Genomic DNA, 71744 nt, shown 5'->3' with positions numbered 1-71744 from the left:
CTTAGTTTGTGGTTTGTAGCTGTGTAAGTGTCTACAGACTACTTGTAAATGACTTGCAAGAAGTAAACAGGGAGAGCAAGCTTATTGTCTGTAACCTTAATTTCACTACTCAGAAATGTGCAGTCCAATAAGGGAAAAACAAATGAAATGCGGTTGGAAAAAAACAATTGCTAGCAACGACTGGAATTTGTGAATCTAAACCACGTGCTTGACAATGTCATTACACATTACTGTAGGGAAATGAAAACATTTCTTGGAAGTGTATTGATCTGGGTGATGATCTCAGAGGCCTTTTATGGTTTTTTGGACAGTAATTAGGGATGGATAAGAAACACGCATTAAGGAACAGCATGTAAGAACCGAGAGAGCGCTAAGAAAACTGCAGGAAGAGTAGCAAAATAATGGTTTCATTCCCTTACTATTTAAAGAACATGGAGATTTTAGTCTTTTATTTCCTGAATTGATAGTTAATACAATCCAGATATAGGATGACAGTTAATGGAATGTAAGCAAAACACAGCCAGGATGACACCACCCATTAGTTATTCTACAAGGAATTAAGGGATGTGTCTAGATCAACTGCCCTTGTCCTTATGGGTGATTTTAACTTCCCAGACATCAACTGGGAATATCATACAGCAGACACAAACAGGTCCAGGAGATTTCTGTAGCACATTGAAGTTAACTTCTTGGCACAGGTACTAAGGGAGCTGACCAGGAAAGGTGTCTTCCTAGATTTGCTGTTTGTAGACAGAGGGGGACTCATGAGCAAAGTGATAATTGGTGGCTGTCTTTGTCACAGTGACCACGAAGTAGTTGAGTTTCAAATCATTGGTCGTAGGAGAAAAACTGCCAGCAAAACTTTGACCCTGGGTATGGGGAGAGCAGACTTCAGGCTGCTGAAGGAGCTAGTTAGTAAGGTCCCCTGGGAATGTGCTTTTGAAGATCTTGGGGTCTGTGAGTGCTAGTCACTTTATAAGAGCCATCTCTTAAGAGCGCAGGAGCAGGCAATTTGCTCTCTAAAACTTCCTCAAGGGGAGCAGTGGAAGGGGAGGTGCTGATCTCTCTCTGGTCTGGTGACCAGCAATAGGACACAAGGAAACGGAGTGAAGCCGCATCAGGGGAAGTTCAGATCGGACATTAGGAAGAAGTTCTTCACTGAGAGGGTGGTCGGTCACTGGAACAGGCTCTCCAGGGAAGTGGTCACGGCATCAAGCCTGTCAGAGTTCAGGGAGCATCTGGACAACACTCTTAGTCATATGATTTAGTTTTTGGTAGTCTTGCGAGGAGCAGGGAGTTGGACTCAATGATCCTTATGAGTCCCTTCCAACTTGAGATATTCTATGATTCTGGGAAATAAAATTTTGGATACTCTTTTTGATCATGACAGAAGGAAAGCTTCAATTCTTTACTGATAGCAAGCTGTATTTTTTTGTATGGAAAGCAGAAATTTATAATGACGCAAAAATCAAAACTATCACCTGCCACTATACACACAGTCTGTATCTTCCCTTGAAAAAAAACCCAGCAATTTCCTAAATGGACAGAAAAATGTTTAGATAAAAAACACACAGCTGCAAAAATTTCATCTTGAAATCTGAAATGCATTAGCTATATTATCTGCTACTTTGTTTTCTTTATAACCCTGATCTTTGTTTATCGTTGCTACATTAAGAAGAAATTACATTGTGAATTTGGCAGTTCTAAGAGTGGCTTGTAATGTGCAATTTCCAAACCGAAGCAAATACTAAATTAATCGATAGAATAAAGAAATAATGGTGTCGCAGAATGAGTGAGATGATAACAAAGCAAACCTTGCTAGGAACATTGTAACTCCCGCTGTTCCTCTTTAGCTTATCACAGAAAGGGCCTGGTATGGCATAAGCATGAATATAAGTTCCGTGCTTTTTGATTTAACTTCGCACACATTGGTTTTGCTAACTTTTATTAATAGAATTTATGTGGTAGATGCCTGGTGACTTACCAATTAATGGTTTAGGCCATCATTCAAATTGCATGTGCAACGTTTTACCTTTTCCTTCTTCCCAGTACCCTGCCAGTCTTTCTGTTTTCCATTACAGTGACTGTAAAATTAAGTACTGCCTTTATGTGATAAGCCGTGGGCTGGATGCACACGTGTGAATGCTGTGTATGATTTCACCCCAGGTGGCAGCCAAGTGTTACCAAAAGGGAGGAGCAGCTGAGAAGTCAAAGCTGGCCCTGGCACACGATGCTGTTCTCAAAGTGCACGCAAAGAAAAGCAGCCCCAGGTAAGTGTAAACGCAGATGGGCGAATGTTGTTCTGCGGTGCCAGACCTCTTGGGTACATGCAGAGGAAGATTCCCACCACAGTTGTGGGACCAGACCGGAGGCATCGGAGAACCACACGGGCAAGGTGTCTTCACATCTTTGTCTGTGGGTGGCAAAAGAGATTTAAGATATTGGAAAGTCTTGCACAGCTCCATCAGGTTTTGGGGCACTGCTCCCTTTGGGGAGCAACTGAAAGCAGTTGTATGCCCTAGGCTGTCCAAACCGAATGTGGCCCTTGAAGGGGCTTACTGGTTATGTGAGAGAAAAGCAACAGGATTTGCATTACCTCAAGAGGCTTTATATTCTTAGGTACAGGCAGAATAGCATATGCCATCAGCAGTGCTCAACTCCAGTTAATCCCACCGCATATTCACTTCACAAAGAAGAAGGAATGGTATTTCGGGGAAGAAAAGCTGCTAACCAAAAGGGAGTTTTGAGGTGAAATCAGTTTTAGTGTCCATCTAAACTAAGCAAGCGTAACTAGGTCTGAAGCTAAGGGAAGTTTCAAAGGGACAGATTTTGAGATGGATCGTTTAGTTCATGCTGTCAGCTGGGCAAAATAGCTCAAGGGTTTGACAGAGGAGAAAGTCTGCGGTTTCCTGAAGAGGCTGAAAAACTGTTTGGGACTTGTCTCAAATAAGACAGGAGAAACTAGCAGTGATAGCAGAGTGGGTAAGGAATGGCTAGAGCAGAGGAAGCTAGCACTGAATGGAGAAGGGGGAAGGTCTGGAGAAATGTTACTAATGGAGTTAATCAAGGTTCTACCTTTTTTAATTACCTATTATATTAGTGGCCCTGGTGTCATAGTTTAACCCCAGATGGCAACTAGAACCATGTAGCTTTTCGCTCAGCCCCCCACCTTTTCCCCCCTAGAAGGATGGCAGGAAAAAGGGAAAAGGGAGAGGAGAAAAAAACCATTGTGGGTTGAGATAAATACAGTTTAATAGAAACAACAACAGAAAAGGAAAAATAACAATAATAATGACATGGGTCACTCTCACTGCCTGGTGAATTGGTACTATCCTGAGCAGTGATTGCGGATTCCCACCCCCCAGCTAACCCCCATTTATCTACTGAGCATGGCGTCTATGGTATGGAATATTTCATTGGCCATTCCATCGTTCTGTCTATGCTTCTATGGGAAGCTGAAAAAGGTCCCTGAATAGTGTAAACATCACTTATCAACAACGAGAAACAATAGGTATTATTGACATTCCTTTCATAGTAATCACTAGAAAGAAAATTAACTTTTTCCCAGCTGAAACCAGGACACCTGGCTCAAAGTATAAGGATGCTCATAAAATTTCGCGATCATAGATAATTTGTTGATGGGACTGAAAAAACTGTAAGCTGGGGTGCTTGTCGATTGAATAAAACTTGAGGAGAAGAAATTGGTTATATTAGGATATGTTAAGTTGACAGGACGTATGTAATAACAAAGCTGTAAAAATGGCTTCTTTTTTTTTTTAGTATAAGTATTAATGCTGGTGTACAAAGCATATGCAAGATTCCTGTGTGCTCTGTAATATGAAATGCTTTGTATGATTCTGATCCTCCAGGTTCAAGAATGATGAATTCAGACTAGGTCTGGGAAGAAACTAGACATGCTCCAATGGCACCAGAAAGGCTGAACTTGTTTAGTTGTACAGAACAAAAGCTGAGAACAAATCTGATTGTTGTCTTTAATAGCATTGGGGCTAAACAGCAGAAAGGAAGAAGGAGCAAGTTAAGCTACAAAAGAGAAGCAGCACAAAACCACATTAGTATACTTCCATTTTAGAATTTAAAAAAAAAAGCTTTTTACTGACAGCACAGTGAGATTCTGGAACAGACTTCTGGACAGAACACTGTCAACCCAAAATATAACTAACTGTAAGGTAATACCTCATCAGGTTATGTATGAAGAACACATGATGTTGGTGTTGGTTTGGACGTAAGCGGTAACTTTCTCTTATTTTCTGCAGGGAAAAACAGATGGAGTATATGACATTGGCTAAAACTTACTTGGAATGTGGAGAACCAAAACTATCACTAAAATGTCTGTTTCAATCAAAGGAGTTCCGGCTCTGTGCAGAACTGTGTAAAAAGTTAGGAAAGGTATTAAATCCTCTAAACTATCCTCTCCTTATCACTTTTCCTTTTCCTACCCCTTTTTTTCTCCTCCTATTACCCATAAGTAATAGTATTTTCCTGTGATGTGGCAGTAGCTGAACTAAAACAGCTCTTTAATCTGGGCAGTTCAAGAGGAAGCATTTGTCACAGAATAGCTAGAAGCGGAATGAAGAGGACAATGATGCAATTAGGCAGTCTAGGTTTTTTTCTTTGGCTTTCCTCAAGTGTTACCATCAGTCATCTCTGCTTTGCAGTCGAAAGTTAATTAATGACTGACTTCATGAAACTTAAGCTGTTACTTCATTCAATACTCTGACGATACTGAAAATTCATTGCTTACAGCTGTCTAAATAGAATCTTGAAACTTGCAAGGGTTAAGTAATGTACTAACAATAATTTTCTAAGTGTATGAGGATATTTAACATTTTTTATTTGCAGTGCATTTCCACTAAAAGAATGTAAAGTGATTGTTCCCAAATATTTAAAGTTTAAGATACAAGGTTGGGGTTCCCATTCTGTATCCGTAACTGTTTTAATTTAATCCTGTTGATTCTGAGAAATTTGCACGTCAACAGAAGTGTGTGTGGTGTTTTTTAACAATAGGCAGAGCTGGGTGAATAAGAAGTACTTTGGAAATGCTGTATAATACCTTTAATTTTGCATTCTAGTTTTTCGGGAACAAATATTTTGAATTTTTTTAAAAAATCCGATCGGTTTTAGTGATGGTTACTTTAACATGTATTTGATTACATTCAGGTACTTTAATTACATTTTATTAAAGTATGCTTCTCTATGAGACACCTACATGATGGGATTACTAAATTTATTCTATTCTTGTAGTTTTGACTGTTTATAGCACTTCAGTTTCATTACTGACTTCTGCATTGCAGACGAAAGATGCTGCTGTTTACTATCAGAAATGCCAGTGCTACAAAGAAGCATCTGAATGTTATGAACAAATTGAGGAGTTTGATCTGGCAATTAAAATGTATTGTCAGGAAGAACTCTACGAAGAAGCAGCAAAAGCAGTTGAAAGGTATGTTTTCCAAGATGGTCTTGAAATACAATTTTCTTTTCCAAATTTGACATAATACAACTGGCTCACCATAAAATTTTCACAAGAGTTTTGGCCGGTAACTTTGTTTTATATGAAGTTAAATTAACCTTGTCAGAGTTCTCACTTGGTTAATGATAACACGGTGAAAGCAATCTACTACATTCACAGCTGGAGCAATGACTAGATTCATTTATACAAACCTTATGAATACAATACAAACCTTATGAAGAACGACTGAGGGAGCTGGGGTTGTTTAGCCTGGAAAAGAGGAGGCTGAGGGGAGACCTTATCACCCTCTACAACTACCTGAAAGGAGGTTGTAGAGAGATGGGGGCTGACCTCTTCTCCCTGGTGACAAGTGATAGGACGAGGGGAAACGGGTTCAAGTTACGTCAGGGGAGGTTTAGATTAGATATTAGGAGACATTTTTTCACTGAAAGGGTTATTAAACATTGGAATAGGCTGCCCAGGGAGGTGGTGGATTCACCATCTCTGGAGGTGTTTAAAAAAAGGGTAGATGGGGCACTGAGGGACACGGTTTAGAAGTGGCTCTTGTCAGGGTAGGCTAAAGGTTGGACTCGATGATCTTAAAGGTCCCTTCCAACCTCAACAATTCTATGATTCTATGATTCTATGATTTTACTGGGGATTTTTTCCAGTCTGTATTACTAGTCATGCGAGTGCTCCTTCAGGCAGTCCTCTGAACTAGGTTCTTATGGTAAATATGACAAAAACATTTAATAACAGTATTAAATAATTCTATTCTAAAAGTGAAATAGTAATAGATTAGCTATTTAGTCACTGACTTCTGTAGGAGTATAGCTGTTAGGCGTATAGTATATAATGCAGCAGTTATTGTGGCAAGTGAACTATTTGCCTCTCAAAATCTCTAACTTAAGAGCAAAGAATAGTAATTTAAATGAGCAGCTCGCGCTGCCTCTCTGACAGATTCTTGGTTCCAGTCTCTGAGATGAACGTTTCCAGCCCATCTCCCCTGTGCTGGCTCAGGGCAGTTACGAACAGCCTCACACTGTGCTTGATAGACTGGTTTTATTACTATCTTTTTGACAGAACTTTGCATCTGGCACCATCCCCGTGACTTCATGAGCACATTCTTGCATAAGCAGTTCATTTATTGGCCACCGCTTTCATTACACCTGAATTGATTGATGACTTGATATATATACCAGTTAGAATTCTAGCAACACCTGCGTTTACACACCTTCACTGAAATCCTTTGTGACGTACCTTTAATAATGGCAGCTGTTTTTTGAAAGATTAAAGCTTGTTTAATATGTAGAGATAGTTTGATCAAGAAGTTCAAGCATTAAAGTCACCTTACCAACTACGGATTTTTTTTTTTTTTTAATCAGCCTCCCCAAATCATTCATGCAAATTCATCAGCATAGGTACAAAAATCTGCACTCCCACCTTTATCGTGAAAAAGATGATAATGAAAGGCTAATGACAATTTACTCACTCATCAGGAAAAAATTAGTCATTCTCAGCATGCAGGAGAGAATACTTCTGCAAGACTGGTTTAGGGGATAGCTCAATAATTTCACATCAGCCAATAATAATTAATAACTGAGTATTTTAAAGTGCATTTTTTTGAAAGATGCAACCAAGTACTTTGCTCAGGCACCCAATAAGCAGCAAAATATATGTAGGTACAATGACAGAAGTGAAAGAGTTCTCTAATCTGACTGGTTTATGTAAATTTTACAGAATATTGTCTATATAGGCCTGTGGAGAATTCATTGAAAATTGCATTTATTTCATTCTGGCTTCTCTTCATGTAAACAACCATTCTATACTGAGGTTTGCTTTAATAAGCAGAAGATTATCACTGGCGAAATGTGATTAAAATAATTTGTACAGTGATTTGACAGCATGGAGAAAGACTTATTAGTGCTGTAAACTTTGTGATTTTGTTTGTACCAGAAGTTTAAATGATGTTGCTACAGAGAGCCTTATGTTGTAGCTAAATTCTTTCTGTAGATCTTTTAAGATGTTGTGATTGTTTTTCACATGACAGACATTATCGCTTGAAATAGTTGGCCCTTTTTTGAAGGAAGGGCTTCTACGAGCAGCTATTTGTTTAATGTTTTAGGGGCTTTTTAAAAATGCTGTGGTTTTTTTGTCTAGGTTAGTCATCTACGGTAGTAAATTGATGTATCTGTTATTTCAGGTATGAAGAGATGTTAAATGCAAAAGCACAAATGGTTTCCAAACTCTCATGTACCGCAAATCAATTGTATTTGGAAGCAGCCGCAAAGTACCTGAGTGTGAACAGAACTGAGGAAATGATGCGAGTCCTCTCAAAACTTGATGTAGAGGATCAGCTTGAGTTTCTGAAGTCTCGTGGATGCTTGCACCAAGCAGCAGACTTACTGAAAAGGGAAGGTCGAGAGGAAGAAGCTGCAAAGTTAATGAAACAACATGGGTTTGCTCTGGAAGCAGCCAACCTCACAGCTATAAAAGAGTTTCGTGCATCATGTTTGCTTGCTGCAGCTCGTGCCGGTGTGACTCGCTGTTCAGAATCAGACCTGGTGGACTTGGAGGTCATCCTAAGAGAAGCCCTCGAACTTTGTGAACAAACTGAGCAGAAGTCTGGCATTGCTGAGGCTGTGTTTTTGCAGGGAGCTCTGAAGGGAGACTTCAAAAAGCTGAGCAGCGCATACTGTCAGTTCCTGTCTCTGAATCATTCTGCTGGTGCAATTGAAGCTCTCTTTGCATTATCTCGCTGCAGCGCTCCTAGCCAGAACATCCTTTTTATGGCAATGCACGGCTTAATGGCTCTTCTGAGCCTGGTTAGGGGTCTGAAGAAAGCAGCTACCAACGCAGAGAAAGATATGGTGAAGTCATGCTTTGCCTATTTTGGGATTGTCCCAACAGGTGACAGTTGCCAGGTATCTCAAAATGAAGCTGAACCCATTCTCAAGTTTTTGTCAGACAAGCCAAGTCTAAAAGAGAGGAAGACGAAAGGTGATTTCTCAGTGAGCACAGAGGAGGTAAAATCAGCTTTGAAGCAGCACTTGTTAAGCAGGTTGTGCTCTATCACCCATGAGTTACTGAAAAAGCATTACCCTGATATTTGTAAGAAGTTCATTGTTGGCTTGAACTGTGAAGATAAAACCTGTGAGGATTACCATAAGCCCTTGTTGCGCCATGAAGCAAAGACAATGTTTCAGTGTAAAATGCATCTGGTGGCAGTAAATGGACTGCTGTTGGAAGCCGCACGGGCCTTCCCTAAAGAGCTACTGAATCAGTGCAAAACCTTTGATGACATTTTGACTGCTGACAAATATGCATCATGTAAAGCCCTCCTAGAACTGTTTTTTCCTAATCATTTTCATTTGAGAATACTGTCTGAGAACCCAAAGGCATGCAAAGAAATACTGCAGTTCAGTAACATTATTTCCAAACCCTGTAGAGCAGTGTTGAAGGAGTACATCACATTTAAGTTTAAAAATGAAGACACTGCAGCCAGAAGAGAATCAACTGACTTGTGGCTAAGTGCCATGCAAGTTTTCATCTTATCTTCAGGATATCCTGAAGAATTTGAGAAACTTCTTTATAAGGAAGAGGAGGATTATAACAAAGAGCTAAACTTTGCTTTGTCAAAGGCAAAAAACTCCCCAAAGAGTAAAGGCCAAGGAGGAAAGGCCAAAGGAATAGAGGGCAGACATGGTATGTTGCTACCTGACAAAAATGCCGAAAACGCAGGGAGAACGCATTTGTGCTTCATTCGACTTCTTGAAAATTCCCTTGAGCAATTCTATGTTCATAAGAACCCAGAAAATTGTAAAAGGTTTTTTTTCCGTTTTATGAATGTCCTGGTCAAGAAATGCACAAGATACCTGATTCCAAGCATAGGAAATACAGTGATGTTGTTGGAATTCCAGTATGTTCTCTGTTGTGCTGTCCTGATGCGTCTCTCCAAGAACATTACTCTCTGCTTTCCAAAGAGTTACATTGCTCTCATTCATTACTGGGAGTTTTTGTTCAGAAGCAAGGACCATAACAAAGAACTTAAAGACACATTTTCTATTATCCAGGAGTATAGACCAAAGGACGCGTATGTAGCTGTACGGAATTTCCGATTCCATCTCTGTTATCTAACAGAAGTTTTGTGTGGAGTTCATGGAAAGTTCAATGTCCTTCTGGATGCTTTCGAGGATCCTGATTGCTTAACTTCAGGGGAGGCTGAGCGGACTGTAGTGCTGTGCTTAGTGATGTTACTGAATGCTGACCAGGTGCAGAATTCTAGATACAGATCCCTCTTATGCCACCACTTTCCTGAAATCAAGGCCATGCTGAAATCAATGAGAAAAGACTCTCCCTCCGTAGTGCCTGAAAGGTTGCTAAGGGTTGTGGAACAAGTGAGCGATGCTACACATGTAAGAGAAATCGCTGCAAGCCTGCAAGAGCTGCTGACAGAGCGAGATGCAGAGCACTTGGTTGACTGCCGATGGAGGTGGGACTCTGCGTACACTCAGGGGCATCCACCCATACGGGGCATCCTCTATGAACCCATAAACCTTGACAGGTTTATGACCTCTTTGGATGGGACAGAATACAGTGATGAGCTAGAAAAGGAACTTGAAAGGGTTCATTGCTTAGAGGACCAAAAGGATCCCCTGGAAGTCATTGCCCTCAGCAAGCAGCAGAAGCAGGAGCAGAAAGCATCTGCTCAACGCCATCTGCGTCGTGTCTTCCATTTCGTCTCTTTATGCATGAAGTGGAAAAGGAAGGCCTGCTCCAAAGCTGAGCCTGTTGCAGTGGAAGGAGAGGAATTTTTATCAGAGATCTTCAAAAAAGCAGATATTGACCAAACCCAGTGTGACCTCTGTGGAGTCAGATTTATCCAGAGCTCTGAGAACTATTTCAGCCGGTCAGAAAGCATAGAGGCAGACACATCTGAAGCTGTGACGCCAACAGAGATCAGTGGGGAAGAAAAGTTGCATGCAGAAGGAAATGCAGTTTCTGCAGCCAGTGAGGCTTACGTAGAGCATAGAAACACAGATGAACACAGAAATAATAATGCTGCCTACAAACACTACGCCGACTTTTTCAGAAGAAAGATAGATCCAGTAATATATGATGGACTGGAAGCAGTGGAGGCTATTACAGAAAAGACTTGCACCCGAGACCATTTAGCATATAAAGAAGGTTACAACTTATGCCAGAGAAAAATCAAAGAGAATATTAAGAAGATTTCAGATGCAGTAGAGGAAATCTATGAGAGAAAAGCCTGGGCTAAAGGTAGAACCTTTCCAGTTTTCTTTCAAACAATTTAATATGTCATTTGTGGCCAAACTTCTAGACCTGACAAAGCTCCATTTGAAAATCTTAATGTGGTCAAGAGAAGGGTATTGCCAGGTATTTCAGGTGGCTGAGGAAAAGAAGTGATACCGTTGAAAATAATTCACCTCTTCCAAACACAAAGTAATGCATCAGATAGTAGAGGTAAAGTGAATAGTCGTGAGTTTTAACTACATGATCAGATGTGCTGTGTCTTACAGCCACATTAGACCAGATAATCTTTACTAGTTTTTCTGCTGTTTCCTGCTTATTTAGTTCTGCCAGCCATAGTAATTTGGATATGCAGGGGTAGCGTGCTAGGTGTACTTGGAGACTTTGGTTAAGGATATCTCTGACTAGTTTGCCCTTGAACTTGTAATTTTGCTAGGGCTGGACAAAAGTGGATACTTAACTACAAATCTGTGGGGTGTCAGGCACTCAAAGGCAACCCTGGTATTATAAAGTCCAGTGAATTATCATACTTAAGAGATACATATTTTGATATTTGATTTTTTTTCCTCCCTTGTATGCTTCAAGCATCATTCTATGCTGATTTTTGCAAGCAAAATTGAATCACTGAATGAGTGGCCTAGGAGCAAAATTGTTTGGGGTACTTGCTGTGGGAAAGCGACATCTTAAATCAAAACATTGTTACTGGCTCTAGCTGTAGAAATCCACCAACCCTGTCAAATTGTCACTTTGCCTGTGATGTCTGACAGTAATGAAAAACTGTAATATTTGATACGTTCATCAGCTCTGATCAGTGAAATACGTTAAATTTGTAACTAAATGTTAGGTTGTGGTCTTCATGTGTAAGCTATATCTTTATTCCTAGTGGAAAGCTTTTACATATGGATGAAGTCTGTGAAGTTTTGCTTATTTGTTTAGTTGGCTTTCTGCTCAATGAACCGTGATAGTGATGAACATGATAGATGTGGTAGGCTTAATTAGGTAATAGTTGAGTTTGTTATGACAATTGCTTGATGGATGTTACCTTATTCTTCCACTCAGTGAAAATATATTTACAGAAATTACGTGTCTTTGAGATTACTTTTCCCTCACTTTGTAGCACGCGTTTTTCAAGTCTTTAACGGTGCAGTTAAGCAAGGGTTGCAACATCTCAAGTCCATGTTTTACTTTGACTTGTATAATTTCAGAAGGATGATGAAAGCCAGGAACTTTAATACCCAAAAGATAGATAAACCAGAGTATTTTCAGGAGTTTCAGGTATACCTTAAAAGGGACAGCACAAGGATGGGGAGCTTCTCCTCTGATAGTGCTAGTAACGTTGATTGGAATGGGGAGTAATACATACAGCATCTTCATCTCCAATAGGGAATTTGACTGCACGTGAGGTCATTGGTGACTGAGACCTCTGGCTTCGCAGCATCATCGTACAACTCTGTGTAACTTTTGTTTTGTGCTTGGCTTTTAGCTGCTGCCCATCTCTCAGCTAGTGTTCTTACAGAATGTTAATTGTGCTCCATTTCAGCTGAAGAAATAATAATCAAACATGCCAGCAAACTGGTTACCACCATTGGTGAGGCTCACGAGTGGCTGAAGAAAATGGAGTCTCATAGGATAAAAGAAGGTAGGTTTTTAAATTACACAGGTTTCTGTGCCCCCTGGAGGACACTGTTCCGTAACGGTCTCTTAGCATCCCTTTAGTTTCCAAGTCAGCAGTGTTGTGGATTATTCACTTACCCTCAAGGCAACAAGTTAGGAGCACTCTGGAAAGCAGGAGTTAACCAGTCTTTCCTCAGTGGCTCTTTAAAACAGAGTGTGAGCCTCGCAGCTAGTTACAGGGTGGCCAGAATAGAGCACTGCTTCTCCCCAGGCCCTCAGTGGATCCCAGCCTGCATAAAATCTGCACACGCAGGTGCACATGTAGCTATGGTTCAAGTACAGTCTTCAGGATAGAAACTTGGGCAGGGGGGAGGGAAGAGAAGCTATTTTCATCTTCACCAATAAGATAGTGTTGTTTCTTAGCTCTGCTGCAGCAGTGTGTTTATGAGCAGTGTGGATCCATGTTCTTGGGAACCAGCTTCCTAACAAAACTAATCCTTAGCTTGCTTTTAAGTGTTCTGCGGAAAAATGTTATATGCGGTTGGTTTTCTTTTGTTTTCACTTCCATTTCACTTGGTTTCACACCAAAAGTAACGTATATTGATGCAGTCTATTGCATCACAGACCTCTGAGGACACGTTTAAGACTTCGTTGTGCCTACCTGTATCGTTAGGTTTAAGCACATATTTAGGTGGTGGGATTGCAACAATTGCATAAAAAGGCAGCAATGAAGTGATCAGGCTTGCAAATTGCACTGTATGTAAAGCATTAAAGTAGCTCTATTTTAGAATATTTGATTGTGGTAACTGTTTGTGTTACACCTTCCTATTCCAAGAAAGATAGAGTTAATAAGACTGCCTGGGGACATCTTTGAAGTCAATAAGCAAATGTGTTGTCTGCTGAAACTGAACCTTGAGAAAGGAGAGACATACTTCTTGAAGTCCAAAGCAGTAACAACAGAAACAGATTTTCAGTGTAAAAATTAATTACTAGTGCAGCAAGTGGCTTAGCAGTCTCTGCTTCTTAGCAGAGCTCTTAAGCACATTGTCATATTAAGCCCAATACTTACTAAACATGATTATACACATATGAAGGTATATCGCTGACAAATAAAATAGCAGTGACATAGCTTGTCATACTGCTAAGAGGAAAAGGTTTTGGGGTTTTCCATTCTGCATTAATTTCTTGTTTTTAATATAGGCTTTGTGCATGATAGAGACTTGGAAAATGAAGTGGAAGATGCAAGCATGGCTTTTGAAGAACTTTTCTATAAAAAACTCTCAAGAAAAAAAGGAAGATACGGGAAATAGTAATTAGAAAAAATATACAGGTGGCTATTCTATCCTCTTAACAACCTAATTTTAGAATTAAAAAAATGGTTAAAAAGAAAAAATAGAGGGATGGGGTCAGAAATGGGAAGAATCTGAAGAAAAAGAGCAACTTACGCTATTGGGTTTTTATCACTTGTATTGTGTCAGAATAATTTCCTGTCTGGTGATGATGTAACTGTTAAAACCTACGACAGGACAAATTTCCTTTCAAACTGATGTGGTAGCTTGAAAGTAACAAAAAAGCCAAAGAAACAAGCAAGTGGGGAAAAAATAATAATGTTTCTGCCTTATCTCAGGGGTATTTTTCCACTCAGTCTTCTTTTTCTGCTTCCCTGTTAATTTACATCATCATTCTTCTGAGCTGGAATACTCGAAAAATAGAAGGATATTTTCTCTCATTTTACGATGTTTTAATCGATGTTTTTAGGTTACCATTGTAAACCTGCTGTGTTCTGAGTCTTGCTATGTTTGGAAATTTTTGAGCCTTCAGGTGAGGTACTTACGGTATCTCTCTTTTCTATTTTTATAGACAAGAACAGTAATTTCTAAACACATTCATATTTTTGACAGTGTACGTACTTCTAATTAGATAGGTGTGGAAGTTATGAATTGTCTTCTATTTGATCAAGTTTTGATATAAACTGTTACCTGTACATATGGAAATATAGATAATCTTTCTTTCAAAGAATATTACACATTTTAACTGTTTTGTAAGTTTTAATTGGTAAAAGACTTTTTGTAATGTATAGTAATGTTTTTATAAAACCTGTAAGATGTTTTAAATCACTTGGTCGTGTCTTATATTTTAAATGCTTTCTGAAAGCTGTGTGTGACTGACCGCATGAGTGAGATTTACAAGTTGGGTCCAGAACATCAGTTCATACTGATGCTGTTTTGCTTCTGGGATTTCAATCTCTCCAACATACTGTAGTCTCCTTTAGAAACATTTTAAATTAGTGTATGTGCACGTTAAGCATAATTAGTTAGAGTATTATTTAGTCGTTGAAATATTTTGTCTTGAAAAGGGACACACTTTGTATACATAACAAATAGCTTCAATAATTACCTTTTGCCAAAAACTTAGTACTCAATGCTCAATGTCATGGAAGTGGGAGATTTTACACGGGTAAAAATGAAATACCACTGTAGAATGGGGCAACGTGGGCAGCAGTAATAGTTACCTATGGCATTGTAATTGCTCTTGTCTGCCGGAAGACTCTTTACTAAGTGGTGCTTCTTAAAGAAGCCTTGTTGCTTAAGCAAGCACCTAGAAGAGAGTTTAAAAACATAACATTGATGAAATGTAATGCTAGTCACTTGTACTGTATTGAAATCAAGAATTAAGAAAGATGGATCATTAATATAACTTCTTTGGCTTTGTTTTCTATAATCATATGTATTTTGCATTTGAGATTACTCCAAGAAACTTTCCTGATTAGTTTCTCGGCTTAAATATTTACATTTGTGGCAGTGAATGCTACCCAAACTTTTTAAGGGCAATTACAGTTTAAAAATCCTAGCTGCCCACAGTTTAAAGATCTGGTGATCATACTCTTTCTTTCTCTTCATGGGAAAAATGAAGCTTTGAGAACGTTATTGCAAAACACCAAGCAAGGAGAAAACAAAGAAGGAGAAGTAATAGCAGAAGTTGTATCGCATCGAGAACTTCATCTTGGGCACATTTCTGAGGTGCAGGGGCCTGTCATCTTTGGTATGGTTTAGTACAAACCACTGGTCATTCTCTGACTTCAAATCAGTGCTCCCAGGTAGAACTTACTTCAACAGTATGCGAAATACTGACTGCTAGCCAAAATTAATGGTGATTCAAATTTCAGAGCTTATGGTTTCAGAGCTCTGTTGGGTCAAGGTTTCAGTAACGTTCAAGTGGAGCTGGTAACTCTAGTTGGATCTCCAGTCCAATATTGGTGCTTAAAGGGTTTTTGCCCCTATGGTGGCGTGCATAAATAAACACAGACCTTTCTTTTCCATGGCAGTCTCTTCAGATAATAATGATCCATGTGCATTAATCCTATTTCAACATTTAATTAGCAAAAAAGGGGTTGTCCAGATATACCCTTGGGGTTTGGTTTTTTGGTTTTTTTTTGTTTATTTAAAAATCTTTCTGCCTGCTGGTGGAAGCTCCAGTGTTCTGGCACCGGCTAATGCCTTTGACTCAAAGGGCTTAAGAGCTGTGACAGGTGCCTTGGTACGCGCGAGATGCATATTGCACTGAAACCTTGGAAGTGAGTGGTGGATGCAGGCTGTCACGCTTATCCACCCACTTCTGCCTGTCTAAGCCATGTTGCGTTGCAAAGAATTTAGAAAAGGCTTCAGAAGCACAGCAACTGGTGACTTAGAAATCTCTCTCCCTGGTGATACAAAAATGACATCTACATGAAAAAGAAGAACCAACTATTTACTGTAGTTGGAAGACAGCGGTGTGGTCTAAAAGATGGCAATTCTCCAAATTTCAGACTCCTCAAGAAAAAAATCTCTTGCTTGAACCTCATATGAATACAAAGGACTGTGTGCGGTGAGTGATGGGTACTTTCGACCTTTTTCCTTTATTCCTCTTAAAAGCATAATTTCATAATATTGCCCACAGTTTTATTCCAAAGCACTTTCCTTAGCTGTTAGAAGCTCTGTTGCAGCAAAACATTTAAATACTGGGGTTTTTTTTAAGCATTTGCTTTCATTCCTAAAGGGAGGCCTTTTGCCTTTACACACACTGAAAGCGTAGGAGGGAAGAAATTGTTTTGTCTCAGTGTAAATAAAATAAAAGGATTTCCTGCCAGCAATCCCCATGACATTATTTTCTGAAAACTGATTACAAAGCACCCTTCCTTATATGAAAGGGGACCATAGCCGTTTCCACTGAGCTTCTGCCTTTGCTGTTGGAGCATTCAGTTTTCATGAGAGCCTTCACACCTCCACTTACTGAAGTATCCCTGGGTCTCGCTGCGACTTAGATTTATGGCACCATCTATCATTTAGGCTTTCAGTTAGTGCGCAACTCGGAAATGCATTAGCAAAGTTCCAGGCAACGCCCACACTCTTCACTTCTGTATCTTGCTGCAGTAGATGTCAGAAATTCTGAGTGTCTTCCCTAATGGCCATTTATAAGAGCTGGCGTGGCAGGGAGTGGAAGAGTTTACATATTTTATTTTGTAGCTTCCGTGACTACATTCGTACACCAAGATTCCTGACCACATATACTCAAATAAAGTCAATGTGAAGCGCTTAAGAGTCAGATACTTAAACACCAAAGCAGCTGAATTTTCAGATTAGTAGCCATTACAAACAAATACTCTGTGGGAATTGGAGCATTTATTTCAGTTTTCTGACGTGGACTTCTGATACTGCTTTCAGCCTTTGGTCTGAGCATGGTATGTGTACGTGGAGAGGTGGTGAGTATTCATATTGCCATCTTTGCTGTGTTGGTCCTGCCTTCTTGCAAGAGGATGGGTTGCAGTGTCTTTGAAGTCTGTTACGATCATTCTGTGCTGCTTGATCTGTGGAAATAGTGTCTGGAAAGAAGTTGGTAGAAGACTCTTACCTACATACAGCCCATCTTCCGTTTAGTCTGCGCATGAAGTGTCATGGTTTAAATAAAGATGCAATTGCTAGTGATTTACGTAATATCAATACTCCAGGTGCCTATGTGTTACTTTCACTGGGCTTCTGAACAACTGGTTTCTAAATTGACCTGGGTATACCAGTGCTGAAATTTTAGCAAACAATTGGCAGAATTAGGTTTACCTCTAAGACATTCTGTAGGAAAATAAATAATAGTGATGCCAGAAAGTAGTTTTCATTAAATCCTGTAGAAGTCAATGCTTGCAATTCCCTTTTGTGAGGGGGAGAGTAGGTCTTCACTGAAGCTATGTTACACCAGTTCAGTGCTATGTGCTTCTCTGGGAAGTGTTCATTGTAATGTTTGCTTGTCCTGTGCTAGATGTGCTTTATGACATCATGGGATGAGGTTTTTACCTTCGAACAATCAGGGATGGAACATTCAAGCGGTTTAAAAGTTGGCTGCTTCCCGAGAAATAGACAGGTCAAAGCGAAACACTACCAGGAGATCTGCTGCTGGCTTGCCTTGTCAGCTTAGGTATGCTGAGCTTTGAGTTACTCCAGTATGAGCGATGGCCCAGTCAAAGTCAGTGTCTGTGTAGTTTGTAGCACTCTACGTGCGTCCAGTACCTAAAGGGGGCTTACAGGAAAGCTGGGGAAGGACTCTTTATTAGCAAGCGTAGTGATAGGACAAGGGGTAACAGTTTCAAACTGAAGGAGGGTAGATTTAGATTGGATATTAGGAAGACATTCTTTACTGTGAGGATGGTGAGACACTGGAACAGGTTACCCAGGGAGGTTGTGGATGCCCCATCCCTGGAAGTGTTCAAGGCCAGGCTGGATGGGGCTTTGAGCAGCCTGGTCTAGTGGGAGGTGTCCCTGCCCACAGCAGGTGGGGTGGAACTGGATGATCTTTAAGGTCCTTCCAACGCTAACCATTCTGTGATTCTATGATGATACAGCCTTTCTTTTGGGAAGTTTACATTTCTAGTAGTCTTGAACAGGGTCCCCAAAAAGAGAAGAGCCCTTGAACATGGATCTGCCTAAAAGGACCCTGAAGCTGAAGTGGGTGAGGTGCCTATTCCCTATGGAGAAAGGTGGGTACCTCAGTGTGTTATATGGAGAAAAGCGCACTGAGCTGAGGGGTACTGGTGATCTGAAATGGTGTTTCAGATGTCAAAAAACATGCAGAAAGGAAAACGCTGAATACGGGTGAATTTCAGACCCTCTGTGTCATTGGAGCTTTGACTGCGGGAGTCTGGGAGTAGGAGAGTGAAGTGTGCAGTAGGGAAACCTTCAGTAGTCTCTGTCAAAAGAACAGATCGCAGTTCTTTATTTTCACCAGTAAGACAGCCAGGAAAAACTTTACTTGGAGGAGGATGTGGTGATGAGTACTTGTGTAACAGCTGGGTGCCTGGAGTACTTCTCGAGGCTGCTGAGATGGACACGTTTCAAACAAGATCCTCCCAGGAAGATGCTCTGAGCCATGTGCTGATTTGCCTTGGGGAGCATTCACTGCCGCTGCTGCTGAAGGTGACTTAATTCAGGATTTTTGGGGGCCAGAGAGAGTGTGGAAGAGGGACGGACTCATTCAGGAAGGGAAGATATGCATTGCAGTTGCAGGTGTCACCACTAGTAGTCCTACATGTGAAAAAACAACCAGCCCTTGGAAGGAGACCTGTTGCTCCAGTGTTAATGGTGCTTAGTCACTAGGGCAAGGTTGAACCCCATTCTCTGCTGCTGACTGCTGAATTCATTGCACCCTGAAACAGCTTCAGCAGAAGAGGTGGAAACGTCAGCAGCCTGATAGCCAGGCTCATCCTCTGCTAAGCTCTAGGTGATGTGGACTTAAACCTGGATCTCCTGTTCCTTGGGAGAATGGTCTGATTCAGAGGCTAGTCAATTGTGACGATTCTATGTTTTATGTGGATGCCCATGGTGTGCAAGAACCTTGGGGAGTACTTTACTGGATGAAGGTAGAAGATAGAAATATTTTCTGGATTCTGGTTGGACTCACAGGTAGGTAACATGCTGAGCTGCTCAACCTTGTCAAAATACAGCAGTTCTGGGTGTATAGTGGAGGTACTGGGTCAGACTAAGGGTGGTGCAGCCTGATACCTTGGTTTTGGTATTGGCCGATTGCTAATCCCACCCATTTTCTTCTGAAGCCCTTTCCCTTCCCCCAGCCAGTCTGCTGTTCTACAGCATCAAGTTCAAAGTGACGTTACCTTCAAGGTCTGTTTCACAGGCCACCCCCATGGTGGTGAGACTACTCCTGCCCTTGTGTCCATTAAATGGACAATACTAGTATTGCTTACGTAACTCCATCAATTTTTAGAGTTGGGAGATTGTAGGACAACTGGCACTTTGCCATCTTATATTCACTGAGAAGTGCTGGAGTAAGATAGCAGTGCTGTTGTATTTATTTGAGCCATGATTACTGGGCAGATAACTGAAATACTTTTAAATCGGGCAGTATTTAAATACTTTGTTTTAACAAATCATGCAGAACCATGTTTTCCACTGTTCCCAGAAAAAACATGGTGAGGTTCCTTAAAGATGCACTTTGAGCAGTTAAGAAGGAGCTCTTGGCTGGAGACCTACATAAAGAACAGAGGGATCAAGCTGAAGTGAGTAAGTAATGAAAAAAACTGTCAGCTTTCCAAGTTGCTCTGCTTGTCTCTGTAAATAATATGCGTGGGCAACTCTCACTTTTTCTTGACCCCGTCACTTCGAATGTGTCTGCTATTCAATCCGATGCTGTTCAGACAAGATTAAACACCAGGAAGGCATTTCCCAATGTTACATTCACGGTTTCTCACCACTCTTTACTTTGGCTGGAGGAATCATTGATGTTTAAAAAAATGGAATAAACTTGAAGTACAATGAACTGTAATTGTGAGATGGGGTATTTCTGGCTCCGTGTTCTGCAGCGGTCTTGTTGTTGTGGGGAAGAAAAGACTTTGGTGGTTGTGTGGGATATTTTTTTTCATTGGGAATTAAAACTAGATTGCTGTTTGTTGCTGAACTGTGAATATGGGTGTGGAGAGAGGAGAATTTTGCCTTTTTCCACCACCAGCCCTAAGGACTTATGTCCTTCTTCATCTCTTCACCTTGCCCATTTTGTGTTGTCTAGTTCAGAAATAGCTATCTCTGCCTATTTTTGCCGGAGGCTCTTTTTGAGGCGCTTGTGGCTTGTGGGTCATCAAGATAAAGATGCCAAATCGTCAGCAGGTAGTGTTTTGGGGACCTAGGTTAGACAACTCCCTGTGGCCAGGAGGACCTATAACTCTCTTGAGCAACTGTCAGGATTGACTGAAGCTTGTCCAAGGCTGGAGCCACCACTTGGGACTTATTCCCCTACTGTAATGAGTTTCTAATATGAACCGTAATCACCTGGTAATACAGCGTGGGCCTTTAATTGGCATTAGTGATACATCTGCTTTTCTGGTTGAAGCCTTTTGATAGGAATTGCTAGAGCACAATCTGAAGTTGCGTCCTTATAGAAGAAAGGACACAATATTTCCTATTTCAAGGCCGTAGTATGGACCTCCATCTCTGTATTCCTGCTAACCAAAATGGGGGTGAGAGAGAAGAGAAAATGTCACTTCTTGTCTGGTGCTCATCTTCCAGCCATCCCCATTTTGTACTCATTCTGCAAAGATTACTAAAAAAATAGTTAAAAATGTGGGATAAAATTATCTATCTACCTAGATCGATTGCTAGATAGACCACTTGTGTAGACCATACTTGGGAAAGATACTTCATTTGACCAAACAAGCTCAAAAAAGTCCCAAACTGTACAAACTTTTTTCTTTATGAAAGCTGCAATATTCAGAATAAGAATGAAGTTGGGAGGTTTTACCTCAATGATAGATGAGGCAGTATCTCCCTTTTTCATCTAATTACTCTTGTGCCTTCTCTTTAAACAGTATCTCGAGCCGAGTCCTTGAGATATGGACTGGAATACTGTCTGAACACGGGTTTTTATATTCCCTTTAGTTACACGTGGTGGACAATCTTGTATTCGTGGCCACAAACTTTCCCCACTCCTCATAATGCCAGTTCCACAGATCTAGAAGCGTTGCACACTGGCTTAAACCCAAAGGATTATATTGTGTGTTAAATGAATTTTGATGCTTTCTATATATCTTTGTTTCCTGAATCTTTCAGAGTGCCTTCAGCCAAACCTACTTTTCCTCCCCAGACAAGGGTGCTCACTTACTGCTTTCTTTCAAAGAAATAGAAAATATATCTATTTTCTGTCAGAAAATAGAACTTCCTTCCAGGAGTCAGGTATTAAAGAGAAATACCAATTGGTCATGAGTCTCAGGACCAAACCTTAAAATTTGCAAATAGCGAGGCATATGACTGAATTGGACTGTTTGTGACAGGGAAAAGAGACAGAAAAATAGTCTTTATTGTTGCATATCCTCTGCTCCTTTCTGTGTCTAAAAGAGAGGGTGGAGATGATCAGCAGTGAACACCATGCGGGATTTTATAGCAGCTTTTTAGTCAGCACCTAATAAAATGCGCTGTAGAAGCCTCTTCTTACACAGGGTGTTAGCTAAGAAGCGATGTCATATTTTAAAATGAAGCACTTGGGCAGTGGGTGTGTGTGGAGGAGAGAGTGGGATCATGCTGTAAAAAGTGCTCACATTTTTAGCCAGACAGCGCTTCTGCAGCAAATAAAATCTCTCTCTCCGACAGATGGAGGAGAGGTGAGTGGGAGGGAAGTTTGGAAGCGCACTTTGTCATTTCTGTTCGCTCACTGCTTCGGCTGCAAGGGAGGGTGCATGAAATACCAGTCGATAAAAGGGTGGATTAAAAAGTGCGCCAGCATCAAGGAAGTAGAGGCAGCTCTCCATAATTATGGAGCAGCTTCCATCTGGGCCTGTCAAAATGCTTTACAAACATTAGGCGGCTGAGCTTGATGATATCCCGGTGGATGTGTATCGATCATTCCTATTTAGAGATGGAAAAATTTGGGAATAGACAGTATGTGACAAGCTTTAGGTGGACAAGAATATTGATTTGTAGGGCTGGACCTCGTGCTGCCAGCATCTTCTGCTCCCAGTCCCTAGACGTGGTGTTCAGACTCAGACTAGCTTCCTGGCATTGACACGGACAGTTCTGTACGTGCCTGACCCAGCCTTCCCCTGGAATACACTGTCAATTACTTCCCTTGATCAGGCTTAATTCGCCTGTCACTTTCGTTAGAACTGATGACTTTAAAGCTCTCCTGGAAAATGAATTTTCTCATCTGAGAATGGCAGGGAGAGAATCACTAAGTGAGAGTATCTGTACTGTTTCCACATGCAAAATCTTAGGTTTTCCCTTTCAACAGTTGTTTTAAGTGGGGAAAAAAAGCATCTCTGGTAATTTGTTGCGATATAAATTAATTAGCAGTGTTCAAGGCCAGGCTGGATGGGGCTTTGAGCAACCTGGTCTAGTGGGAGGTGTCCCTGCCCATGGCAGGGGGGTTGGAACTAGATGATCTTTAAGGTCCCTTCTAACCTGAACCATTCTATGATTCTATGATTTCCTCAAAAAAGGACTGCTGTTTTAAAGCAAGTTCAAAATCATGGTTATATGAAGATACGTATTTGGGTGGAACGTTTAAATATGAACTCGGAGAGATCTGCAAGTTCTGCTGTCCATGCACTGCAAGTAACTATGCGAGTATACTTGCACCCAGCATAAGCCCTTCCAGACACATTTTAATCTTATTTATACTTGTGGGAAAATGGAGTAAATTGGTAAAAATCAGATGAGTTTTACCAGTGTAAAAGGAAAACAAGCAAAACCGGAATCACATTCTTCAAGTCTTAGTGCAGGGCAGTCAGGTCTCAATATACAAGCTGAGATGGACCTTCTGAACCACTCTGACCTGTTCATCCAGTCAGAAATCAAAAAAAGGGATTGGCAGTTCTGCTGAATGTCGATAGTATTGAACCCCTGGTGAAGGCTACAGGGCAATGAACCTCTTGCTTCCTTTCTCAGGTGCTAGAAAATGTTTATTTCTGTGTCTAGGAGAGCGTGTCTCTGTGCATATGAGGACTTCTTAAGTTAAGCTTCTGAAGCGTTAGTCTTCTCGGCTGTTTTCCTTGAGGTGCTTCTGTCACACAAGGGCCTGATGTTCTGGCTGCTTGATTAAGTATCCAAAACATGGACTCAGCTCCTGAGTTTACGCGTTTTAACTGTGATATCTCAGACCAATCAGTCCTGTTTATTCCTGCCTTGCTAAACTGGGGTAGCAAAATACATCCTGCAAATGCCTGACGTTCATCATCTTACTATTTTTATAGTCGCAAACAATTTGTGCCTTTGGTGCTGACTCATAAAGCAAGGTATTTCACTGAAGCTGAAAGAGAAAAGACCCTGCATCTTTTCCAACTTTATTTGTCATCTCAATTTTTTGTCCCTCTTTGGGGATCTCTGTCCTACTTTCTGTCACACATATTAGTCTTGGCTGATTGATATGATGAGATGAACAGCCTTGAGCAAAACCAGTTTTATAAACAAAGATAGAGAATCCTTTGCTTCATTTACAAGAAAAATATCTTAAGCAGAATGAAATACCATTAACTGACCCATTTCCAGCCTGATTTAGGATTAGATTAAGAAAGAAACTAAAATGTAAGTTTGAGGGTTTATTTTTCTGCCTTGGTGTGAAAAGACAGAATAAAACAATGGTGTCTTCAAAAAAGACAGGCAACTTGGCCCATTGTCATGCATATTTTCTACTAAAATATACTTACACCTTATGACCTGAATATTGCCATAAAAATGTATATTGCAGATGAGATTTATTTGTTAAATTCTTGTAAATTACACCTGGAAAGAAGACTGTATTTGTTGTCAGTCACAAAAGTCCAGTCAATGAAAGAGGTGAAATCACCTCCAGTGATTTTGTGCATAGAATTTGCTGAAGTAATAAATTATATGTAGATACTCTTACTTTTTGCTGCATGAAAAAATAAACTCAACGCAAGGACCATTAGGACTTGAGAAGTTAATTGTGAGTTGAAACCTGGATAAAGAAAATTAACAATCTAATGACAAAACCTAGTAGAGGAGGAGTTAACCTCCTCTCCTTCTAGATATCTTGGAGGACAGATGGCCAGGAATAATTCCTTATTCAGATAGTTTTAACTTCAAATATAATTCAATAAATGTTTTGTTATTATTCACAGTATTCCATGTAATTATATTTAATTGATTTAAGCACCTCAAGTTTTTGCCTTTTATATGTAATTGAAATTTCCATCCCAATTAGCTTAACTCACATTATGAATAAAAAGGAATCCCCTTAGAACAGAAGCATTATCTGCCTTTTTCTAATAGAATACAGTCTAAAAATTGTTACCTAATTGTACATTCTTTTAGTTACCAAAGTACCAGATTTAGTAAAAACGCCTCACTTACTTGCAAAACAGCATGTCTTAATAATTCCTAAAAGTAAGGATCAATCTTCAGAAAAATAACTAAATATAACAAATGTGAGATAAGAATAAAGCCACGTTTTGAATCAGGATGTGTTCCTTGCTGAACTAAATAATGTTAAAATTAGCTTTTTCAGCCTTACCCATATGTTACCTTTCTGTTTGAGCTCTTGTAGGCTTTGTGTGTGTTTGATGATAGCTGCGTTTTCGAGCATTTTTTGTTGTTGTTTTCTTTGTGGTATCAGCCGAGTAATGAACAATTAATAGATGACCTGAAATGATGTGGTGACCTCAAACGTGCATCTTTCTCTCCCTCTTTTCTATTTAGTGAAAGCACACTAAAGCCATTGTGTCCAGTGAATATGTTAGGCACTCAAATACTAGGTGCTTGGTTCTACAACGAAATCCAAAATCCTCTGCTCAGAAATATACACAGTTCACGTAGATGATAAGACTCTTCAGGATGCAATCCAGTGCAGCCATTACACTGATTTGTGAGATCAGCTAAAACATACAGCTGCCTCAAGTGAGACATGTGGGAATCATAACAGAGAGAAGGATGAACCTCCCCTGAGGTCTGAGGTCCCCTGGTGTCTACATGGGATCCATCTCCCTAAAGTGTCTCCTGAAGCCCCATCCTGAAGACAACACTGAAATGGTGGGAGCATTTGGACACAACAGGGGAGCACAGTCAGCCTCTCCCTCACCCAGGATATTCAGACCAGCATCTCCCACCTTCGAGACCATGACACGAAGCCAAGCTGGAGGCAAGGTTCTCTCTTGGACCTGTCCCTTTCATGCAAACAGACATCAAGAGACTTACTGGGTGAGAAAGGGAGGGGGTACAGGGACAAAGACCCTGCAGCCTAGCACCGGGATCACACGGTTATGAAGCCTGAACACCTCTCAATAGCTCTGCATTTTATAGTAAACAGCTTCTGGATAAAACTAAGGTGCTGACAGCATTTAGATGTGGCTAAGGGGAAGGGGAGATGCTCAAGAATGTGGTTTTGGTTTGGTGAACTTCAGTCTCACTTCTGCCACTTTTAGTTCTTTCTTAAATCTAGCTCTTGGTCACTCCTCTGAGAGTCTAGGAGTAAAAGAACTGGCACTGCTTTGTTTCTTAGTGCATGGAGACTAATTGTTTCCCTTTGGATTTATGCCATCTCATTTAAAAAAATATGCAGTGAATAAACAAAGCTGTAAGTCATGTGCAATCATCTTCAACCTACTGGAGTTATTAACAGCACCCACACATTGACTTTATAACAGAGGGATTCAGCTTTCCTCTAAAACCTCACCTCAAAAAGTGGCCATAAAACAACTCAGACTCTATTCTGAATGAATTCTTACTGAAAAGTTTCAGTATTTACCACTGTGATTCCTCTAAAGTGTCCTCCTTTGGACCACTCACTGAACACTCAAAACTGATAAGCTGGTAATCTTGCCTCCATATTTTTTCTATGCCCTTGCAATATAGTTGCATGTATTATTATAACACAGAAATTTGATTAAAACATTTATTTTTTAAAATGTCTAAAATAAATGAATTCCTGCCTTAATAAAACCCCAGAAGTTTAAAACATAAAGCAAGAATTTTTTCAGATGGTGCTGCTCTTTGCCTTATCAACTTGCTGGAGAGGCAATTTTTTGTTACAGTCTTGATTTGCAAGTGCAGTTCATGCTCACCACAGGGCACGAAGCACTGAGTAGAGTGAAATAATGGGGGCAGCCTCCTTAAATCTACCAGTGGAAAGGGCAGAAGAACAGCTAGCCTGCATTCTTTTCAGAGCATAATGTTAAAGACAATTCTGCACAGACTGAATTAATTTCCTCGACTCTGATTCTTGGGAATTTGTCACACATCGTACAGTATTGACGTTGACCAATGCATGTGTTGGCACATGTATGACCTACATATTTCATACATTCATATTTAAAAATGTCTGAAACTCCAGATAGTCTCAGTCAATTAATTAAAGTGGGTAGAATTTATACAGGGAATACCAGTTTTCTCTTTAAAGAGTGTAGTCTCTAGGTTTGTCCCTAAAATGAGCAAAGTTATCCATAAAAGCATCTCATTTGGTTGGTTCCAGCAAACAGTCTAAGAGTTTTTACATCTTTAGTTAAGGCTGACTCGTTCTTTTATTCATCTTTGATGGCAAAAGACAACAGATAATTCTAATTACTCCCTGATACAAAGACTTTCTTTTTAATCACATCTTCAGTTTCACACAAAGGTCTAAGGTATGCCCCTTATCAGCACCAGCTTCACATAAGGGAAATGCATCCTTGGAATGCTTTTGAGTGTCTTATGGTGAACTTCAGCACAGGCCCGGGAGGATAAAGCACTGGCTAAAAAACTCTGATCAAGTTTTCATTGTAAACTTCGTTCTTTTCTTTACAAAAGCCATCAGACAGGTGCTGTATTTGTATGTTGTTACAGCAATAAAAGACATACATAGCTGGTGAGATGCAGGGTTTTTCATTCAGATTAGTTTGCAGATACTACCCCCAGGGCTTTACTGATGATGTGAGTAAGTTGCCTGGGTAGCAAAATATCATCCCCAGGCTCCCAGGCTGCAAGCAAATACTCTGTCACAGGCCTATTCCTAACAAGTGTAGAGGGATTAGAAAAGGTTTGCTTGCTTTGAACTGTTTTACTCCTGCTTCTTTATTTGAGAGAGATTTATGGATCATTTGAGGGAGGGAAAAGTGGTGTTTGTGGGGGACATTTTTGAAGTGAACTTAGATTTTTGGGTGACGTGTTTTCCAGGCAAACTACTGCTTGACTAGATGAAGTGACACAGCTGGCCCCCACTGCTTGGTGATGCCTTTGCGTGAAGTGAAATGCCGCATGGGGTTTTGTGAAGTGATTTGCAGTGTATTTAAGATGGCTTTGAAGAGACTGTCTGAATTTTCTCAGAGGGAAGGAAATTGCCACCTGATTTTCTTTTGTCACCTTTTCACCACTGAAATGTCAAGTCTAGTTTTCCTTGGTTTAGACGGAGACAGTAAGGAATGCTGGGGAATGAGAAAAGTATAAATAAAAGGCTGTAGACGTCTGTAGCCATAACAATAAATAACATTGTCTGAAAATTTAATACTTCATCCATGTCTTCTGCCTGAGGAGGCTGAAAAAGCATTCATGTCACTATTCCTTTTTATTCAGCACGTACAGAAAAATTTCATCCCTTTCAGCAGGAGCAAAATTCACCTAGTCTCAGGTCTCTTAGTTCAAAGCAGTTTAAAATCCTAGGCTAGCTGTTTAGGAATGAAATTTGAGTGGAGGCCTGGTAGAAGAGTATTCTTCATCTCTCTCAGAACAGTTAATTTAACCCTGTAACAGATCATCTCTGCGACAGAGCACCTACATTAACCATTTGAGGTTGAGCCTCCTGTGAAAACAAGACCTTATAAATAGCATTGGATAGAGCACTAGAAAATAAGCTAGGACCACAAATCTGGTCCAGGGAAGAAGGGACAGAAAACTTCTTATCTGGAATATCTTATGTCAAGTTCTGTTCCAACAAGGTGACTCTGAGATAGGGGCAGCTCTGATCTGACTGAGCTGGGTGGCGGGATGCAGGATTGTGCCTATGTGTAATGTATGTGGGCAGGAGCAGGGGAAGGAAATTGTTTCCCTCTGCCTCTCAAGGAGCTTATTACTGTGTCTGAAGGACACATGGCAGAAGAAAGGCTATACTAGGCACAGTCCTCTTGACTGGTTTGGGAGGCCCCTCAAGTTTTTCTTCACTTTCTTTCACTGCACCATGAGGCAAAACCAGAAAAAAATTGGCTTGCTGCCACGTGGCTGTGTGCTAAAACACCATCTCCATCAAAACACTAATACAGCACTTAACTGCCTGCTCTTGCCTTTTACATCTTTCCCCTTTACTTGGGTATGGGTAGATTGGCAGCTATGTAGAAGCACTTTCAGTACTTCAGGTTCCCCTGCGTTCTCTGGGGTTGAGCAAAGTTCATTAGGGCCAGTGGAAAACCACACACTTTCTCATGATTTTTCACCTCATCCAGTAATGTGCATCTTTTGCACTCTTGTTTTGCAGGGCTAAGTCAGGAAAGCGATGAAATTAATGAATAAAGAGCTCAAAAGCTTGTAAATAATGTAGTACTGCATATTGGCACAGGAAGCAAAGGAAAGTGCTATCAAAAAAAGGTGGCAAGACTTTTAAAGCACTTCTCTGAGGGGACAGAATTAATGCCATGTGCTCATTTTACTGTGGTGTTCTAAAATTGACAGTGTCTGTGCTGTGGCTCTTATCTTAAAATCAGTGAAATTTAAGCAAGTCGTTCTGTGAGCAGTGGGACTAAGCAATCCTGATTTCCTATGAATTGTCCTTTGCCTCCAGTCTTTTATTTCCTGCCTCCCCGCCTTATGCTTTCCTCCAATTTGAATAATGTCAGCTCTCCGTCACGTGCTGTTGATGCAGCAGCTGTCAATGCTCGCCCTGAGAAACAGGGCTAATGCGAAGCTACCCACGGATGATGACCCACCTCCGAGTGCCAGCTGGTTGTCAGCAGTTGCATATAGGAAGAGCGGCTACATCCTAGTTGCTTTGCCCTCGTGAGGGAAAATAATTTGCCTTGTTGTGTGCTAGCCAGCTTTAAGTTTTCACAAAATGTATACCAGACAGCTATATTTCAAATGTCTACCCCCTTGTCAATTTTGGTAGAAATTAGCCAGTGGTTTCAAAGTTATTGGGTGAGGAGAAGGGAAGTGCTAAATAAGGCAGGTGGAGAAAATTACAGCCTCAAAAATCTTCCTTGGGAAGTCAGGCTTGAAACAGGTAATGCCAGTATTGTATATTTGTCTGCTCCTTCAACATTTTCAAGATAATCAGGAGGGCTGAGCATTTTTTACGGTAATGTAAATTCTCATATAACTGGAGCTGAGGCTTCAAACATCGTTGTTATGTTGTGAGATTAATTAAAAAAAATAAAAATTTGCCAGAACCGGTTCTCCTGCTTTGGTTTTCTTGCTGATTTGGTGTCCTGTCCATCAAAGTCCAGTATAAATAGCTAATTCTATCCAGGGCTCCCAAAAGTTATGTGGTGGCACCACTTGTCCTATCAAGGGCTCCCAAAAATTATGGGGTGGCACCAGTTGTCCTAAGCATGCAGAAAAGGAACAGCTGATGACTGTTTTTACACACCATCTTCCTCTAAATGTTAGAGGGTGCTTTGCAATGTAATATTATTGTTTATACTTCAGTAATACCAAGAGGTCCTAGCTGAAAGTAGAGCCCGAAGGTACTATTTTTTGTATCTACATGCTGTAGGAGATAATCCTGTCCCCAGTTCCCCTCTATGCCTTTCCCCCAAAATATCATAGCTAATTAGGCAAAGAGTGGAAAAGGAAAGGCAGGCGCCACAAAATGAGGTGACTTGTGCCTGGCTCCGGAGCCGATCAGTGTCTGAGCTGAGAATAGAGCTCAGTCTCCTGCCTCCCCATTAGGATCTCTTCCCTGGACTCTCCTGCTGCATTGCAAGGTCCCAAATAAAATGTTGCATTTTTAATATGGTGTTATGAAACTCAAAGTTTTAAGGAAACATTATAAATACTTAATAAATATATACAACTGTGCAAAACACTTGAAATACACTGTGTCTTGGGATAAGGCTAAGCAATGTTCATTCATTTCTATGTGACGTTGTTAAAAACTTTGTTGAGACAAGGGAAAAAAAGGGGGAGAAAAAAGTAATTTATTTCAAGGATCCTGCTTCATCACAGGCTTTTCAGACACTCATGAATTGTCATGCTGCGGTGAACTCACCTGAGAATTCCCCTGAGAATTATATTCTTATTAAAGATATTTGTGTTTACATTGTCTTTAGCATAAATGCGTGAACACTCCATGCATTTGCCATGCACAGGCTTGTCTTGTCTCTTGGCCTTGTCAAAGTGATACAATTTTTTTCCTCAACACATTATTTTCTTTAATATATTTTTCTCTCTTGTAGGACTTTTCTTTCTTTGTTACTGACTTGGATCACAAATGGTCTTCATTTCCCTGTTCTTCTGAACTAAATAGCTAAATTCAGGTTCCTGTGGATATGAAAGGGGTTATGAGTCATACAAACAAAAATATGTTAACTTCTCCTTGTGTGGGTTGTAATCCATTAGAAACATTCTTATTCCATGTGGTTCCACCTTGTTCTTATTTTCCTATTATAACTGACAAACCACGATTAATTAAAGGGTAATTTTAGACCCAGTTCATCAGACTGTCAGACCTGTTTGTCACAATGCATTTGCATAATTCCAGGTGCAAAGATACACCACTTTACATCATCGCCTCTCAGTATTGTTGTACTATGATGATAATGGATTAAATAACTGGGATTGCAAGGCAATCTTTTGGGGGTTAGGGTAGTACAAGTGAAGATAAGTTACACACTCTGAATTCTTCCCATTGAGTACAAAGCAACAGATTACCTCCTCTTGCAGGGGCTTTATATTTCTGTATAGAGGTCTGGCACTTTTCAGCTCTCATGAAGATACAGTAAGAGCAGGCTGGTCCCACAGCCTGTCCTCCCAGATGGTTTGACCTGCCTAATGTGATTGCCGAGGAGTCCCATTGAGCTCTGTGTCCATAAGATCACCGCCTGTGTAGGCTTACCCCACGAATTCTCCTTGGGGTGGGGTGGCGAAATGCTGAATCTCTGTGTGCTCGAGTTCCCTCCATGTCACACGTGCTTCTTACGGAGAGACAACTCCGCCACGGTTGGCACTGCAAAAGCATCAGGAAGCAACAAATTCTGTCCTGGGGAAGAAATGGAAACGTGATATCGCAAGCAAGCAGAAAGCAACGGTGATAGTGCCCTGTTTGCTGTCTGAATTTTGACTGCAGCATTCAAGAGTGAGGAGGAAAATATGGATTCCTTATTCATCTTTCCTAAGAATCATAAGTTTTATTAGTTAGACTGGATTTTATCCAAGAGACAGTTTTCAAGTGTTCCTAATGAAGGCACAGAAGATGGGATGTTTCTTATGATGATGCAAAAACCTGCATTTTGTAGCATTTGTGAGATTTCTCAGATCAAATCTGCAGTTTTTCTTGCTTTTCCCACCAACAATAAGCCAGGGCATTGCTTATGTCACAAGTCCTTATTTCAAAAGATAAGCTTTAATTTAAGTGAGAATTAATTTAAGAAAGATCTGCAGCCATATTACACAGAAGACTGACTGCAATATCTCAGTAAGTCCCTCGCTTTTGCTTGTATTAACGCCAACAGGCTGTGGCCACATTTCCCAAAGATGCACAGAGGCTGGGCAATTTGAATCATGGAATCACAGAATCTTCAGAGTTGAAAGGGACCTCTAGAGATCATCTAGTCCAACTCCCCTGCTAAAGCAGGATTGCCTAGAGCACATTACTCAGGACTGCATCCAGGCGGGTCTTGAAAGTCTCCAGAGAAGGGGACTCCACAACCTCCCTGGGCAGCCTGTTCAGTGCTCTGTCACCCTCACCGTAAAGAAGTTTTTTCTCATATTTGATCGGAACTTCTTGTGTTTCAGCTTGTGCCCGTTACCCCTCGTCCTGTTAGTGGGAACCACTGAGAAGAGTCTGGCTCCACCCTCCTTAAACCCACCCTTTAGATACTTGTAAACGTTAATAAGGTCTCCCCTCAGCCTTCTCTTCTCCAGGCTAAAGAGTCACAGCTCTCTCAGCCTTTCCTCATGAGGGAGATGCTCCAATCCCTCAATCATCTTTGTTGCCCTACGCTGGACTCTCTCCAGTAGTTCACTGTCTCTCTTGAACTGGGGAGCCCAGAACTGGACACAGTATTCCAGTTGCGGCCTCACCAGTGCAGAGTAGAGGGGGAGAATGAGTCCAGTCCATCTAATCCTGGAAACTGAAATACTTTCCCTGTTCCAGCCTTTTCATTCAATATGGCAGTGAGGAATTGAATTTACTCATCGAGCCCAGCTACTGAACACGGGGAGAGAAACATATATTGCCCATCAAGTTACCTGAAGAGGTGTCCAGAAAATCAGTGATGCCTCCCTTACCTTGTCAGAAGCAGCTGCTTTCTTCTGGTGGCACACAGAAGTCAGACACGTTCATCAATACTGACCTGTGTTAAGTAAAAGACGGGGTCAGACTGGCAATGTTATTTCTGGTTTACCCATCCATCTATTTTTCCCATTCATCTTTATTTTTCTGGTAGTATTCCATTTCTACAATAAGAATATAGACATTACTAGTAAGTAGAACCTGGCTGCTTCCAAACACTATGAATTGTGTCATTTGAAATGTATCTGTACAAACACTGTCTCACGCTGTTTGCAGCTAAATTCTCTGTTGCCTGAGCTGTTAGTGGAGATGAAAATTGTGTCTCCCATAAGCTAAGGTTCCTCTTCACTTTACACGAGGGCATGAAATAAGCTGATACGTAGCAAGTAGAGGTATTCACAGCAGGGAAAATGTTCAAAGGTTCTAAGCAAGGAAAGGATCATATTTTTAAAGCTATGCTGTCAAACAGGGAATTCAGTTTCTTACAAATCCACAACGAGCTTATATGTGTACGTAGGTGTCTAAGTACCTAAGGTACTTCCAAGAAATGCATCCAGCATCAAATATTGTAATAACAATGGTAAATATTGAGGCTCAGAAAGGCAGGCAGTTTGGGTTCTGTTTCTATTTCTATTTCTATGACTTGCTATGTGACCCTCATTGAGTCTTTTTGTGCCTCAATCTTCTCACTTCTAATATTCATTTAAGATAATGAAATAAAGTTTATGCACCTTAACCATTTTTCCTCCAGCTCTAGGTTTTGGTCAGGTCACTTGTTAATGAAGATCCTAGGTGCCTTACATCATTGTGTGAGATTTCACTGAATGTTGATGAGCTTTGAGATACTTGAATGAAAGGCATTATTAGTATATGTCTCCCTTGAGAAGTGTCTTCGTGATGAACATGCCTTTCTCTGAGTCCTGCAAGAAGGCAAGAGTCACATTCCTGTGTGCATTAGTTTAGCACAGGTAAAGCACAAATCCGGAGTGTCAGGGGATGTCAGGCGGTCGCAATTTCTACTCATTTGATACCAATGAGTCTCTCAAAGTAATACATTAACAGTTTCTAAAACAAGTCATTGAGAATTATCCCACATCATCAAAATGTTGCCATTTATAATACACCTATTATCAATGCCCTTTTCCATTGCAGCTTCTAATTATCTGAATTTGACACTGATTAAGTATATTCATGACTTAGAAACTGAAATAAGGCAGTATGTTAGAGGAAGATAACACAAGTTACTTTAGTGAAACTACAGTGTTTTGGTTTTTTTCTAAGTGCGCCCTTTAAACAAAAAGTTAATTCTGGAAAGAAGTACAGAATTATGTTCATTATCATTACCCTTCGTTAGGTAATAGGAAGTTGCCAAAGTCTGGTTTTTGCTTTGAGTGTCTGCTGGTTGGCTGACTGAGGATGAGGAAGTTTTGGATCCTGACCTTTTTTCTTGATTGTGTGGATCTGTTCAGTGCTGTTGTTGTGTAAACGACTGTAATATCACTGTTCTGGAAAAACAATACATTGTCTTGGTTCCACTCAGGTATTAGGACTTGGTTTCTATAGGGAGGTATTTTCTTCATTACATTTAGCATACATCTAAGGAGTAACATGGATGTAAGTTCTTTGATTTTTCTTTTTTAATTTATTTTTGAGGGTGGAGGGTAAAACCTATATTGTTCACATATAGTCTGGCATTTGTGGTTTGAATAATGCCTGTCATTTTTGTTATTTTACTGATGGCTTTTGATTTCTTATTTAGGACGTCTGAAAACTTCGCTTCTTGAGTTCTAATAGCAGCTGACTGTTAGCTACTGTCATCTTTATTCAGATTAATTCCTTCATCTTTTGCCTTGTATTTCATATACTCAAGCCATAGAACATGAAATAGAAATGTGGTTTGGAGAGAACTCAGTCTTATTTTTAGTCCTCTGTAAAGGTCATGCTTTTTGTCTTTATTTTTATATTAAATGCATTGGGTTTCTTTTTTTAAAGGGAGTCATATTTACTGCTGTCTTACTTACAATATATTTTTGCAAATATGAAATCATCCCTGTTAGTTCTGCCAGTAGCAGCAGTGTCAGGATGCCTGTCCCACGTGTCTGTATTTCAAGCTCTGTGTCGGCCAGAGCTACTCTACCCCACATGATGTGACAAAGTTGAATGTGCCCAAAGCAGCCATCAGCTCCTGGGTGTTCAGAATATCCCAGTGCTGTTGGGTATTCAGATTCATCTGAAAAGGATATGCACACTTTTCTTTATAAGACTAAGGACAGATCACATTATAGTGCCAGGCTTTGAGACTTCAAACCCAATTTGCCTCCTCAAGGACTATTAGCTAGCTGGAAAACCAGTGTGTATGAATGACTTTCGCATACAAATGACAAGCTAACATTTTTATTATTGAAATCACATTATAAAACTTCTACTTTTATGCTGATTTCTTCAATATTCTAGATTAGATTTCTGGACATTAGGAAGACAGCTCTCATCAGACTTTGTGAATAAACTGATTAAGCTTAAAGTAGTTGTATTTTTCTTGTCAGCAGGCACTCGTAATGTCTTTTAACTTACCTAAAACAAATATAGGTACATAAATATACATAGTTCATTTGTTCCTTGCTACTTTTTCCTCACTTGATATGGTAAGTGTGTACAGGTGATTTATTATTATCAAAACAACATGTTATGATACCGGAAAGGATGATCATGTCTGTGGTACAACTTAATAGATCCGCCATGAAAAAATGTGGATTGTATTTTAATTATATTTTCTTAAGAATTTAACAAGAAACACACAAAATGCAATCTCTGAGTATGATCATCTAGAGAGAATAATTCCTCAAGAGGAGCAGTAGGATCTTTTGTTTTACAGATCTCCTTTAATTTCAGTACAGCCCTTGAAACAGAACAGGTGCCAGCAGAATCCTGGGTCTCAAGGGAGGAGAAAAGGGAGAGAAAGAGCAGGTGATTTCTAAGGCAGAAAGAAACGATCGAGTTTAGGACAAGGTCAAAATAAAGACAAATTTCTTCCTAAAAGAGACTGAATATCCATTTACAAGAGTGTACCAGCATACCTGTTGGCAGCCATAGGCATAAGTAGGTACTATGTATGACCTGGGCGTGCAACACAGGGAGATGTGTATTTGACAACTTTCTGCTTATTAGTCATTAGCCTGCAATTTCAGTCTGTGAAATGAAGCGTTCTTACAGGCTAAAAGGTTATTGTTGAGAAGCAAACCTTGTGGTTCTTGTTTGTGATTATCAAGAAACAGTAGGGAAGTTGCAGATGGTTTAGTAGAGGAATGGGATGGTTGAGATCACCAGCCGGTTAAAAAGTGGATTAAAGGGAAATCGGCTTCACTGCCTGATGAAGAGACAGGTGACAAATTTCCAGAGGCAAGTAGGAATGAGGTGTCTTCAGAAGTCTGTATTCACTCTTTATCTGTTTTTCATTCTACAGTAAGCACTGTGAGTACTACTGATGTAGTGTTCACTTTTGAGTCATGTTACATTCTCATTTCAGAAACCTACTGCAGGGAGTAATACCAGATAATTAGGATTTATACTTAGCTCTTCTAAGGATTTTGCATCTGTAGACAGCAAATCCTTTTAACTGGTGTCATTACCCACATTTTACAGGTGGAAAAGGTCACACACAGAAATATGGAATAACCTGACGGAGGAGTCCCAGAGCCAGGAACCACACACAGTCCCTGAATTCTTAGTACAGTACTAAGTCATTGAGATGCCAAGAACTGCAGAAATTAGTTGTAGCATCGTTTAAAGAAGCATCTGAAAGATGGGGAGTAGCAAAGACACCTCCCATTGACTTTAGTGAAGCCAAGATTCCACATGGGCATTGAGTGTGATAGAAGAGGCAGCCTGTTATACCATATAAGCTGCATGTGTAAAAAAATGACTGAAAAGCAACACTCTAGTTATGCTCCTTCAGGCAGTTCTATTCCTGAAAGCCTATTATTTGAAAATAACTTTGATACTCAGGGCAAATAGATGATGACTGTAGGATTAACAAGCTCTAGACAATGGGGTAAGGCAAAATTAAGAAAATAAACATGGAGTTAAAGAGTTTTTGAGACTTTAAATGAACTGGAAGATTGCAAACAAAAGTGAAATTATGCTAAATTTTTAGATAGCAACTTGCTAACTTGGTATTATAATGTGTTGCAGGTTTTGACAACCTGGGTTTTGACTCGTTTACAAGACAGTTTCTGTCTATGCTTTTATTTTACATTGTTTCATTTACCAGATAGTTTAGCAAAATATAAATGCTGTGTGTCAAAGAGCCAGAAAAGACATTTGAGCTTTCTAGCCATGTCTACACTCAACTCTTAAAGAGCACAGTGAAATAAATTTTAGGATAATTATTGATCAAGATCTACATTTACCTAGGCGTGTCAGACTGTGTTGCCTCAAAACTGATGAAATACTTCAGAAGTAAAATCATACAATACAAGTTAGTTAAACACTGCAGCCAGACAAAACTTTCAGTAAATGACAGAAATCAGAATATAAGGGATGTGTTTAGCATGTTCTGCTCATACAGTTTAAAGCCAGAATGATGGAACACTAAGTCTTTTAGTCTGACCTACTAGAAATCCCTGGCCACTAAATTTTATCCAATTATACCTCTGGTAAGTCCAACTACTCCTAGTGGGATACAGTATATTTTCCACAGAGACATTTTGTTTTGTTTGGAGATTTCCAGAGAAGAAAACACACCTTCCCTCTGAAATTTGTAACAATGATTACTCACCCCCATTGATAACATTTCTGATTTGAATTTGTCTGACCTCAGCTTCCAGACGTCGATTCTCTGTTCTTCTCCTCTACAAGATTAAAGGGCCTTTTAATTCCTGGTATTTGCCCTTATGAAGGTATGTATGTGCTGCTATCAAATTGCATCTCCTTCTTAGTATGGTAAGCGGTCCGGCTTCTTTTTATGCAATCTTTAAATCAGCTTTGTTGCTCGTCACTTCACTCTCACAGATTTTCCAAATGTGCCTGTTTGACTACAAGTGCCAGCTACGTGATCAGCATCCCATGGGCAGCCTGGATGCTGATGAAATTAACTCCTTGCTCCTCCTCACCTTCTCATACTTTAGGAAAATGTTGGGCAACCAGTTGTTCACGCGCCCAATGTATGCTTGGTTTACATTGCTTTGCACTCTTTTATTTTTTTTTTTTAAATCCAAGGAAATCCAATGACTTACCAAGTCTACTTGGCATGTAAGAGGGCTACAACAAAAATGTCTGCACTCACAAGTGGGCTTGCTGCTGCACCTGGCTATACCTGCCACCTGGGGAATGGCCCTGCCACATGGCCAAATCCAGGCATCCAGCTGATGGGGGAAACGGGGACTTCTCAGTGGCTGGGGACGAGCGCAACATCTACACCAGGAGCTGACAGGAGATGAGCCTGTGGGAAAGCAGCCCTGGGGAAGCCGCATCCAGAGTACTGTGTCCAGTTCTGGGCTCCCCAGTTCAAGAAGGACAGGGAACTACTGGAGACAGTCCAGCGGAGGGCTACAAAGATGATCAAGGGAATGGAGCACCTCTCTTATGAGGAAAGGCTGAGAGACCTGGGTCTGTTCAGCCTGGAGAAGAGAAGACTGAGAGGGGATCTCATCAATGCTTATCAATATCTAAAGGGTGGGTGTCAAGAGGATGGGGCCAGGGTCTTCTCAGTGGAGCCCGGTGACAGGACAAGGGCCAACAGGCACAATCCGGAACACAGGAAATCCAATCTCAACACGAGGAGAAACTTCCTTACTTTGAGGGTGGCAGAGCACTGGAACAGGCTGCCCAGAGAGGTGGTGGAGTCTCCATGTCTGGAGATGCTCAAAACCTGCCTGGATGCGTTCCTGTGCAACCTGCTCTGGGTGACCCTGCTGTGGCAGGGGGGTTGGAGTAGATGATCTCCAGAGGTCCCTTCCAACCCCTGCCGTTCTGTGATTCTGTGAAAGGCGGGGAGCGGGCCCGGGGGCGAGCGGCCGCCTGAGGGAGATGGCGGCGGGGAGGCGCCGTCCGCTGGGGCAGTCCCGGCCGCTCCCCCCCGCCCCTCGCCCGCTCGCGCCGGTGTGACCGTTGGTGTGACCGTTACGCGGCGGCACCGCCTCCCCGCCGGGTCCCCTCCCTCCTCTCGCTGCCGGAAGGCGGCGCGGAGACACGGCGGTTGCGGGCAGCCCCCGGCCCGAGATCGAACCTAACCCAACCCAACCGAGTCGCCGCGCCATGCCGGCCGCCGCCCCGCCGCCCCTCCACCCCGCGGCGGGCTCCTGCTGCCCCTACGGCCACTGCGCCGGTGAGTGACCCCTTCCCTCGACCCCCGAGCCCCACCGCCGCCCCCCGTACCCGGCAGGGTGGGCGGTTGCGGGGGACATTTTGGGAGGAGGGGGGGTCTCCGGCGGGGAAACTTCTTCCTCGGGTCTTTGGCGTGTCCGTGGGGTTGCGGTGAGCGGTGCGGGGGGGGGGGGGGGGGGGAAGATGTCGGGGGCGTTTGGGCTTGAAATGGGGACTTGAGAGGCGACGGGGGAGGGAGCGGTTCCCGCTTGGCGGTGGGGTTGAGGTGACCGCAAGGAAGGCTTGTAAAAAACAGGGGGTCCCCGAAGATGCGAAGTTGGGGCGGCTATTCCACCGTCCTCCTTCAAGTGTATTTTTGATTAAGGAAGACCCCCGACACCCCACTCCCCCCCCCCCCCCCCCCGCCATGTTCCCCCCGCTTTGTATCACAGTGGAAACTAATGAAGTTACGGGGCTCTGAGCAACCTTGTCCAGCGGCAGGTGTCCCTGCCCAGGGCAGGGGGCTTGGAACTAGGTGATCTTTAAGGTCCCTTCCAACTCTTAACCATTCTATGGTTCTGTGAAGTTGGATTCACTGCACAGGCTTTGGGAAGCAGAGCAAGAGGCTGCTGCCACACGGAGGGCAGGTCTGTGCTGCTTGCCGCAGGGGTGCTGGGGGTCAGGCTGCCTGTCCTCCCTTTTCCCAGGCTGAGGGACCACCTCAGCAGCCGTGCGAGGTACGGGAGCGAGCTTTGGAGTCCGAGTGTGAAGTCTGTGTTGACTGTTCCGAAAGGCGTGCACAGTGTCGCCTGTAAAAATCAAAGATGAGATGTAACTTGCACTCTTGATTGTCGGTGTGAGTGTAGTTCACTTGGAACGCGTGCTCGTGGGCTGCTCAGAGAGCACCGATGCTCTGCAAAAAAAAGTAAATAGTACGCGATGTAAAGATTTTAAGCTCTTGTGCACAACTGTATGTTAAAAGACACTCAAGGATGGTGAATTTTCCTTCAGCTGGGGAATTGCTACGGCTGGAGCTACCCGGGTCCCAGGCAGAACCTCAGAAGGGTGGGGAGGGCTGTTTTGTCTGATGAGGATACTGTGACATATGGGAGCCAAACCTCTCTGGGGAAGAATGCTGGTTGTGCGCTTGTTACCCCTGACTTCTGTAGTTATATTGGTTGTGTTTACTCCTATTTAATAACAGGACAGATATTTATAGGAAAACTATTCCATAACTTTTCACTGCGCAGTGTTATTTTCTGGCTTCCTCAGGGGACATTTAGTGCACAGCGTCAGCAGGACTGGACGGGCCACTGCTTTGAGCTAAAGGAACGGTTTTCAGGTTATGAGACATTGTGTCTGGAAACAACCCCATAAACCAAAACTTTTGCTACGGCTGTGTACTGAAGTATTTCCTTTTTCAAATAAACAAACAACCCCTTTGCAACAAATATATTCTGGCTTCTTCCTCTGAGCATTTAGACTGCAAACGATATTGTGTGAGGGGATAATCTGAGTTTATCACCAAACCTGGCAGTTCATCACGTATGCTTTTGCTACGAGCTTTATATAGAACTGAAAATTTACATATATGCGTGTTTGCATGCCAGTTTGCCTTCCCACTTCCTTGTCTCCTTTTTCTTTCGTCCCCCTTTTTCCTTTTCATGCTTCTTGTGTTTTTTATATAGTCTATATGCAGTTTTGACTCTTTGAAATGTTAAGAACCAGCACAGAGTCCCCAAGCAGTCAGCAAGTGAAGCCAAGCTTATGAAACATATTACAGCTACTTGAAGTAGTAGAAGTTTGTAGTTACTGTAGCAACTCTGTCATGCTCTTCTCAAAAGGTGGCTGCATTTTATATCTCAGGAAGCTGAACTGTGGCTCTCTGGATAAAATTGATCCTGCAGAGTTAGAGTATCTTTCTTACAGTGTAATGAGTGACGATCTCCTGAAATGGCATGACTCTTTCTATGAAAATTTTTGTAGGATGTTAGGACGCGTCAGCTGAGAGCTAGCTTTTGGTAAATCCCCATCTGTAGTTCATTAACCTGAATTGGTTAATTGGACTTAAAACTGTCAGCAAAGGCGAGATAACTTGAATTTAATTCAAGATATTGGCAGCTGTTCAGGCCTCTGAATTTGAGCTGTGCTAAAGTTATCTTGTCTTTATTGTTTTTTTTATACTCAAGTTAATTACCTTGGGCACGACAACCTGAGTTTTGAATGTGTCTTTATCTGGTAGTGTCACTATATGCTTTGTATCTGTCTGCACTGCTGTTTTTTCTAGTCATGATCTGCAGAGCTTCACAATTTTGGCATATGCGGGACTTTCAGCATGTGGTGACTAAGGGAAGTTGTGTGGGATTCATTTCCCCATTTCTAAGATTACTTAGCTTAGTTTATTTTCTGCAGAAACATCTATAGTTTTGTAGAAATCGGGGAAGCTGGTGGTCCTTCTTTCTTTTCCAACAGCTCTAGGGCAAATTGACTTCGTTTCTGTTACTGCTTTTCCTCTTTTCCTTTGACTTGATGATTCCTAAACATTTAACAACATTTGAAATCAGCGTTCTATAGATTTTCTTGTAAATATAATTAGCATCAGAACATTATGGTGACTTTAGCAGCCTCAGATCTGATCCAGATCTTACTGAACGTAATGCGAATCTTTTAATTAGCTTCAGTGCAACTTGGATCAGAGCTGAAAATGTAGTAGTTGAAAGAGGTGAATGTGACACTTCTCGTCTTAGCGGTATATTATTTTCCAGGTTTTTCTCATTTTCAGGGTATGGGGTCTGTCGTTTTTGAGCGTTCACCTGATACTGGAAACAGTGGAAAAAAAAAAAAAAAGGAGGGGGAGCTACTGCCTCATTTGGTTCTAATGTAAATTTGGAGTTTTGGTCATTTCATCTTACCTAGCAGTAGTTTGCCTTCACTGCAAATGAAAGTCAGGCATGTTTACCATCTTCCCTTTGTTGCCAGTATAGTTTACTCAGTCTCATTATTGTAAGAATTCAAAACAATTATTTATGTCATGTATTCTTAGAAGAAGCTCTCAGTAATCATTCTGAAAACATCAGCTCTCACTTAATCAGCATTGCTAGCCTGTGCAAATACTCCAATTTTTTAGTTTTCTTGTCACCCCAAATAATATAGTTAGTGGAAATGCTGAGAAATGTCTGGTGCTTTGAAAATCCTGATCTTTCTGCTTGTCATCATGCTTTTAAGTCTAATTAGCACTGGCTTAGAGTTTTCCCTGAGAAACCCATTTTCTTTTATAAGTTCTGCAAAACAATTTATTTTGCAATGTTGACTTGAATATATGAGTCTCTTCTGAAAAAGTGGTCCTGTAATAATGGGGTTGGGAATTCTACATTTATATGTGAATTAACCTCTCTTAAATGCGCTAAATTTCCAAAGAAAACTTTTGGGTAATTGCCCCTTTTGCAAACCAGATGGAGAATTAGACTCTGGCTGGGACTTTCCTTTAGTTATGCAACAAAGTTATTGGTAGTAAAGGATCTGGAAGCCTAATTAAACCCTTGGTGATACCTCTGCAAGCTCTCTTACTTTCACTGGGTTTGTTCAGTTGCAACCTATTAGTCATCATGTTGAGATTTAGGAAGCAATGCAAATAAAATCTCCCACAAGAAGAATCAGAATCCTGCTCCTTTGACTTTGACTGAGGCAATGTTGGCTAACAGGAGTAAAAAGTGAAAGCTTACTTTGTGATGAGACATGAATAATTAATTTGAAATATATGGTAGTTCAGGAGTCAAGAGCATCAACATGAAAGTGAAACTCCCTGTACACTGATCCTTGAGAAACACACAGAGGGTTTTGCCAGATGGATCCTGGCAAATATCGCAGTTGTGTAAGATGTTTTTGTTTTCCTCTGTCAGTTCTGTCCCTTTCCTGAAAGATTCTTGATGGAAGGTCCTGGACTCACTTCCCTGGTTATTGGTACAGACCCTAAAGCTGTCAAAGTGCAGAAAGCAGCCATGGCTGTTCCCGATAAAATACACAGCCTGTCATCTTTGAAAGAAATGAAATAAATGAGCAGTTTCATAATATTCTTTTTTTGGTTTTATGCAGGGTAAGAACTTAAACTGAGCCTCACACCTCCAAAGGCACTGATTCATTTCACGTGCAGTCTTACGTTTCACTTAGTCTTTACAGATTATGCATTTGTATACTTCTTTAAAGGGCTTTCTTTATGCTTGCTTTTTAATTTGCCACCCTTAAAATGTCAAAAAGAAGATAATGAAAGTGGGGTTCTGCTCTTACAAAAAAAAAAAAAAAAAAAGAAAAAGTAAAAATGATGGCACTTGTGACTCATTATCAGACTACATGAAATTTTTACCTTCATCTGCTGCTCTGGGGGTGATTCAGCTCAGTTTAACACTAACACATGGCAATAGCCATCTGTGTTTGCTGTAAATATTTTAATTTTTAATTACAAATGGCTTGTTTTAGAAAGTCTTAAGCTGTACAGTGGGGTGGCTGTGGGCCTGCAGGGGAAAGAGATGGGCGCCTGGGAAGGTAATTTTTGCCCAACCACTGTTGCCAGGTCAGAAAAGGGAGAGTAACACTGCCTTGCAGCAGTCTGGCACCTGCTGCTCCATCTTGGGGGAAGCTGGACAGGAGAGGGCCAGGGCAGGCTGCACAGGGGCTCTGAACATTTAGCAATGGAGAAGCGGGGGCAAAAATAAAAAAAAAAAAAGAGTCAAGGAAAACCCTGAGTTTATCTTCTTTGAAGAGAAAGAAGGAAGGGTGGCTGCTAAATGCAATTTATCCCTCGTGGTTCTCATACAGTAAATACGGTCACATGTTGGTGCATGCTGAGCCTCCTACATGCATTTCACTGCAGGATGGCACCCACACTGGGGCTGGGGGTGACACAGAGGCACCAGCCATCCCCAGAATGGAAAAATCCAGAGCTCATCTATCCATTGAGAGTGATCCAATGTGGGCATCCCTCAGCTGAAGTCCAGCCAGCTGCAAGTTTTCCACCCAGGCTGTCCCTCCAGACAGTCCTTCCTATCTTAGGAATGCCTTTGCTACAACATCTGCATGCCTTTTAGCTGCTCTGGTACTCTTTGCCGTCTAGGATCTCCCATAAACTCAGAGGTCTGTGTCCCAAAACTGGCAGTGAAAAAGGAGTGAAAGAAATGGGTAGGGAGAAGGAAGTAGGAAAAAGGAACCTCCTTTTTTCTTTCTAGAGTGAAAAACTGGGGAAGAATGAGAGTGGGAGTTTATGTGACTGAAAGATTTGGAGATTTCTGTTTTCCATTTTGCATGGCACAATGGATGTTTATTTTATTCTTAAAATAAAAAAGGTTTTAATCTTAAAATAAAAGCAGGTATGTTGAAGATATGGTGTATGATGCAAAATTTTGAAGTCATCTTGCCTGCCCTTATGAGGGAGGGGTACAAAGGTGAGCATCTCCCATATTCTTACACTCTAGGAGTAGCCTCTAAGAACACTTTCTTTCCTTGCAACTGACACTTTGGCACTCACTTAATGGGACCAGACATATTTGGCCGGGAGAAACTTTAGTTCTGTTGGTGACGTGTGGGACAGAAGGAACCCAACTTGACACACAGCTGAGTTTGCAGGGCTGACAGTTAAAGGAAAAATAATATTGCATGTGAATATAAGCATGCTTGATGTGAAATTGTGAAATATAATGAACTTGGAATCCCATCATCCTAATTTTATAAGACCTTTTAGGGCTAAAACTGTATATTTATGAGATATAGATATTATTCTCTCTGTTTTTTTTTTTTCTTTTTTGTAGATGAGCCCAAATTAGTTTTTCTTTGGTGGACTTAGAATACTGCCTGAGCTCCTGAGTGATTTTAGTTTTGTACAAATTGGGTTAGACTGGGTCAGTGATTGATGTCCATTACACTAGTACAAACTGGACACAGAAGTGCTGGCATGAGTATGACTGGAGATGCCATTAGGGTAGCAGAAATTAAACTGATTCCTTTTTTTTTTTTCCATAGTGACAGTATTAAAACTATTTTTGAAAGATTCCAGATGATAAATGGTATTTGTAATATTGAACATGGTTTTGTTTTCCTTCTGCACCAGTAGCAGGTAAGAATTTGTGCAAATACCGTGATGAGTTAATTTTTTTAATGTAATTTGAGTAAAATACACTTTGGTCTTCTGAAAATTCTTAGATTGTGCTTATTTTATTTGGTTTAGTTAACCATGGTTATAACGCCATATGATATTTTATTGCATGGTATATTTTATAACTGCCTTACCATCAAATGTATTCTGAACATGTACAATTTGTTCAGTGTATTTTACAAGGCCAGGTACTTCTAATCTAACATTATTCAGGTTACACAGTCAAGCCTTTATGACTATTGATTAGCAGTGCTGTCCCCTCAAACCCTGTTCCTGTGTGTTAAAATATAAACATTAGTTACACTATCAGATGCTGTGCTTTTTTTTCCCCAGGGTCTCTGGCTCCATCAGTGAGTATGATGGACAAAGCTTACCTAATGAGGATCTACTTACTGTTTACCCTGGTTGTTCATGCCTTTCACTGCATGCCTTCTGAACCCTGCTATTAATACAGGTTTATTAACTTGGGGGCTTTTCTGTCATGGTTATTGCTACAGCAACAAACATGGATTTAGCATCTCTGTGATACCTGTAAAGACGGGGAATGAACTGCATTCAGTGGGAGTCAAGGTGCAAAAAATAAAGTTAAAAGTACTTTAATTTGGAGAATAATGCAACCTGAGATGCCTGGGTCCCAAATTTTAGGATGATTTAGCATTGTCTGTGTTGTGTTATGTTACATTGTGTCTGAAGGACCTCTTCCAGTATATTATTTTGCAGGTATGAGTACGGAACAGGTTTGTGGATCGGGTCTCAGGATATTGTTCTGGACACCAGAATGTAATCCTCTCTGAGAAATCTAGATTAAGTCGACTGCTTTGAAACGCTATGGAATTGGTTGAGAGAAAATCCAGTTTTTCAGGGCTTCACTGCTTTACACAGAGAAGCTATTCTTCCTGTATTCTTTCACTACACACTTTTCAGCTCTTCTAATTACAGAGGTTAAGGTCTCTATGGACAACAGATTTTTTTTATGGCACGGTCCTGATTCTGATTTATCTGTAAAAGAGGATCCACTGTGTCACGGAGTAGACACAGGAAAAACTACCTTGTATGCAAGGAGGAAGTGAATTCAAGTCATGCTGACAACTTTAATTTTGTCCCATCTTAATGATGACCTTAGTAATGTTCTCTTAACATAGTCACATGTTTTTGTGCCTGTAGTTTTTCCTGTTCTTTAAAAAAAATAAAAAAAATCAAGGTGAACTAATATGGTAAGTGACAACAAAAGCCAGGTAGAAGCTTTATGAAGAACTGCAAACAAGCAGACTGTGTGAGGACACTTCTGTTGCTGGCTGCCAATCCCATCCCTTTGCCTAAATTGATCATCCAACCTGACTTTCTGATTTGCTCTTATTCTCACCCCCACATTTTACTGCTTCCCTATTACATTCTCTGTCTGCTTTCACTGTGTCAGCAAAATTCATAGAAATTACTATCAGCCAGTATCAAAGTTCATAGGAATTGCTGTCAGACAGTATCTAACTATGGGCCCTATTTGCTTCATTCCCCAGTCTGTCCCAGTCTGTCTTATGACTTCTTTCCTCTTATCCTCCCAGTCCAATTCTTCACTAGGTTTCTTTTTACGGTGTCAGTGTCTGGCCCTGCTATGCACTGGCTAGCTTCTGGACAGTGATACCAGGAGAGCAGTGCCCCTTCCAGTTCCCTCTCCTATTGTCAGCCCTCCTCTTCTCTCCCTGCAAGTTCCAGCTACCTCTCCCTGCTCCTACTGTGTTGTGTCTGTCCTTGGCATTTCCCCAGTCAACATCCATTTTTAATCCCTTTGACATACCCTGTTTTATAAGAAATTTCTAATCCTGCCTCTTTGCTGGGCCAATTTGTCTTCCGTAACATGTGGGAGGACAGAGTGACCCCCTTCTCTCTAGTCCTGTTTGTCTCAGTACATGTTTGTCACAGGCTTAGTTTTCTTCGGTAGCAAAATCCCAGGGCTCCGTGTTTTTTCTTCCAGTCTCCCTTCTGACAAGCCATTTCCGGTCTCCTCTGTTCCCCTTATTGCCTCACAATCTCTGTGTGAGAAACCCAGCCACCTTCACTCAGTCTCAAACTTCTGATTCAACTGTTCAATGTCCACTTTTTCTTACTAATATTACTGTGTCTGCCTGATAGCTGGAGGGGTTTTTGAAAGCAGACAGACAGTGACATCCCACCAAAATGGCTTGCATGATACCTCTGAATGCCCCATTTTCAGATGTTCCTTTCCTTCGTGATCTGCTCTGTCTGCTTTTGTCTGAATTAAACAGCTTCAACCATGGGATTGCCTAGAGGACGGAGAGACAAACTCTTTTCAGTTCTGGTGCTTGACCCTCCTCTAGCAGTTATTAAAGTAGCTGTTACAGGGGAAAAGACATTTCTGAAGCTTGGCTTGAAGCGTGCTGAGGTCCTCAAGGTCCACCATACCTCTCAGCCATGAGAACCTTTGGAGCTTGCTCAGGCTGGAACTAGCAGGGACTATCCTGCTGCTTTTGACACTGTCTCGATCCAGTCCTTGTGAAATTAGTCTTTCTTGTTCTACTCAGGATTTTAACTGGTCAAAACTGACACAGTGTGCCTGCCTTTCGTTGTTGCTGAAATAACCACCAGTTCTGACTCAAACAAAATCTCTGCCCTAAAATGCTACAAAGCGTGGCAGGGGGGCAAGGATGAGCGGGAGGGAAGGAAAGAGAGGGTGCTACAGGTAGAGCTTTTTAGAGAAAAATTCACCAGTAACATCTCCAACAGTAAGGCTGTAAATAATGCCCATGTAAAATTTACTTGCTGTAAAAGGATGCCTGTGATCATATTTTGTTTCCATGTAACTAATCTAGTACATTGAGGCTTGTCATACTACTGCCTTGGTCTTGGGCACTAACAGTGTGCACTAGCCCTGAAAATTGCAACATTTAATAATTTACAGCAAGAAGAGGAGATCAAGATGGCGTACTTCTAGAGGACTCGGATTGCATCCTGGAGTCGACTGCTGATGCACACTGGTAACCTGTGTGTGAACTACTTACTGGGATGCTCTGAGTTAAAGGCCAGAGACATTCTACACCCTCAAGTGCCTTAAGATACTTATCAATACTTAGACATGAATTGATGTTTTGGGTTCCAATTAAGATTAATGTTTTTCCCTATGGTCTTTGTTTTGCATGCCCTCAGCAGGAATTGTTGGGGCTTAAGGAAGAAACAGACATTTTTAATGCTGTTTTTTTTCCCTTCCCATTTGAAACAGTATTTTGTTTATGCTATATTGGGGCCAATATAACAAAACGACTCCCAGAACCTCAGTTTCTGTCATGTGCAACTTTACTTGTGTGAAGAATGCTGCTAATGTTCTGGGGAGTTTTCAGGTTTGCTTTTGTAAGTGGAGGTAAGTGGAGGCTTTCATACTGATCCAAGACCCTCTAAAGAAATTGCAGAGCTTAAATATCACCATCGTATTCACAGAAAGTAATGGCATAACTAGATCCTATTTCAGCATTGCCTTCTGTTTTAAATTGTGTTGTAATACTCGTTGTAAAAATTTAATTCCACTGCAACCTGTGACTGGATAGCAGAATTAGCTGCTGGGTAAACCATTCAGTTAATTACTGAAACTGTGATCTCAAGCAGGAGAGCCAAGAAGGAATGCAAGATGAGTGGAAATATTTTAATTAATGAACAAAATCTTAGAGACTAGTCAAGGGAAGCGACAAGTTTGAAGGACAAATGGCAGCAATAAATTTTTAATTGCAAGAATAGGTGGCCTCTGGCAAACCCCGTTACTCTGCTGTCGTAGGGAGTGTAGTCAGGCAATTCCTTAAAATATAGATTGGTTGAAGCTCTGTATACACACCTTATTCAGAGCTTAAGTCTTCTGAATTCACTTTATTTTACTCCAGGTCCAGAGTATGAGCCAAAACCTACAAGGAGAGGTCTTCTAGAGGAATTTTTGTGTTTTCCCCCCTACGCCTTTCCTTTCCCCAGTGGAATTGACTGTGACTGTCGCAACTGGTTTGTGAATTGGCTTTTAAAAACGAACCACAGAAGCTGTGCTCCCTGCAGCAACCATTTTCTTTTTAGGGAGCACTTGTGCACTGGTCAGTAGGTGCTAAGCTTCTTCCTGCTACCTGTTGGAGCCCCCAAATCCCTGTTTGTTCCACCCTCCCTGCTTCCTAGGGACTTGGTGTAATAGTTTACCCTACATAACCATCATGTCTTCATCATCTGGAGCTCTGTGTTGTTCTGCGAGTCCCAGTTTTCTTTACCCTGTGCCCACGTGTGCATTTTAGGTGGCACGTGTGGTGTCCGTGACCAGCCGTGCTGCCTTATCCCTGCCCTTCCACAGCAACAGTGCTCAGCAGTCTCCTTGGCATGCTGCTCCCCAGCAGTTTTCTGCCTTCCTCATCTTTTGCGTCATCCTATATATTGATACTTAGTGATATACAGGCATATATAGATGTGTATATGGATAAAAATAGACAGATGCATGCATGCATCCATCCATATTAATGTTTATAAGAAAAATGTGTATTTGATAACCATTAGCTCTCAGTAAGACGGTAAAAGAAAAAAACACGTTTTATTCTCTGACTCATTGAAGTGTGTTCCTGATCCCACCTCCCTCTTCCTTCATCTCCCACTTGTATATAAATATGGAAACAAGATTTTGAAGCAATGTAAATTGTAGCTATAGGATTTGTGTATGTGTGTGACCTTTGAAGGCTTTCTAGAAATGCTTGTTACCGCTTTTAAGTGCATGCACTTTCCTGACAGATTGAGGCTTGCTTCATGTATATCAGTTAAAATAAATATAGTATAACTGGAAAATAACTGAAATTATGACTGAAATAGTTGTAACAGGCAATTGAAATTAATTTTTTATTTTATGTAACATATAGTCATTGTGACCACCACTTGGACAAAATTTGACACTTCCCATTTTCTCAGCGTTAGGAGATTACTTTAGGCATTGATTTAAGCATTCGTGTAACTTCCTTTATTGTCTTCTTGTTCCTAAAACGATTATATATTAACTTGTGGCTTGTGTCAAACTATTTTTGGCTAGAAATCAAGCTGGTTTAAAAATCACAAAAACACACTCCTGGATTGTTCTTAATAATTACATAAAACTGCTCTTATTCCATTAGTTATAGAATTAAAAAATATACTTGGTTTCTGTTTAATGCTTAGCCAATTTAGTGAAGAAAGAAACCATTATTGATGTTTGGGTAATTGAAACAATCAACAGTGCAGCCAGGCACTTAAAATGAATGGTTTGTAGAAAGGTGTGATAATAGCAGCATAGCTGGGAGAAACATAATCTGTGGGAAAAGTCATTATTAGTGCAGCATTATTTTTATGTTATACCAAGATTATAAGCAGTAAAAATGTCACACACTGTTCCCATAAGCAAGGTAATGCTTTGATGAGAGTGGGTATGCAAGAATCTGGAAATGTTGATTAAATTCAGAGCTTCGACAGTTCCTGGTAACCAACATGTTCTGGAGTTGATTTAGATTTCCGAGAACTATTATTATATCTGAATTTTTTTTTTTTCTCCCATTAACAGTAGGCTTTATTCTGGGTGGAATGTAAATATCAGATTGCTGAATCTTTTGCTATCACTAGCACGTATGTAGTCATCTTTTGATAACAAGAGATCATCCTTAAAAAGCAGAATGAAGACAGAAATAACTTGTACAACCACCAAGCATTAGTCACACGTAGCTCTTATATAATGCTTATGTCTTCAATCAGCGTGCTGGCAGCTGGGCTTCTTTGTGATATTTATTTGGAAAAGAAGTATTTATCTCATTTGGCAGAGGAAGAAAATGAAGCCAAGAGTCAAGGGGTGTGCTGGGGGGCACACAGCACTCTAGCTGGTGAGAGTATTATAACTAAGAAGTGTCCGTCATCCTACATCGAACAAAGACAACGGCAGAGTGGAGGTCTGTAGCTCTGTGTTTTCCCCACTCAACCCCTGGCCTTTTGGATACGCTGTTTTTGAGGCAGAGCGAGTGAATTCTGCAGCAATTGTTGTAGTTTTCCCTTTTGTTTGTTGTTCTAGGCGAGGAGGTGTATATCCTCTTCACTCTATTATGCCTTGATGAAGAGCACAAATAAAAACACATACTTTGAAATACTGAAAACAGCTTTTCATCAGTTGAAAACCAAAATGTAGTAGGCTTAAGCTTGCCAGAACTCTTGAAGGGATGTGTGTTAAGCCTAGCACCAAGAGGAACGCTCATACATGCAGATTATCCTTTGTGGATTTGCCCACTGTGCTGTGGCTATGTAATCATAGTAATGTATGAAAATGATGAGATTCTCTGGCAGATAAGCCATTTGTGTATGGGAATTTCCTTGTAATGTTTCGGTAATCGTTCTGGCTGCTTTCTTTCATCTTGGCCCTCTTAGTTCATACATATTGAATGTTTGTTCCCAACTGCACTGAACTATTAAGTGGAGTTGGAAGCACACTGTGATCTCATTCTGAAAGTTTATTTCTTGAGGTGGAAAAGAATTGCATTGTAATGAAATTTTAATCTTAGTTAAGTACAAGAAATTAGAGTACTTTAAGGGGACATTTTTATTCTTATCTTATTGTTGTGTTTACAGACAGCTTGGTCTGTCCATAACCACGTGTTATGTTTTCAGTTCTTTTCAGAATTACTCGTAACAAATGGTGCTGTTTTCTTTGGTTGGTGTTCTAAGATGAAATATTGGAGGGAAAATTGTTAATGCCCCTAGAGGATATTCAGGACTTTGTGTGATTTTACATAATTTTTAGAATAAAAAAGTCAAACTAAAATACCGGAAAACCAGGACTCCAATTACCAAACAAAACTAAGATGTCCTTTCTTTAAGGGAAAAAAATTAAATTACGTTACTATTAAATGTACCATAAAATTTCTGTAAAATTACAGCAAATGTAATGCTTTTTGAAAAGAAACTCATTTACTTAATTTGTTATAGAAGTCTAGAAACTAAATGAATGGTGCAGGGAAAGTGAAGAGGAGGTAATTATTTATAAGAATATAAGGCTGCGCACGCATAGTCATCTGGTAGCAATTTTAAAGTAGATGTAATTAGTTTCTTTTATTTCATGCAGTGTAATTGTGGAACTTCTTGCCACAGGGTTTACAGAGGCCAAAATTGTAATTGGGGTCAGAAAGGAATTGAGTGTGGTCATGGTAGGTAGATTCATAAGAGAATGCTAAACAATCTGATGCACTTTTGGCACAAGTAACACCACTTTTTTTAGGATTTCTGGAAGATGGGAGGATTTAGGAGAAGGATCTATTTGTTTCCGATATTATTATGTTTTTAATAGCGTTTCTCTGTCACAAAGTGCATTTACATTTTCTCACAAACTTGAAAGTGTTTGTAGTTGCATGTATGTGGAGTTATTCCTTAGTGGCAGTTAAAGTTCTATGTAAGCAGTGAATGCACCTACCCTTACTCTCTGAGGTCACGTACACTGATATGTAGAAAACTATCACTCAGAAAGATCTGACGATGCAAAATGAATAATATGCCTACTCTTTGTTTCCTTTAGGATGCCGAGGCTTGTTTGACCATTCATCACACAATGCAAGTTCAAAAGTAAAAGAGAGGAAATTACAAGGGACTTGTCCTCCTGTTGGTCGTGGAAACTATGGAAAACCATGTTTGAGTGAAAGCAGTCATAGGTCCCCATGTTTTAATCCCCGGAATGGTTTTCACACGATACATTCAGAGCACAGTCCTGTGAAGCCAAGGATTATTACAGTGGTGAAACCTGGCGGACGCACACTCAGAAGGATAACCTTGCTTCTCAACAGGAGATCGGTCCAGACCTTTGAACAGCTGATGGCTGACATTTCAGAAGCTCTGGGATTTCCACGCTGGAAGAATGACCGTGTGAGAAAGCTTTACAATCTGAGAGGCAGAGAAATACGAAGCGTTTCTGACTTCTTCAGGGAAGGCGATGCATTCATAGCTATGGGGAGGGAGCCCCTCACTTTGAAGAACCTGGAAGTGGTATTACAAGAACTTTATCCTGAAAATCCTTATGCTGCCAGTGCTGCCATTCAGCAGAATGAGGAACAGTCCCAAAAACTGAAGAGCAGACTGTATGACAAGGCTTCAAAAGTGGACAGTGGCTTTGATGAGACAGAAATTACCAAGAACTGTGGCGATGGTATGTCTCCCAAACTGGTAGCTGGACATGAAGGAAAAAGTCAAGCCAAGACAAAGCAAGAGGAAAAAATGAAAACCAAAAAAAAGTGGACTAGAGAGAGCTGGGGTGGAGAGCAAGGAGTGAAGGCTTCTAGAAAAACACGAGAAAGTGAGAGGTACCTTAACCACGAGAGGAGTACCGAGGAGGGATTAGAAGAGGCTTCAGAGGAGGTGGTGAGGTGTGAGAAGTGTGCACAGGAAAGGCAGGCCAGACAAAAATTACAAAGGGAGAGGCAGGCTGAGGCCTCATTTGAGAACAGAGACCTGAACACAGGCGCATGTCAGAGGTACCATGTAGAAAGAAATACAAAAATCAGGAATTGCCGAAAATCTTCAGAAACTTGTCTGGAAGGTGAAGAAGTTGGTTGGAAAGATAATGGCTGTAGGAGGACGTGGAAGTCCCTACATAGGAATATTAATGAAGGGCTGGAGAAGCAAAAAAGGAACATTGAGAAGGAAAGGGATGTGGAGAAACATGAAAACCATGGGAAGGAAGTAGTGAAAATCAAGAAGAACGGTGTGGAAGGGCTGCAGCTAACTCATGAAGCAAAGGAAGAGAACGGAAGTAGCTGCATAATGAACCAAAGTGGTTGGCTAAAGAGAGACACTCCAAGGGATGCTGAGAAACCATCTAAGGTTTCCACCCATAGGGAGGGCAGAGAGGGACAAAGGGCTAAAGAGGAGGGTGCCAGAAGAGAGGGAAATATCACACATAGAGAGTGTGACATGACGCGGCGAGAAAGAACAGGGGAGCGCAGAGTGAATAAAGAAGAGAACAAGGCTCAGGGATTGGAAAACATAAGCCGGAGGCACACCATTAAAACCAGAACTGATGTGGAAAAACACTATGAGATTGGCAGAACTATTGGAGATGGGAACTTTGCAGTGGTGAAAGAATGTCGCCATTGTGACTCCAATCAGATCTATGCCATGAAAATTGTTGATAAATCGAAGCTGAAGGGGAAAGAGGACATGATGGAAAGTGAAATTCTAATCATTAGGAGTCTCTCTCACCCCAATATAGTAAGCTTAATTGAAGTCTATGAGACAGAAGCTGAGATCTACCTAATCCTAGAGTATGTCCCAGGAGGGGACTTATTTGATGCAATCATAGAAAGTGTAAAGTTCACGGAGCATGACGCTGCTGTCATGATCACTGACTTGTGTGAAGCGCTGGTTTATATTCACAGCAAGAATATTGTCCACAGGGACCTCAAACCGGAGAATCTTTTGGTAAGTATTGGCAAACACCTTGCATATGTGCAGGAGCTGAATTTTTTTTTTTTTCATTTTAGTTATGGATCTTGGAATATTTTTAAGCAAATACTGTGTGGAGATAACGTGTTGTGGCAGGACTGTATGGAGAAATGGATACGATTTTGAAGTGAAATTACCGTTAACAGTTTACTTCATGTAGATCTGCTGTGCATTGCAGAAAGCAGTGCTTGCAGATAGAAATTCAAATAAAAATTACCTGGCTTTCAGGGGTAGGGAGCATTTGTATTTTTCTGGAAATCACACCTGTTACTTAGCATCTGACTTACAGGTATACTGGGATCAATTTTATTTGCGTGAAGCATGCACTGAATCATAAGGCGTCTTCCTTGCAGACCAAAATTTATTAAAACTGCTAATTTAGTTTATTTATTTGGTGGACTTTTTGTCCACTGCAGTCACACATCCTGCACACTGCTGTGCTAGTCCTCTACTGTAGTGATTTCTATCTTGTGACAATTTATTTTCTTAGGAGCAGAAGTATGATGCAGTTGATTGAAATAATCTGACAGTAAAATGTGAGTGTTTTGATGAAATACAGCAGTAAAATCAGCTCAAATACTAACTTCATGCCAAAGAGAAAAGTTATTTTTTCCATCACATTTCTGAGGCTACATTCTTTGCATCCAGCACTGAAGTCAATACAGTTACTCACATGTGTGAATATGCACAGAAATGTTTGCAGTATTGACTCTTTTCAAGACACCCATTGTAGAACAGTAGCAGTGAGCAACTCTCCCTTGCTACTAGTATGTTAGACTCTTTACTAGGGTTTCAAATTTCCTGATAGATAAATACCAAATATTTGCCAGTCTCTAGCAAATTTGATCTGCTGGTGGAAGATCGTAGTTAGCCAGAAAAAAGGTAATAGATGATTTAGTCCTACATGCCATTTGGTTCTTTAAGGGAATTAACATTGGGAAGAAATCAGTGTGGTTTTCTGGAGAACAGTAGCAGTGTAACCTGTAGGACATGCAGAGGTTGAACAAGGCTGGACCTGAATGAATGGTTTGCTCCCAAACCTTTTGACTAACCAGTAGCATCTATACTAGGTCTTGCTATGCATCCTGCTTCACCTGGTGAAAATCCTTAGTATGTGGTCTGTATGTACAAAAAAAAAAAAAAAAAAAAGAAAAAGGTGGTGAGTGCAAGTAGCTGGAAGAAATAAGCTTGCAGGCCCTGCCTTTATGCCTCATTTTGCCATTAGAACAAAAGTTCACTTAGAACTGCAGGGCTTTTTCCAGAAGCTGATTTTCCATTATGAACCAGGCTCTGCTCCTTCCTATTTGTTGAAAATAAGCTAGTGCATGTGGAACACCTGAGACCAGATCCTTCATTTCCCTCTGTAATATGTAAGCATTGCAGTGATGCAGGTAATCAAAGAGAGGTAAGATACAGGTCTGTTCTGGTTGGTTTCACATTTAGTTCACAGCACTGCAAAACAGAGATTGCTGGGCAGCGGCAAGGTTGTGTAGCACTGAAATAATCACGTTGCCCTTTCTGACAGTCAGAAAATATTTTTCAAGAACAGACTGGCCCCCAGGCTGTAGGTATTTTGTCATATGAGAACAGTGTTACCCAAACACTATGGGAAGGAAAACTGTACCTGTTCCAGTTTCACCTTGGTGCTAATTGTCTGTGAACACCTGTATTAGATATCATTTACATAAAGCATTCTTTTGAAAAGTTAGTCTGTTCAACAAGCCAAATGAGTTTATAAGCTCTTGATAGTGATAAATAGCTCAGGTTCTATCTAATTAGCATTCCTGTAAACACAGGCCACTTGACCAAGATTCTGGCTTTTCTGACTCTCTGATGTGCTGCCCCTTACTCCTCAGAGTGACTGGAGCAGTAGCAGCAGAGTAGGAAGGAGAGCTGCCACTAATCTTAACATCAGCCAGAGCTGAATGATAAGAAACAGTACCGAAGCAAATTTCATGGGTTCATCTGCTGCTGGTGGGTCAGGGGCTGGGGACAGCCTTCTGGAGAGGAAGCACAGTGCTGGAAATGCTGGTATCCTGCAGGGATGTCCTTGGTTGTGGGATACCTCTTGCTTCACTTCAGATTCCTACACTGCAGATGTTTGTCTCCTTAGACTTTCTTTGTACACAGAGGACAGAAATAGGTATGTACTTTTAGGCTCTTGATTTGTTTATCCTACATTGGGATGGTCTTCTGGTCAGGTGAATCTTGTCCTTCCTTGTTCTTGTCAACAGTTTTGTCCCTAACCCTTTCCAGCAAACGGGAAATGGAAGAGAAAAGATCCTTGGTCTGTTTTACTGAGGAAATGTGTTTGCCTACAGTAAACCTGCTTTCTGTGAGAATCTAACCCTGTTCCTAATGACTTTTGAACGTGCTGGCTAATTCCCATCAGAGCTGACAGAGAAGCAGCAAAGTGGGGAAAAATATATTTCCACAAGTTTCACAAAAATAAACAGCTGGGGAAAGAAGGAAAACTGATTCTGTCCCTATGGAGGACAAGATGGAAATACACTTTGTGGGTGGTGAATTGTAAAATTATTGACACAGGAGAGAGCTGGAAACCTGGTTTAATTATTAGTTCACTGCAGTACTGTTCTTCTTATGGAACTGTTCTCTAGTTATAAACTTCTGTAACAGTCCACCATCATCCTTTTTTTGTTTCCTCCCCTCCCTCTTTCACTAATGTGCCAGCCCACAATGATCAGACTCCTTGCAGCATAGCTGTGAGGCAGAATGGTGGTGACTTGTGCTACAAAAGCAAAATCTGTTTGACAGCTGCTCTGACTCCCTCCTGTCTGCCAACAGAGTCACCTCATCTAGGACTAGGTGTTCAGCAAGAAAACCTTTGCTACTAAGGATGAGCAGTGTTGTGCGTTTGGTCCCACAAAAGAACTCAGTCACTTCTTTAATGCTACTTGGAAGAGCTGACAGGGTTTTTAGCTAAGGGACTGTTTAATTCTACAGGTGCTGGCATTTCTTGAGTTATGAGTGAGAAATTAATTTCAAAGCGTAGTGGTGTTTTTCCAGTTTATAGCTGTAGAAGACAAAAAGTCACCTCCTTGCCCCCTTTTAGGGGAAAGGGGGAGGGTTGTATTTGTGATTGTACACTTCCCAAACATGCTAACATGCTAATTATTTAACTCAACTTCATAAATAATTTCAGTGTTATAGCTTTTTATGCATTTGAGCTTTCCCCCACCACCACCTTTTTCTCTCTCTCAAGTTTTCATATATGTATGAGAACTACAAGTATAGCCTTTCCATCCTTTAACTTTGCTTTTGTGACACTGTTTGCATATACACAAAACATTGTCAGAGGTTTCCGAGTGCATTTGAGTTAAAATGCCATTTAACTGCATACCCATCAAGAGCTTTCAGTGTGATAAACCTACATAGGGAATTTTCTGTAAGGTTTTTCAGAGATTCTTCTAACTAGCAGCAAGGGATGTCTGAAATTCAGATGTGTAAACAGTACATTTTCTTTAGCACTGTTTCTAATATACAAAACTTTCCATGGGCTAGCTTGCTTTCATGTTGTCTATGAGAAGAACCTGTGCTACCATATATATGTGTGTCTGTATGAGAAATATTAATGCTATAAATCATCATCTTAAACACCCTGATGGATTTCACAAGGTGAAAACAAACAGGAGCATGAAGTACTGGGAATCATCAACAGACAGGAAAAAAGGAAAATATCAATTTATCCCTTCTTTGAAGGTGAACTTGGCTTTGTATTACTGTATTATAATCTTCTGGATGTATGGCTGGGATGACTAGAAATTGTCAGACAATATTCTAATATCCTCCTGTGGCATCTGTGTTTGAGAGAATAGTGAGCAATTCTGCCTGGCTTTAGTCCAAGACAACCAGATACTGGCTTCCCTTGCAGTTGAAGGACTAAGTAGTTGTATGGCCTAAATTGATTGTCCATAGAAAGTACACTGAATACTGGTCTTCGTTATCTTAATTAACTCTATGGGCAGGTAAGACAAGGCAACGCTTTTAAATAGACTTTTGGAACCATTCTTTGTAGTCTTGAATGCAGAAACAGTAACAGCCGTCTTTTAGGTGTCACAGTAAGGCTAATATGTTCATTTCATGTTACCATTTTTCCTTTGTTCTCACCATTTCAGAAAGCATATACTGTAGATGTCAGAGTCTAGATTTCTCTGGGGCATGTTGTACATTTCTGCGATACTGCTGTGAGTAAGTAGTCTGGCTTCAAGAAGAAATAAAAGCAACCTGAGAAGCTTTTGTTTCTACAGTGAAGCATATTTGCATGCTCAAGGTGATGCCAGGTGGTGGAAGGGTAGACTGGAGAGTATGAAGTTGGGGTTGAAGAGAATGCTCACTCTGTCCAAGCTGACTTTGAGTTGTTCTGAGCATAGTGTTAGTGAAGATGCTGAGGAGTTCTGGACGGAGGTTTTCAGGCATGCTGACAGGTTACACGCTGTCTTTGAAATGATTGTCACAAAGCTATGAAAATATACCCACAGTGCATGCTGTTCTACCTGTTCGACTGTCAAGTGAAATGAAAGCTCACTGGCTTTTTCCTGGAAGAACAGATGGTGCAGTGTTGCCACCTTGTGCTGTGATGAGAGATTAGGAGTCTGGCATCCTGATAAAAGAAACAGTACAACAGTGTGTATTTTACAAAGCAAGACATTTCCTGCTGATTTTAAGATTGGGATTAAGACCAGTGTGTTCTCCTCTCCACCTCCCTGCTGGTTTCTAAAAATGTATATAAACATTTCGGTATTATTTGTACAGTAGCATGCAGGGCATTGGTTGAAATTTTCTTTTGTAATTTTTAAAGCTGTATTTATAAAATAGGAAAATGTATTCATGCTCGTATTTTCATAGTACATATAAAATTGAGCATTTCAATTGTGAATTTTTGTAGCATTCCACCACTATTGCCCCTATTGTTAGAATGTAAATCCTGTGGATAGACGCTGCTCTAGAAAGTGTTACCTTTGTAATTTATTTTTCATTTTTGCCAGCTGTTGTGTGCACAGTGTATCATGTCAAAAAATCATCATGAAGTTGACTAATGTAATAGAGAAAATGGCTACAGCAGTTTAGCTTCCTGCTGCAGAAGTTTGGACGGCATGGGTGTAGTAAACTTTATTTTCAGTTTCATACTAAAAATATTTTGTCTTAGAAAAACATAAAAAACCCAAAATGTTTTGCTTAATCAAAACTGAAAGAGTGTTTATATTTTCTATAAAAAAGAAAAAAAGAGATTAGTAGGCTATAACGTATGGTTTTGTGATACAGTATTTTTTCTTAAAAAAAAAAAAAAAAAAAAAAACCTTTTTGCTTAACCAAAATTGGATGAGTGCTTACAGTTTCTACAAAGATGACGAACAGAGATTAGTCAGCTGTAACGTAGGAGAGCAAATTTTGTCCCATTAGTTGTCTTGTAATAGAGACCATCTTGAATTTTTGGCTTTCTTAAGCACTGCCTGATAGCAAAGTATGAGGTGTTAAAGCGTGGAGTGTACCTGTCGCATCATATTCCAGTTTATCCGTTCAAAACCTGACTCCACATTTCTTTGCCTTTCTTGTAGACATTTTAACTGCTGATCTGTTCCCCATAATTGTAAAGACAGACAATTTTTAATTTAAAGGAAATTCATGACATTTTTTGCCTCTTAAACAATACTTGAATATCAGTCACCAGTATTAAGAATACTGATGTGTTTAATTGTACTGCTGCATTCTTCATGACTTGACCTTTGAATATTTTCTTAATAATGTTTCATTAACTGCATTACAAAATAATGCTAAAGACCCATGCATACAAAATTAGAATGGGAAGAAGTGCTTTGATTACTTTCCAGGTGAATGTAGGAGATGGGAACTGCTGAAAAGACCCATTTAGGAGAGTGTTCTGCATGGATCTATTTCTCCAACTACTCACATTGCTATGTGATGACTATGACTCATTTATTTTCAGGGCAGCAGGTAGAGTAGCAGAGTAATTTGCAAAGAAAATAAAGGTTATGTGTGTTTATTGTGGTTTTTTGTTTTTTTTTTTTGTTAGACTGGTATGATGGTCCTATGCTTTGTAAGTGACACTGTAAAGTCAGTAGCTTACCTGGGAATATCACATTTAAGCATAAAGATGCCCACAGCATTCTTCATTACTTTCCCAGGGGAAAAGAGGAATTTACTTCCCTAAGAGGAAATAGTAACATTTAATTGACTCTCGGTTATTTTTTGTCTTCCTCCTTTTCATTTCTTGGAAATTATAGTGTGCCAGAGTTTGCAGAGCAGAGTTTTCTGTTTCCATTATTGGTGTTCTCTTAAATATGTGCAGCATCTTAGTATACGGGGGGGGGGAAACCAACAACTTTCTGAATACTGTTTATCAAAATACTGTTTCCATTTCATGTTGCTTTACTCGAAGGCGCTATTATTAGAACTTCTTCCTGTTATTATTACTTCCTTCCTTTATCTTTTGCTCTCTTAAAATGCATGTGGACTAAATATATGTATTTTTCGTTGAGTATAGGTTCAGCATAATTCAGATAAATCTACTACACTGAAACTAGCAGATTTTGGCCTTGCAAAGCAGGTTACAAAACCCATATTTACTGTCTGTGGAACACCAACGTATGTTGCCCCCGAAATACTTGCTGAGAAGGGTGAGTGTATATATTTATAATCTGTGGTAAATCATACAATTATTCTGAACTTTCTAATTGTGAAAATATTGCAGAATGTTTCAACCTACTGATATGCCTTTACAGGGTAGGATCTTGGCTACCAGTGTAATCTGTGAAAGGAAAGGAAACCTTTAACTTTTGACAAACACAAGTGTGGCATCAGTCATGCTTGCGTTATTAATGTCTATGGTAATATAACACTGATTTACAAGGAGCCAAGCCATAAAATATCATAGATGGTAATTGCTGAAGTGGGGAAATGAGCAAAAGTTCATGTTTCAACCTGAGGGTAGTCAACCCCATTTCATGACTGTAACCCAAACAACTTTCCAAGGCCCCTAATGATGCAAAAATATTGTGAACATGTATGTTAAACTTATGTAACGAGCTAAAACATATTTCACATCAGAAGAAATTTTGGAGATTTCATATCCAAAAAGATTCAATCCTGGAAAGGAGTCAGTTTTGTTTATGACTCAAGCAAAGCTATTTCTGGTTTTTGTTCTGTGGAGCTGGGTCGCACATCTCCACTTATATCCAATTTCAGTGGAAACTTGGCACTCTCCTAATGCTTTTTCGAAGGGAATCTGAGGAGGATTATTTTAGAAATATATGCTCTGTTTTCTCAATTAGTCTCCAATTGACACTGGCCTTGTGAGACAGTGTTTGTGAAACACGGTGAAGAAGAGAGGCACTTTGTGAGAGCTGTAGTTATTAACAGGCAGAGCAGCTCAGTGTATAAGCGTGCTGTACCAGCCACTTATTCTTCTGCTGAATTAATCTTTTTAAGAAACTGAGCAGAGCTTCTGTGTGTCTTGGAAAATACAGTTCCCTACCAGTTGTGAGTTTTCTCTCTAAAACAGGACTTTTGGTTTGTCTTTTTTTCCTTAGGCTATGGACTTGAAGTAGATATGTGGGCAGCTGGTGTGATCCTTTACATTCTGCTCTGTGGTTTCCCCCCTTTTCGCAGTCAGGATCGTGATCAAGAAGAGCTGTTTCAGATCATACAGCTGGGTCACTATGAGTTCCTTTCCCCATACTGGGACAATATTTCTGCAGGTAAGATTCAGCACGTATAGCAGATCTGAGAAGTGAAGAACTTCCGTTTTGTTCAGGACAGTGAGCTCAATGAACTTGGGGGTGTCTTACAGGTCTCTTTTTTGTGATTCCGTGTTTGCTTTAAATGTGAATTTAGTCCTCTGGTGGTATCAATGGCTGTGAATCAGAATATTAGGTCTGATTGATTTAATGGATTGCTCCCTTTCTGAGGCAAGAGCAAGGATTTTCCTCACCTTGCTTACATGAATTATCCCTGTAGAAAAATGTAACAAAATAATCTCCAGGGTTATGTTAGATTGTAAAGATGTACGCAAAAACCTCAAAAGCTGAGAATGAAATCCTTGCTCTGCAGAACATAGTGTGGATTTTCTATTGAGATCAATGGGGTCTGCACATAGTAGTTTTTACCTTCTTGCAGGCTAGTACAAGTGTCTTTTGTGCATTCTTCAGAATTAGAAACTCTAAAACCCCTCTCTCCCTATACAGTCTTTCAAAGAACATGCTCAAGAGCATTCCACGACTTTTTATGCTACTTGAGGTATGAGATACCCCATGCTAATTCCCGTGAATCTGAACACCTAGACTGGTGCCTTCAGCGTGCTTTCAAGATTAAATTCCCTTCACTTTTTCTTCTCTTTCTGAATGGGAGAATGATACCAGTAAAAAATATGCTGGAGATTTAACATCTCCTGTTACTAGTTCTAAACTCAGTTGTTAGAATATCTTCTGGGGATAGTCACAAAAGTCATTATGGTACAACTAATAAGAAAAAATAAGAAGGACGTTTCATGTAGGAATAACTGTCAGCAACATCACGTCACTGTTCTTTTCCCCTCTTTCCTTTTCGTTCTTTCACAATAGCAGCAAAAGACCTCATAACCAGGCTGTTGATAGTGGATCCCCAGAAGCGCTACACAGCACGACAAGTCCTTCAGCACCCTTGGATCAGAACAGCTGGAAAAACTAACAGCAGAAATTTGCAGAGGGAAGTGACAATAAATATTGAGCGTCATTTCCGGGCCCAGCGCCGAAAGGAAGTTGCAGATGAGGACACATGAAATCCCTTCAAGCTCATTTAGTCTTCTTTTTATTGATTAGCAAATTGTTTAAGTTTTCTTTTCTAAATGATTGGGACTTTAGTGTATAGCTGTTGCTGGCCATTGCCATGCTTTTTTTTTTTTATAATTTTTTTTATTCTGAGATTCTGAAGAAAGACAGAGATAAAATTTGCATCCATCTCCCTCTGATGTTACTTGGGAGTCTGTCTGTTTACAGCAGAGGGGACTAGATATTTCCTGGAAGGTATCTATTATTTTTGTTTAAATACCAATTTGGGCTATTACACTACAAAACGTGTATCTTTTAGGTGACAGATGTTTGCTTCTGTGGCTGACATGAGTGACGACTGTGAAATGCTTTCTCTTGTCTTTTTTTGTATGATACCTTCCAGGAGTTTTGTGTTTATAATATTTTCAAAATTACTGTCTGCGTACACATCCTGCACTAATTCTCTAAACTGTCTTTTCACCAATTCTTGCTAGCAATGGAGAAGGTGAAGGAATAAAAAAAAAAGTAAATATATTCTTTAGCTGTAGGATATGTTAAATAAGAAGCAAGATACTATTTATTAAGTTGTGAGGGAAGAAAAACTCTTATAGACTAAATCAGATATTTTATGATATCTCCCTTGGCAACATCTTTCATGGGATGCTCTCATGGACAGGGCAATAGACTGTACAATGTTTAACTATGGTAGTGCTGTGTAGTATAGTTCTTCTGGGAAGTAGGAAGCTAAGCAATTCTAAGGGAACTTTGGTTCTTTTCCCAAAGGTGCACTTACGGAATGATAACCCAAGTGTTTTTTCATTCTAATTTTTTTCTTAGGAGCCATCCACATGCATCTGTGACTCTTCAGTGCTCATGGAGAAGAGAGGGCTGGGAAGCTGCTTTTGTGACTTAAGTTAACGCTTACCTTCATGGTCCCCCTTTCATCATCTTCACAGCTGAATTGCTTTTATGCACTTTTTCAGTGTAGTTTAACAATTTTTTGGCTTGGTTTGGTTTTTTTGCCCTGTTCCCTTCCCTGGGGACTCTTTCTCCTTACTTCCATGAGAATGGCCAATGGGATAAAATTACATTAAAATTCTACTTGAGGGAAAAACAACAACTTGTTGGCTATGGAAAGGTCTCCCAGGGGAGGTGTCAGATGCTTCATTGCATATGTTTTTTATGATTTGATTGGATGCAGTTTTAAAGAAATCCTGGGGGGGGAAAATACAGGCCTGAGGAGGGCCGTGACCTAGAACAGCTTTTGAATCTCAGAATTTTTGGTTAACTAATCAAATCTAAAAAGCACTTGAGTTGTCTGTTTTATAATGCTTTGTCCATGACTTCCATGTGCTAGCAAATAATATTGATGTTAAAATATCAGTGGTATTAGCATTGAATTCATAGCTTGTAGAAATGAATTGAGGGTGTTTTACAATTGCAGAGCGGCTGCTCTGCCTATGTATTTAATAATGAGAAATGTCTGAAGCATTTCAGAATCAGTAGAACATTTTCATAATTAAATGAACCAGAGTGTCCTTTTTGGTGAGTGCTAATATTTTGTGTGAACTTTCTGAATTACCAAAAAGTGTGGGGTACCGTCATCATGTTTCTGTTTCAATTTGTGACAGTTTTGCTGCAAGAATGATGTATGAAAGTAGAGACAACTTGGCTCTTAAAGGAGAATTGCACTTTCAATTGAACTGGCTTATTTTTACTACATATTGGAATAAGACTTGCTGTGGAGTTCAAGAATTTGTGAAACAAAGCAGTCAAATCTTTACTGTATGCCCAAGTAGTATTTGTATGATATGTCATACCTGTGCTTTAGGGGCCCTGAGTCAGGAAGACTTTCCCTATTCCTGAAAACAAGAATGGATTTAACTGCTTTCCTGAGTTAAGGCTATGTGTAACCTCATATTTTAAATGCATTACATGGTCTTTGAGTACTAGTAATAACTTCTCCTCTGTTAATTTAAGTCTATTTTGGATAGGAAACTGTGGAAAAATAGCTTCTGACTTGCAATATTATATTTTGTAATTATCTTATTTTTAATATTGTTGTTTAGGAATAAAGTTTGAAGTGACAAAAAGAATACTTTATCAACAGTGAACCTGATAGTTTGAAGACTGTGTTACGAGTTGCCTTTTTCACCTTTAAGAACCTGTCTACAGCCTTATTCATAGTGCAGAAGATAGAGAATTTGCTTGTAATGAATATAAAAGTAATTATTTTTTCAAAGATTTTGTTTTTCTCTCAAGTTCTCTGGGTCCCATGGACTGTGCTGTGTGCTGTCACCGCATTGCATCTGTAAGTACAGACACTGCTGTGGCAGCACCAAGAGGCTGGTTTGTTGGTGTTGCTTATAGACATGTGGCATTAAGCCCTGCTTCTTCAGGTTGGAGGCTGAAAAAGCTTCCAGGTGCTTCTCAGGGTTTTTGCCTCCTTGTTTTTCTCTCCTACTTAGATATTCCTTCTCTCCTCCTATTCCTTCCAGTGTTCTTGCTCTGCCTCAGTGCTGCTCTAAGTAGTCCAGGTCCCCAGTCATTATGGTTTAGGTTGCTTGAAGCAATAAGAACACATATGATTTTGGTGAGCTCAGCCTCAAGCATTGCCTGCTGATGTTGAAAGTTAGTAAGATTAGAGAGGACTTGGACAAAAAAAACAGTGAAAATCCCTTACTGGTCTCGAAGATCTCCAGTATACCCTCATCTCCTACTGCCTTTTCTCAAGCTTTTCTCTTCCCACTGAATGATATTCCAACACAGACCTGATTTTTACACCCTGTAACGCAGTTTCTAATATGTGAACCAAATTCATGTTGTAGCGGTGAGGATTTTTGCTGTTCTTCCTGTCCTGAGATTTTTCTAATGATTACCGTCTCCTTGGGTTCTGGAGTCATCTTCCCTTTCTTGCTTGCATTTCTTGATTGGCTCCTTTGTCTACAAGAAGTCTGAGGAAGCTCAAAGCTCGGAAGATTAAAGTTTGACAGAGAGCAAGTTCTTGCTGACTTGTTAGGAAGATGAAATATCCCTCCTTGCCCTTCATTTAAATCTTTGTGATTTGGACTGTCATACAGCCTTATAGTCCACTGAAAGTAAAACAAGTTACAGTGTCCTTAGCTCTTTAGATACAAACAATGAAGAAAGTCAGAACGCACCAAGAAAAACAAACAAAAAAACCCCCCAATGCTAAGTGCAAAGTATGAATTCATATTGCAGACCTCAATAAGAAAGATCTACTTAAAGAGGTCTAAGGCAACAGAAGAGAAGAACCTGTATTATTTCTTGCAAACTTTTCAAAACAGTTGAGTAGGAATCCCTTCATGCCTTTTAAAGGTGTTGGTCGGTTCCTATCTCACAACCAGAGATCCTGACTGAGTTCTAGTTCTTCCGGGGTTATTTCATGACTATCTGGTATTGACTATTCCAAAATATTTTTCTCTCTTTAGAAACCAGAGACGTTGACTCTCTGTCATATTTAACCACAGGCTTGGCTATTCTCTAGTTGGTTGCAGTTTTTAAGCATGCTGTCATATTTTTATGCCCTAAATGTTAAGACTTCTCAGACTTTTGAGGCACCAAGATCTAAACATATAGAATTCGGTCATCAATATTTCATTTCCTAGTGACACACATGCTTCAGAGTCAGAGTTACTTTTTTTTTTAATTTATTTTATTTATTACTGGGTCAGCAGTTAACATCACAGTCAAGGCTTTCAGCTACAGTAGTGGTCATTGCAGGATGGCTGGGGTAAACAGAAGGATGTGCTACTCCTAGAGATCATCCAAAGAGTCCTATGAAGTATTTTGAACATCCTTGAACGCCAGTGTTGCTAGCTTTGTGCATCATAAATTTTCCTTGACTGTGTTGGGAGTTTCCGAACATTAAGTTCGGGCTTTTAGTGACTGCCTCTGCCTGTGGCTGACAAACTAAGTAGTAACTCTCTCCAGTGGTACACTTTCCACTGTCTAAAGGTGAAGTTGTCCCTAAATATCCCCCCCGGTTTGTCTGCCAAGGTCAACTTCTTCACTTTCACGTATGCTATTACATTTCATTGGTCCTGGACCTCACCTACCTATTTTCTATAACCTGTCATCTGCCTACTGTCATCTACCTCTCTTTTCCCCTTGGATGACTCTCGTTACTGAAAGATGGTGAAATCATCACATATTAATATGTGTTTCTTCAGGACTTACTGGCCTTGGGAATGGGGCCAGTGCAGGAAACGAGCAAAAATTTTTGAAAATTACTTAGGCATCTGAAAGTGTGCAAAAGCTACTAGGATTTCACATTGCATAGTGCTTAACTGCCTTAAAATGAACAATGGGAATTTGGTCCTTGCTCGTATCTTTAGTCTCCTAATACTTAGAAATGTGTGCCCAAGAGACTTGTGATTGAAACTTGGCAGTACCGCAGAGACTGTTTCCTCTGAGACACAGCCACTCTAACTTCTTTTATTCAGGGGGCCCTCTTCTTCATCTAAGATTTATTTAGCTGCTCTGTGGAATAGCTGAACTCAAGGCCTGTTAAATCTGTCATCTCTGTTCTGATTGGCATTTTAGGTGGATTTCCCATCTCTCTGTTACTGCAATTTTTGGCTGTATGGTGAAAGAAACATAGTGGGCTGTTATCCTCTGGGCTTGGGCTTTTTGGGTTATGGCCCTATTGTGAAAGTGAAATTTCTGGAGTTGACTGCTTGCTTTTCCGCAAGCATCCAGTTTTGGGGCGGTATTCAGTCTGCTTGAGAATATAGTAAATTTGCTGTGCTTATAAACTGATCTTCCTAAAGGCAAGTAGGTGTCAGTCTAAAATCTTCCTCCTATCATTTCTTCTGTCATTTAGATTTCTCTTAATTTAAGCAATGTATGGAAAAGGCTTTTTATGTTGCTGGGCATGCATTATTTTGTCCTCTCTGAGTCCACCAGTGCAATTCTTTACTGTTGAGATTCTTGTTCCTGAAAGGAATATGGGCACTTTAACTGGGATGACAGTGTATGTTGGCACTGTTTGTTCTGCAATATGCTTTATTTGCAACTAGGCTGAAGGTGTAATTTTCTAAATTAAAATACATTATAGACTTCAGCAGAAAAGTGGTTGTTCCTCGCCCCCACCCTGATAAAGGCAGACTATATAGTGGATGTTATATTCCAATATTCTTTCCAATAAATTGGGAAACGTTTTTGTGGCCAAGTATTTTGAGATTTTTTTTTTTCTTCTGACAATTTATCTATTTGGGAAATGCTTGATTTAAAAGGTTTGCAATTTCATTAAGTATTGTGTGTACCTTTGTTTATGCTTAAAGGACCCATTCTAATGCTGCAGTCCTTTGAATGCTTACAGTTGTGTTTTTCTTTGCTGCTGTATGTAATCCCATTAAAATCAACACAATTCTTTGCAAAACTGGAGCTGAGATTCATTCTAATGCCATTTTTTGTCTCTGTACTGCATTAATCACGTCTGCTGTGATGTTAGAGCAATCATAACAAGCAGAGCTAGTTTCACGGAAGCTTAATGCACACAGAACTGAATTCTCCCATCATTGATTCTTATTCTGTAAAATACAAGTTTGTTTAGAAAAAGATTTGCTTTGCTTGGGGAAACAGGCATTCTAGTTGAAATTGAGTTGATTGCCAAAGTGGCTTTTTCAAAGGACACAGTTTCTTAGTAGCGTGTGTATATTTCAGTTCTCTTATTAAAAATGGTATTTTCCTGCAGGCCTGCAGTATCAGCTGAAGCAGTGGAAATAAAAATGTATCTAACATATTGATGGTGTTTTCGAAGAAGCTACCTTCTCTGTATGTGAGCATGTTGTGATAAAAGTGTCTGCCAGTGAGATTCAGTACAGACTTTCATTTATTACAGGTTGGTACTTAAAAGACACCACAGCCTCCCCACTACTCTTAGAGTATCGGTAGGCTGTTAGGAATGACTGACTTTTATGATAATCACACAAATTTATTGCAGTGCATTTTCTAACAGTATGCATGGGCAGCTAATTAAAACTGATTTAGTGCTTTGCTGTTAGGAGGGGAATTCAGCTGTTTCCCATGTTACTAGTAGTTGAAGTAAGAGTCCGGCAATATGTTGGGGATTTTTTGGTTTTTTTTTTTTTTTTTGGTTTTTTTTTTTTAATGGGCTCTTTAAAGTTGTCACTGCTATGTGCTGTTTCTTTAGAAAAGGTGACCCTTTGTATCATTCAGGTTGCTGATTCACTCAATTGCCTTGTGTTATAAACAGAGGTATTCCTGCAGAATTTTACCTTTTGAAATTAGAGCTGTTTTGATAATGTAGCAATTGGAAAACCAGAAAAAGTAAAGCTGATAAACTGTCACTGGAAATATATTTTGCTTTCTGAATTCAGAAGCTGAAAGGAGAAGCTAGAACCTTCTAAAAATTTAGAGAAACGCCAGATTATTCCTGTAGTAAGTGTTTCAGCAATTCAAGATTTAGGAATGTTTAGTGAGAACGTGGAGCCATGCAGTACATCGCTTAGGGATAAGTAGGTGCTACAGCAGTCAACTTCTGAAAGCGTTTGAGACTTCTGCATTGGAAACGGGGTGCAGGACTGAATAAGGGGTGTTCCTTCTCATCACTGGAAAAATGCGATGCATCATAAACAAAAGGTTATTCCCGCATCCTTGTTGCTGTGTCAGTTGGTAAAGCTTCGAGGTTTCAGTGACAGCCACTGTGTTGTAAGAAGGCATTTCTCATGAAGAATTTCAGCGTAAAACATTTCAGATAATGTTTAATGTCAAGGATTTCGGCAACGAAGAGTTTTTCTAGGAAATGGAAGTATATGATGGTTAACTGCTATGATAAGTAGTTGAGCAAACCTTATTGCTGGGTTTTCAAAAAGTGCAATTTTGTGATCCTGAGCATTTGCAACTACCCAGCTTGCAATGTGGACAGCTTTAATGATGTTGTAATGCTTCAGCATACAAAATTATTATTTTGCAGGCTCAGAAGAAACCTGTGTGCCTAGTGTAAGGATGGAAATAAATGGGTCAAATACATTTTATTCATTTCAGCTTTGCTGGAAACATACTGGCCAAAAAAATGTTCACGTGGTGACTGATGGGTAAAAGATGTATTATTGACCAGTATTTCAAATGGAAGTGTAAGGTTGTGTCCTTACAGCATGTTGGCTGTTTGGGTAAAGAGAAGCACATATTCCAGTAGGATATTATTTCTATGTACTTAGAGATACCATGTAAAGTAGCCCCTCACCATTAGAAGACAAGATTATGAAAGAAAAAAGTGGGGGGAAAAAAACCCCAAGCAATACCCAACAAAACAGAAAACATCAGGAGGAAAAGCTGAAGAAAAACTTAACTTTTTCCGAAATGTTTTATTTTCTTCAGTAAATCAATGCTGTGGACAAGTCTAAGAAAGCTTTATGAGTGAAATAAAAAAAAGCCTTTTCCTTTGCTGGTGTGTAACATACCCATCATGCTTCCCCAGTTATTTCTGTGTGTCTGGGGATAACTGATTCCAAGCAGATACTATAGCAACCGCTAGCATTATCCCACCTGGACTGTAACTCCTGAACAACGGGACAGGAGGAGAATCCCTTAAAAGAAATAAAAGCAAAACTGTTTCACCATGTAAATAACTCCGAGCAATTATCAGCCACACAAGAATTTTATGGAAGTTCATTTTTAAATGCTTTCATAACTCACACAGTTAATGTTCAAGGGACAAATAGTCAGAGCTGGATGTTAGAATGTGACAGTAATAAACTCCTCCTGACAGATGAAGCCTCACATAAATTAATGGCAAATGACTGGTAAGGCTGTAAAGTCTGAATATTTTAAAACCCCTGTTTAGGTACACAGTTCACCTGGGGAAAGGTTGCGGGAAATATGAGGAAAACTTGAACAAAGATATGCAGACAAGACCCTTAATGACCAGGAAAATGAAGCAGTTCTATAATTGCCAAAACAGACCACTGAATGTGATGTTCACTGAAAATGATCCTTTATGATGAAATATTTATTTTATTTATTTTAAGCTCTGAGGGTGAGATCTTAAAAGCCACTAACAAGGGTATTAGATTATCACTCTCTGTGAAATAATGGTATCATTTATGCTTTTGCAGTAATTAGTTTTGAAAATCCCACCCTCCATTTAAAATATTTTCTGCTGGTTGTTAATCCAGTTTTCAGAGGAACCAGAAACTAATTCCTATGACATTAAACTTGTCTCCTATGTACTTGCCATCAGCAAAGATTCCTTCATGAACATCTTCCAAAATGTGTATTTTGAAATTAAAAGATCTGCTTGTGTTTCCGAGGGCATTCCTATGTGTTTCAATGG

At 40.3% G+C, this 71744-nt stretch overlaps 2 protein-coding genes across 4 annotated transcripts in view; both read left to right on the top strand.

Annotated features, from left to right (window-relative positions):
• TRANK1 (tetratricopeptide repeat and ankyrin repeat containing 1) overlaps positions 1-14471 on the top strand; it is a 55484-nt gene extending 41013 nt beyond the window's left edge. For both annotated transcript variants that reach the window (XM_074575405.1, XM_074575406.1), the window contains exons 19-24: positions 2167-2270; positions 4275-4407; positions 5313-5458; positions 7671-10747; positions 12279-12377; positions 13553-14471. In XM_074575405.1, coding sequence (XP_074431506.1) covers positions 2167-2270; positions 4275-4407; positions 5313-5458; positions 7671-10747; positions 12279-12377; positions 13553-13662 — 3669 coding nt within the window. In that variant the 3' untranslated portion in view covers positions 13663-14471. The remainder of the gene's footprint in view (positions 1-2166; positions 2271-4274; positions 4408-5312; positions 5459-7670; positions 10748-12278; positions 12378-13552) is intronic.
• A 24276-nt stretch (positions 14472-38747) lies between these two features.
• Positions 38748-64972, top strand: DCLK3 (doublecortin like kinase 3). Of its 2 annotated transcripts, none has more exons than XM_074575404.1 (5): positions 38748-39062; positions 52723-54617; positions 61165-61297; positions 62210-62377; positions 63242-64972. In XM_074575404.1, exons 1-5 carry the CDS (start codon positions 38993-38995, stop codon positions 63433-63435), a joined length of 2460 nt encoding a protein of 819 aa, XP_074431505.1. In that variant the 5' UTR covers positions 38748-38992; the 3' UTR covers positions 63436-64972. The 2 variants fall into 2 exon arrangements, with proteins under 2 accessions (XP_074431505.1, XP_074431504.1); XM_074575403.1 differs by having other exon boundaries at positions 63239-64972.
• Positions 64973-71744: the final 6772 nt, after the last annotated feature.

Source organism: Larus michahellis, chromosome 2 (genome assembly GCF_964199755.1).
Source record: "Larus michahellis chromosome 2, bLarMic1.1, whole genome shotgun sequence".
Lineage (NCBI taxonomy): Eukaryota > Metazoa > Chordata > Aves > Charadriiformes > Laridae > Larus > Larus michahellis.
The sequence above is the reverse complement of the archived record's forward strand: the minus strand, read 5'-3'. Positions and strand labels throughout refer to the sequence as shown.

What these genes read in the sequence shown, in the direction of transcription:
- DCLK3 (XM_074575403.1), top strand. Translation starts at nt 38,993, where the DNA reads ATGCCGGCCGCCGCCCCGCCGCCCCTCCACCCCGCGGCGGGCTCCTGC. An exon ending in CCCCTACGGCCACTGCGCCG is followed by an intron (nt 39,063 to 52,722) that starts GTGAGTGACCCC and finishes TGTTTCCTTTAG; the next exon opens with GATGCCGAGGCTTGTTTGAC. An exon ending in TCAAACCGGAGAATCTTTTG is followed by an intron (nt 54,618 to 61,164) that starts GTAAGTATTGGC and finishes CGTTGAGTATAG; the next exon opens with GTTCAGCATAATTCAGATAA.